Consider the following 72,089-nt stretch of genomic DNA (forward strand, 5'->3'; position numbering starts at 1 on the left):
CAAGTTTTCTTGTTTTTTCCGTTTGTTCACGTTTTCGTATTTTTCACGTTTTGTCATGTTATTGTGTTTTATTTTGTATTTTTTCAATTTTTCACGTTTTAGTTTTTCGGTTTTTCCCCTTTTTGTTTTTTTTCGCGTTTTTGTATTTTTCGTATTTTGTTACTTTTTCGTGTTATTCACGTTTTTCCATGTTTTTCGTATTTTTTCATATTTTTTTTGTTTTTAACGTTTTCGTGTTTTGTTTGCGTTTTTCGCATTTTCATGTTTTTCACATATTGTCACTTTTTTGTGTTTTAGCATTTTTCGTATTTTTCGCATTTTCGTGTTTTTATTTTTCACGTTTTTTAATATTTCGTGTTTTGTCACTTTTTCGCGCTATTCCTATTTTGTGTTTTTCGTGTGTTTGCATTTTTTGCGTCTTCGTGTTTTTCGCATTTGTTCACGTTTTCATGTTTTTCGCGTATTTTATTTTTTTGCATATTCTCGTGTTTGTAACATTTTCACATTTTTCGTGTTTCATATTTTTCGTATTTTTACATTTTTTAACGTTTTCGTCATTTTTCCATTTTTCACGTTTTATATGATATAAATTATGGATTGTCCAAAATTTATAAGATTTGGGAAAGTGATTAGAGAGAAGATTGAGGATTAGTGGAGGATAATTTTATAAATTACAAAAATATAATATTAGGAATAGGCTATTCCTAACCTAAATTGAAGAATACTATTCCATGAAATCAAGGAATAGGGATTCCATGGAATAGCTATTCCATAAAAAAAAAATCAACCAAAGGTGGGAATAGCTATTCTTTAGGAATAGGCTATTCTATTCCCCCTCTATTCCGCGAACCAAACGAGCCCTAACTTCCTTTGACTATTTTCTTTCTTTTCCATTTTCCATTTAATTAAAACCTTATGTTAAATTATAACCTATGGTTTTAACTTAACTAAAAATGAAATTTTTATATTTGGGTAACACATGCGAACACGACTTAACTACCATATTTTGGGTAAATTACACTAATGAACTTGAACTTTACTTAGTTTACACTTTGATACCTAGATTACATTTTGTCCTAAAAATATACATAAAGTAACAATGACAGGACAACTTAATATATTTTACCGGTTAATGACTGGTCAACGTGAGTTCCATGAGTTAATTACATCAATGGTACATGAACTTTATCATAATTCAAATTTCGGTACCTTGATTTTATTTTATCCTAAAAACATAACACAAGTAAATGTGACTGAAAAATTTAGTTCATTTGACCGGTTAGTGATCGGGTAAGGTGAACTAAATATTGAGACTCATCATACACTTAATTAACATAAAATTAAGTGGGTCTCATCATACACTCAATTAACATACACTCAAATAACAGTATTGTAATTTTATGTTAATTGAGTGTATGATGGGTCTCAATTTTTAATTTAAAATAGTCAAACTTGCATTGACTGATTACTGATCGGTCAAATGTACTAAAATGTTGAGTCATCTTTACTTGAGGTGTATTTTTTAGACAAAATGAAATCTAGGTACCAAAGTATGAATTAGGGTAAAGTTCAGGTACCATTAGTGTAATTTACTCTTCAAAATCGCATTGACCGGTAAAATATACTAAATTATTCGGTAATCATTACTTTAGGTATATTTTTGAGGCAAAATGTAATCTAGGTACCAAAATATAAATTAGGATAAAATTCAGGTACCATTAGTGTAATTTACTCACCATATTTTTATGTGTCGCATATTCTTAATAGAGATAATAAAATTACACGCATATTCTTAATAGAGATAATAAAATTACACGTGACTTGTAAACACATTAAGAATCCAACAAAATATTAACAGATTAATTGTTTATTAAATAGAATTTAATTAAAACTTTTGGATGGTTTGGGTTAAACTGTTAATTCAAATCTAACATAAATATTTAGAAGTATTACTATATCCTCCTATATATTTTAATGTCACGATTAATATAAATAGTAAAATTACATGTGACCCGCAAACAGTATAAAAAATCGACACTAACTCGATGGGACCATTGTGACATGAGATTTTGAGTTAAGTTAGGCTTGCTCATCTGACGTTAGTTTGATAATCGATAAAAAACGAACGTAATACATATCTGATAATTGCGACCCTAAACTTAACTCGTTAATTTATTACTATTTTACCAAGTTAATCATGAATTTGCATACAAGAGGCCAGATGACTTGTAAGACTTTACCGCAACCATATAATCAATAATAATTTAAATCCATTTTTGCTCATTGATTCTCTCCTTATTAAAACTCGATTAGGGATGTATCGTGAGTACTCCGTCAGAAGAGTATGAATCTCAATAAAGGGATAAACACTAAAAATGCCCCTAATATTTTTAGAGAAGTTACTTCGCTTTTATATTTGAGATTAACTTCAGACATATTATTAATAAATAATCATAGTTACGTCATTACTCGGTTTAATAAAAACAACAACTTAAAGTGACACTTCAGATTGACATATTGAATTTTACATTTATTGATGAAAATGGTTTTTGATGGATTGATATTATATATAAATATTTTTTTCAATATATTAGATCGTCAAATTTAATATAAATTTAATGTATTCGTATGTATATGTAAGATATAAATCGAAGTAAGAGAGAAATATATAAATTTAAGAGGTCATGTATATAAGAGACTAATATTGATCCTTTAATGGACCCTATTGCAACCACATCATCAATAATAATTTAAATAATTTAAAATTGTTAAGAATCTTAAGCAAGATCTTTCTTATCTCTCGGAAGTGATTTTTGAATTGCTCGTGTTTTCAACAAAGCTCACTCATTAACAAAAGTTGTCTATCTAATTTTGTTCGCAGCGAGTGGCTATATCCAGTGCCTTCTGTTATCGATGTTCTCTTTCAATTTGTCTCAATAAAAGTTATTTCTATTAAAAATAATAATAAAGAGATAAACACTCAATATGCTCTAAAACAATTCAATATTAGACATTGCATTTATACTTGAGTTAACTTCAAGCACAGTAGTTTTCACCTTGTCAGTGATTGACCAAGTGAATTTGGTCAGTCATCGTTAGATTTAGGCTTGTTAAAATCACATGGTACAGATTAAAACAATCGTATGGCTTAGATTTACACCTCCTAGATCTAACGGTGACCGACCAAATTCACTTGGTCAGTCACTGACCAGGTGAAAATCAGTGCTTCAAACATAATGTTAATAATCATAGTTATACCACTACACAGTCTAACAAAAAACGAACATCTCCCATTCCCCACCATTTTATCCAATAGAAAACCCCAAAGTCTTCCTCCCTTGCACCGGTGACGATCCAAGTCTCTCTCATTTTCGCCTACGACACTTCTCTTTCAAACGGCGACGTTTATTTTTTCTCCGACGGACGGTGATAAAGACCTTTTTTCTGATCTCCTTATCTTATTTCCTTTCCTTCTTCATTTTTCCGTTTCTTTATTTTCTTCCTCTAATATTCTTTTCGTTTTATTTATTTATTTCTTTCCTTGACGATTTTAATTCTTCACCATCTTTATGTTCATCTTCCTTTTCTTCAGCATCTTCCTTTTCCTCTTCACTTTCTTCAACATCTTTGTGTTGTTCCTCCTCATATTCTGTATTGATCTCATTTAGCAGTGATTCATCAACAATTAGACTTGCAACAAAATCTGAATCCTTCATGGTGTTGCTCATATTCTGGATTTTATCTGCTTCAATGTCATGCATAAAAAATTTTAGAACATATGCTGTAACATATAAAACATATGTAACATTATTTAGAATATTCTACTTAACTTTTTAGAATACATGTTATAAAATATAGAATATATACTCCAGCAAAGTTCTGTTATGCATATGTTATAAAATGAGTGTCTTATGTTTTTAAAGAATATTTCTAAAAAGTCACTAGAGTTCATGCATAAAACTGTTTAGAACACATTCTGTAGACATTCGAACATATGTAACATTATTTAGAACATTTTACCTAAATTTTTAGAACACATGCTATAAAATATAGAACATATGCTCCAACATAAAAGTATTTATAATAATGTCATGAATGAGTGTTCTCACATAAGAACCATTCTCACAAAAGGGAGATGTTCTCACCTGAGCCCCCCATATATGCGCCGTGAAATGAATATAAATTTAATATATTCACATATAAAGAAATATATGGATTTAAGGGATAAAGGGAAAAGTAAGAAAGGAGAGGGACAAAAGAAAGAAAATACTAAAGAAAAGTATTAGTTGGAATAAGTAAATAATACATAAATGACATGTCAGCGTCACATGTCATTCTAAATTAGATTTTTTTTAGTTAGACTGTCATTTTTAGTTAGATTTTAGTTAGATTAAGTTATGATGTAGTTAAAATTATTAACAAGATGCATGAATCTGGTCTTAGATACTGATTTTGACTGGAAAATTCGATTACCCTTTTGAATTTTAATAATATCTTGTTAATTTCATGAATTTGCTAATCCACATAGCAAAACAATGAGAGATTTCGACAAGAAAAAAATATGTAGCATTTTACGCAAGTTCAAAGGGCTATATAATCACTTAAGAATTGCTAATATGTTGCTTTAAGCAAATTTATAGGTTGTGAGACACCTTTAAATTCAGAGTCGATAAGGTTTTGTGAGCAAATTTAGGAGGCCTTGAACGCATCTCCTAGAGACTACTTTATTAGGTTTTAAGTTAAATTTTGAGAAATATGTGACAAGATCCAACTTCATTAATCTCTTAGTTCATCCTCAAATCACCAAGAGTCTCTATTTTCTCTCTATTATTAAGTAATTTCTCTCCCCTTATTATTTAATTTTTTATTAGTTATTTTTTTTATTGAGGAGTCTGTCTCCTCTCATCATGGATAAATATAACAATACATAATAATTTTAATGCTAACAAAAAAAATAGTGAATATTAAGGATATTATTGGAGATGATATGTATTTTAATGCTTTAAATGATTAATAGTCGATTATTTATATTATTTTCATAAAGTGGACTAAAGCCTCTTGAAGATGCTCATATGCATTATATCCTTAAAATTATATTTAAACTTTTAAAAAAAGAAGAAGGTAAGAGCATATCTTTTCCTTCTCCCAATAATAAATATGATTAACTATAAAAGAATGATAATGTTTTTCTTCTTTATCTATTGAGCAAACTTTACCATAAAAGTCTTAACTAGAGTGCCAAAATAGGTTAATTGCACTGATGAAGTTTGGAGTTAATTTTAAAAAGGTCACTGAACTAATTTTATTTTCATGAAGTCGTTAAACTTTAACTTTTATTTTGATAAATTATTCCGATAATTTCAGACAGAAAAAATCACCTGACTAGTGACATGACAATCACATTGGAAATGATTGACTTTTAAGTATAACATGATAATAAAAAAATTAAAATTATACTTCATCCATTCCAAAATATAAGTCATTATAGGTTGTTTCACACAAATTAAGAAATACAATTAATTTAGAATGAAATTAATATGATTTACATTGATTAATTAAAAAAAATTCTCTCTCATGTAATGGTTGGTGAATAAGTCATATAATTTTGAAAAACACATGAACTAAGATAAAAAAAATTTAATGCTTGGACCGGAAAACTACACTAAAAGTTTTTGAAAAGCTAGAAAGACTTATATTTTGAAAAAAAACTCAATTGTTAGAATGACTTATAAAAAGGAATGGAGTGAGTATTTATTATTACTCAATTCAACTATTTGAAATGGTCACATGGCAGCCACTTAATTTAAAGCTATTAAGAATCCTAAATAAGATGGGGGTGAAGCTCTTAGCCTATTGGTTGAGAGCTTACCTATGCCTTGGGAGGTCATGAGTTCGAATCACATCTTGGTCTGGTGGAGATTTTTCTTTCTTCTTTTATGTAAGCGCATTGCGCAATTTTTTTTAAAAAAAAAGAATCCTAAATAAGATCTTCCTTATCTTTCTAAAGTGATTTTTGATTATGTTGTTTTATTAAGAGATTTAGATGTTTGCTAAATTTCTTTTATTAGGCGTTCAACGAATTTGGCAGCTCATTCATTAGTGAAAAGTTGTATATTCTAAGTCTGGTTGTGACGAGTGGGTATATTCACTGATTGTTATTATCAATGTCATGTCTTTCGATTTGCTTTAATAAAAGTTTTTTCTTTCAAAATAATAATAACAAAGGGATAAACACTAAACATGTTCTGAAACAATTCAATATTAGACCACACATTTATATCTAAGATTAACTTTAGGCATAATGTTAATAATCGTAATTACATCGTTACTCAAACTAACAAAAAACTAACTTCAAGTGACACTTGAGATTGACATACTGAGTAAATTTATTGATGTATATATATATAGAGGAGGGATCAAGTGAGAACCCTCCCTTAGGTGAGGACACTCAAAACTACGTATTTTTTAGTATAAAAATCAATTAAAATCAATAAAAAAACACTCACTGCTACTTGTGGGATTCAAACTTGGGCTCTCCTATTTACACTCCACCCTACTTACCACTAAGACAATTACTTCTCTTGTTTATTATATCACACGCGTTGCTTAATATAACATTGTACTAGTAGCTTCTATTGTTTAATATTTGACGCATGCACTTATTAATATCGATTAAATATGCATAATAATGAATTATTAATAGAAAAAAAAGAAATGTGCATAATAATGAATTATTAATAGAATGAAAAATGAGAAAAACAAAAAACACGAAAAACTTAAAAAAAATGCAATAAAAAAGAAGAAAAACAAAAAAAAAATCGTGATGAAAATATTTCATCACGTTTTTCGAGTTTTTCGTTTTTCGTATTTTCAAGTTTTAACGTTTTTTTCATTTTTAATGTTTTCTAGTTTTTTTTTGTTTTATCGTTTAATAAGAATTGTGCATAATAAGTATTAATAACAAAATGGAAGAGTTAGTCGTAATGAGGATTCATGTCTATTATTTATGTAATGCTTATTACATAAATTTGTAAAGAAAACTTGAGTGATGTATTTGTGATTCTAAAATCTAAGAACATGCTCTAATTTCTTATTTATTTAATTCCTTTATATTTTTGTAATTTATGTTATATAAGAAAATATATTTTTTTAAACATACGTTAGAACATATATTTTAACTTTTAAAACATGAACTATGAAGTTTAGAACGTACGACATATTTTTTAGAACATGTGTTATGTTTTTTAGAACATGTGTTATGTTTTTTCGAACATGAGTTATAAATTATATTATAGAACAAATGAAAAAACGATCCAGATATCTACTGATTTTTTTAGAACATTATACTTAATTTTTGGAACACAAACTATATATTTTTAAAAAAAAACGTTAGAACATATATTTTAACTTTTAAAACACGAACTATGAAGTTTAGAACATACGACATATTTTTTAGAACATAAGTTATGTTTTTTAGAACATGCGTTATATTTTTTCGAACATGAGTTATAAATTATATTATAGAACAAATGAAAAAACGATCGAGATATCTACTGATTTTTTTATAACATTATACTTAATTTTTGGAACACAAAATATAAACTTTAGAACATACGTTATGTTTTTTAGAACATACGTTATGTTATTTAGAATATGAGTTATAAATTATATTATAGAACAAATGCAAAAATGGTCCATATATTTACTATTTTTTTAAAACATTATACTTAATTTTTAGAACACAAATTATAAAGTTTAATCCAATGGTGAAAACACACAAAGTAAGGCTTACTTTGTCAAAAATAAAGTAAGCATAGTCTTTACCATGTAACAATATTTAGAACATCGTCCTTAACATTTTAAAATATAAATTACAAAAATATAGAGGAATTAAATAAATAAGAAATTAGAGCATGTTCTTGGATTTTTTCTATTAATAATTCATTATTATGAAACATTTCTTTTTTTTTCCTATTAATAATTTATTATTATGCATATTTAATCGATATTAATAAGTGCATGTATCAAATATTAAACAATAGAAGCTAAAAGGGCAATGATATATTAAACAGCGCGCGGCATAATATACAAGAAAAGTAATTGGCTCAGTGGTAAGTAGTGTGGAGTGTAGTTGAGGAGTCCAAGGTTTGAACCCCCTTATTAGTAGCAGCGATTTTTTTTAATTTTCATACTCAAAACTACGTAATTTATATATATATATATATATCACTGTCAGATTGGATATAAATTTAATATATTCATATATATGTGAAGTACAATCAAAGTGAGAATAAATATATGAACTTAAAAGAGAGAGAAAAAAAGAAGGGGGAGGGGAAAGAAATAGAATAGTAAAGAAAAAAGTTTAAAATACTTACTTAACCCTCTGAACTTGTTTCATTTTGTCAATGTTATCAGAATTGTATTAGATATCAAACCGGATTTATAACTGGGTCAAACGTCATTTGGTCGGATCGGATGATTCGGATTGGTCGAACCGGATGATATAATAAATAAATAATAAATATATATGTATATAATTTGAAATATTTTTTATAAATTGTATATAATCCAATACATCAACATGACATGAGATAAATTATATATAATTTAGGGTATAATAATAATATATTGAAATCAAGTGTGTTTATTTGGTCCCTCTTTCAAAAAAAATAATAAAAAAATTGGTCCCTTTTGAAGAAAATGAAAAAACTGCTTTTTATAAAGAATTATGGCTGTTTCCATAAAAAAGTAAAAAAATGGCTGGATTATATTAGTAATTTTCCAACAATATATTGTCCCACATCGGAAAGATGAGTGGAGCCAAGGATACCTATGTAGTATAAATGAAATAGTAGAGCAAGTGGCTTGATTGCAAGCAATGCTTGCCATTTGCGGATGAATTTTTCAATTAAACCAGTCACTCCGGTTACTGGTTAGATCACCGGTTCCTGGTCTGACTCTGGTTCTAACTGGTTTATTGCAAATGCAACAAACCAGTCCAACTTGGATTGGTAATCTAACCGTTTTCCGGTTCAACTGGTTGAATTGACTGGTCCGGTCCGAGTTTTATAACATTGCTTTTTGTCACGTAACTATGTGAACTTAATAACCAATCTTTCGGCCCTTTAAACTCAACAATTGTAACATAGTCAACCCATTTATGCTTAGAAGGCAGTGACACGACATATAAGCACCTCTTAATGTTGGTAACCAGAGACGAACCCAAAATAATTTGTAAGTAGTGAGGGCAGACTATATATACGGTGTAAAAAACAAATTGTATATATACGGTGTAAAAAACAAATTATTCAAAAAATCAATAATAACATAATGCGTCAATTGCTTGTTAAATGGGAATGCTAAATTCCTAAATTGCTATATTAAAAATGCTAAATAACTAAATTATAATAATCAGCAGACAACCCAAACCATAATTTATACGCAAACACCAAAATTACAATTTCGTTTGAAGCAACACAATTAAGAATTAAATTACAATCAATAAACAAGCATAAAAAGCAACAAAGAAATCGTTCAATTCAACATTCGTTTTGTTCCTCCTGGTTCGAGATCTGTAAAAAAGTCATTCTTGAAATTCAAGTTGAAGGAGGAAGACAGACGGACAAACGAACAATGTCGATGGTAGAGTTGAGAGTGAGAGAGAAGAGTAGATCAGGAGTTTGGGTTGGGGAATTCAAAATTGAGTGAGAGATCGAGAGGTTAGGGCTTGAGGGATTTAGAGCAGATGAGTTCTTGCCTTGCTTGTGCGTTATTGACAAAGTGAGAGATGGAGAGATCGATTGAGAGTTTTTTTTTGTAATTTTTTTATTTTTTTACATAAAACGATGTTATTCCACTTAAGTGGAACATCGTCGTTTTCTATACAAGAAATAAAAAAAATGGGATAAGTTACTAAAATAGGCCTATGGTTTTTGGAGAAGTATTATTTTAGATTCCACATACAAAATAACATCAATGTAGGCTTAACGTTTAAAAAAGAGTACTAATTTAGGTATTGATAACAGAATATGACACGTCATTTATATTACTCAGTTAAGTTCTAATTTCTCTCTCCACGTACAATTGACAGAACTTAACGGAGTAATATAAATGACGTATCATGTTCCGTTATCAAGGTCTAAATTGATACCCTTTTTTAAACGTTAATCCTATATTGATGTTTTTTTAAACGTTAAGCCTATATTGGTACTATTTAGTGATTTACAAATTATTTGGCCATCTGATTGAAATCGTAGATTGATTCGGGCAGGAGTTGCTCATACCAGAAAGCTGCGAACTCCTTCAAGGTTGTGGGAAAAAGGCTGCATAATACTGCATCCGTGGAAGTGGTTTCTTCCACAATCCTTTGAAATTGTTTTACATGAATGACAGGGTCTCCAGTACCCCCATATTGGCTGAAGGTTAGGATTCGAAACCCTAGGGGCATTGGCTGCTGCTAGATCTCATTGGATAATGGTGTTCAGTTTCGGACAAGCCTGAATATTCATATCGTGGGTCAGCTTTTCTTAATGCATCCTTTCTAAGAAGCTCCAGAACATCTTCCTTGCTAAGTGGTGCACTGTCCTTCGGTTTTAATTTATCTGGCCCCGAACGATCATGCCGATGTTCTGAAGGCTTTGAGGGAGAACGATTCTTGCTACGCCCCCGGGATCGATCCTTACACTTTGGCTTTTCATGACAATATGGAGGACTTCTTGATCGTGAATACCTCATTGTGGGTGACAAGCTACAGAAACATGCCTTTGGGGTCTTAGTGGACTCCCAACTAGACTTTGTCGCGTGAACAAGCTTATTTTGGAGAGCCTCTTTTGCTTTTCGCAATTGTTTCTTGAGCCTGACCATCTCCAGCTCGTGGGGCGCTTTAGCATCGTCCATCTCCTTCTGCATGTCCATCAAATTTTGGCTAAACCTTCTTCCGCCAACAACTGATATTAGGGATCCAGCTAGGGGCTCCACCCATTGATTAACTTCCTACTCATTATTTCTATGAATGTCCGATTGAACTCGACTAGACGTAGCCATCACCGAATGATCTGAATTATCATGGAGAATTCAGTTCCACGCTCAACGCACCAATGGTAACTGTACCTGATTTTGCTTACATGTCTAAAGCGCCTTAGTAATCTTACTTTATTGATAACCTAGAAAATAGTAACGTAGGTCAGATGAGGTGGGAGTCTAGCGAACCCTCTCTGATGTCAAAGTCAGTTTGTGATTAGGAGGTCGGAGCTTCGATAATTGTCTTTGGCCAACATCTTATGCACGTGCCTTTTAGCTTTAAAGAAGGCGGAATTGGCGTCATCCACGTGATGTCATTTTGCATGATATATATATATATATATATATATATATATATAACGTGAAATAAATATAAATTTAATATATTCATATATAAAGAAATACATGGATTTAAGGGAGAGAGTGAAAAATAAGAAAGGAGAGGGACAAAAGAAGAAAAATACTAAAGAAAAGTAGGATTTTGCTATTCACCGCCCCCTTTCTACTTATTACCACTCCATGTTTGACATTTTCGCCCTTTTCATTTTTCATTCAAAATCTTAATATTCTCTCTCTCTCAAGGCAAGTTTTGGATTTGTGAAAAATGGACTCGAGAACTCCGGAAAGGGACGATTTCGAAGACGAGGTAATGAATGGATCCTAAAACTACTGAAATATAATGAATTGAAGCTAAAACGAATTTTTTTTTCCGTTGAATTTAGCCTAAACGGGTGGCCCATACTGTCTGACCCATGGGCAGGCAGTATGAACTACCTGTTCGGCCTGCCGAACGAGTAGTTCATACTGCCTACCCATGGGCCGGACAGTATGGGCCACTCGTTTTCCCCTAGGAAGAAATGGGACCCATTTTTCCTAGGGGAAAACGGGTGCTAGACCCGGGTGGAACACCCTGTCGGCCCTAGGCCGACGAGGATGAACGACCCGTTTCTCCCTAGGAGAAACGAGTGTTCCACCCGTTTCACCTAGGAGAGAAACGGGTAGTTCATCCGTTTCGGCCTAAGGCCGAACTGGGTCATCTACCCGTTTAGACCACCTTCAACGAATTCCATCTCCGATTTTAGAGACGGAACTCGTTTAATTCGAAATAATTTTCAACAACAAGACTTACCCGTTCAAGTATTCGCCCTTTTTCTTTCCCGTGTTTTGGAGGCATGATTGTTCTTCGGGTTTTTGAATTCCTTAGATATTTAAGAGAATTTCACTTTTTAGAATGAAAAAATGAAAAGAGAAAAACCGTCAAACAGATGGCGATAATAAGTAATTTAGGGGCAATGAATAGCAATGAATAGCAATCCATGAAAAGTATTAGTTGGAATAAGTAAATAATACATAAATGACATGTCAGCGTCACATGTCATTCTAAATTAGATTTTTTTAGGTAGACTGTCATTTTAAATTATATTTTAGTTAGATTAAGGTATGATGTAGTTATAATTATTAACAAGATGCATGAATTTGGTCTTTTTTTTTTTGAAAAGATGCATGAAGCTGGTCTTAGATACTGATTTTGACTGGAAAATCCGATTGGCCTTTTGAATATTAATAATATCTTATTAATTCCCTGAATTTGCTAAATCCACGTAGCAAAACAATGAGATATTTTGAGAAGAAAAAATATGTAGCACTTTATTCAAGTTCAAAGGCCATAATCACTTAAGAATTGCAAATTTCGAGGCTCTGAGACACCCTTAAATTCAGATTTGATAAGTTTTTGTGACCAAATTTAGGAATTTTTTGTGAGCAAATTCAGGAGGCCTTGAGAGCATATCCAAAAGACTATTTTATTAGGTTTTTAAGTTAAATTTTGAGGAACTTGTGATAAAATTCAACTTCATTAACCTTTTAAGAGTCTCTATTTCCTCTTTATTATTAAAGAATCTCTCTCCCTGTATGATATCATGCTAAATGATGTCACATTCATGACATTAGTACCATCCTCACTACGGTCCAAGTCTAAGTAATAAAGGCCCCGAACACATCTATGACAGCCTGTGACCCACTTCAGCAGCCCAAACACGTCTATAGCAGCCCGAGCCCAACGAATAGCAGCTTAACACGACTATTGGGGTTCTAACCTCCAGGCTCAAAGGAATCTTCTGAAATCCTATGAGACAAAAGGTTCCCCCCAGGATTCAGACTCTTTAAAGGACTGGATCCTAGCTCCATAAGGATTCTAAAGTAGGTGACAACCTTACATCTAATTGAACACTATAAATAAACAGGTATAAACACAATGTTCGGTATGTTAACTACTATCTCATACTTAGGTCTTGTTTGATAAACCACTTAATTGCTTAAATTAAAATGTTAAGCATTTATTTAATTTAAGCAGTCTTGATCACATGCACCTTAATGAGCATGTATAATTTGTTCATTCACTGTTAGATCTAGACTTATTAGAATCCTAAGGTGGAGATTCAAAGCATCCTGAGACTTAGATTTAATAGGTCTATATCTAACAGTGAATGAGCAAATTCACTTGCTCATTAAGGTGCATGTGAAAATTCTTGAAGAAATTCAATTTGTCCCTTTCCATAAATAAAAGAAAAGAAAAAGTAGGGTTAATTTGGGGATTTTGCAAAAAGATGTTGTGATTCCCACATCGGGAGCAAAAGATTAGTTATCCAAAGGCACATGTTATAAATAAAGCAGTAAAACCAACAAGGAACAAAGCAAGTGGTGGAAGCTTCTTCTTGCTCCACAATTTTTTGGTCTTAAATTTTTTTTAAGACCAAAATATTAAAGTTTTAATTTTTTTTTTAAAAAAATATAAAGTTCAGAGACCAGAGGGACCATCGGTTCCCGGGTTTTTTCGGGTCTTTTCGGTTTGTTGAGGATTCAACAAACCAGGGTGGTTCGGATCGGTTGTTCGGCCGATTCCCGGTTTGATCGGTCGGTCGGACCGAGCTTGATAACATTGATCGTAGTAGTCCTACAAAATAGTATGTAGGTCAGATGGGACCGGAGTCTGGCAAACCCGTTCCGATACCTAAGTCACTTTAAAGTGATTAGGACTGAATTGAAGGGTACTAAAGTGCTGTTTGATAAAACTGAAAATTAAGTGCTGACAAAATAAGTACTGAATTTCAAGTGCTGAATATTATAAGTGCTGAAAATATTGAATGATTTAATTTATATAAAAAATATTAGTTGATAATGTTTAACTTACAATGTTAAGTTAAATATTTTGACTTATCAAAATAAGTAGTTTTTAACTTAATTAACTAATTTAAGTGGTGGAGAAACAACCGTTATCAAACAGACTGTGAATCAGGAATTTTCACATGCACCTTAATGAGTAAGTGAATTTGCTCATTCACCGTTAGATATAGGCCTATTAAATCTAAGTCTCAGGATGCTTTGGATCTCCACCTTAGGATTCTAATAAGTCTAGATCTAACGGTGAATGAACAAATTATACATGTTCATTAAGGTGCATGTGATCAAGACTGCGAATTTCTTTTGTTTAACATGAATTTAATTGAACGGCAGGTTTTCTTTGACAAAACGATGTTGTTCCACTTAAGTGGAACAACATCATTTTACAACTGGAACGACATCGTTTTGTGTAAAAAAATAAAAAAAAATTGCACAAAAACCTAAACAATTCATCTCCTTCCTAGAACAGCAGCTCCACTGCGGCATCAATGGGGGCAAAGATCAAAACTACAAAAAGTTTACATGGGATATTCGTCCATAAATCTCAGTAGGGACAAGTGCCCTCATTACTCCCACTGTAGATTCGTCCATGTTGGTAATACCAACATGTGTAATGACACTGTCATGTAGGGAAAAAAAAAAAAAAAAGAAGCTAAATATGTTACAATTATTGCAATCAGGGAACTATACACAAATGCTATGTCAACATCATATGTCATTTTAAAATAGATTTTTTTAATTAGACTGCCATTTTAGATTAGTTTTTAGCTAGATTAAATTAGGATGTAATTATAATTATTAACAAGATGCATAAAACTAGTTATAGACATAGGCTCTATGTTTGAAATAAATTTGGAGTTTCGAACAACTTTTAGAATTTTGATTAAAACTAGTTATAGACATAGACTCTATGTTTGAAATAAAATTGGAGTTTCGAATGACTTTTAGAATTTTGAGTAATCAAAATCTTTAATAGTAGCGATTGGTAAAAGAAAACGGTTTACCACTAATTTAAAAAATAAAACTAGTTTTATTAGATTGCAACATTTATATTAAAAGATTTTTTCATCCTTTTTTTTTGGTTCATAAGATTTTTTCATCCTATATTACTACCTTAATTGCCTGAGAATTTATTTCTTTTATTATTAATATTTTTGTTTGGAAATTTTGAACAATTTAAAATCAATTGAATAAAATTAAAAAATGAAGTTTCCAAACATTCTTAAGAGATTTTAATTCCAATAGAATATATCAGTTTAAAATTATCTTATAGTTTTCATTTTACTAAAATTTTCAGGTATTATTTTATTCAATGAAATATAAACCGGTGTCATATATTAAAATTCTTTAACTTTTATGTGTTAATAAAAAGTTAAGTTATATTAACAATATCACATATTAAACACTAATTTGTTGCAAGAAAATTATCTTTTTTTTTTCTGAAAACCAAGAAAATTGTTGATAAACATAAAAATATATATTTTGCAAAAAATTATATTTATCAATTAGCAACTCAACATTTATTTAAATACAAATTATTAAAAAATAAAATAATAACCATAAAAAATCAATATCCTTATTTATTATTTTACAATAAACAACTATTAACAATCAACTAAATTTGGTTTCAAAAAAAAAAAAAAGCAATCAACTAAATTTTTTTACCAAACAACTTTATAATTAAATCAGCTAATCAAATCAACTAAACAAAAAAATAATCAGTCAACATTTAAATGCTATTTGTCAAACAATGATTTATAGCTCAGAAAAACAGTTGATTTCACAAACCTTTTTCTCTCAAGCCTCATTGGTAAGTGCTACAAGATCTCGTATATTGGAACCCATGGTTACGGACCCGAATCCATTAGTATGGAACATTTTCTTTTCCAAGTGAAATCCCCTAGTACACGAAAGAGTAAAAAAAGTGCTACAGTTGTTGTGGAATAAGAAGCCTTCGTATCTTAATGCATGTATTTTTTTTTTAGATTTTTAACTGTTATATTTGGTATAGACAGACAGAAAATAACAGAATAACGTGACCGTTTTGTATCCTATCATGGCTGTCCTGAAAGCTAATATATGTTTGGTTTAAAATCTAAAAAAAAGATAGACAAAAGGACCAAAAGGTTAATGTTGATAAAAGATAGGGATCTTATAATGTGTTTTTCAAAATAAGAGGACTAAACAGTATATTACGTAAAAAGGTGGGGACTAATAGATTATTTACCTTTTTCTCTTTATAAGATTGTCCAAGCAAGCTTCATCCAAGTTTGATTTGTGTAGAGAAAATGTGCATAGCAGCATTTATTTGGCAGGCTCACCCCCTCTATCCTTTGCTTCTCCTGCAAAACAGAGATGAATATCACAACAGGCAAGTTCTGCAATTACGGGTTCCGAAAAAATGGTTTAAAAAGAATCCATCCATGCACAATTCCTTTGAATAAGCTATGTTCTTGTGTTTCATGTGCATATACAGGCAGGGGTTGACGGACTGGGGTCGCGGAGGGTCCAATGACCCCCCGACTCAGGGGGAAGTAATTAGAACTAGCGATGGAATTTCATTGCTAAATGCATAAATTCCATTGGTAATTTCACTCTATATAGAATCTGTGATAAACATTCTGTAGTGTTTAACATATTTTCGTCTATTATTAAGCCCCCGGAGTATTTTGTTCTGGCTCTGCTGTGTACAGGCCAACAGAAGTAGTGGCATGGTGGGATGGCTGTGACATATTAGGAGGGAAAGATAGTGTAGCAGGAGGAACATGGCTGGCTTGTTCAAGGTCTGGCAGAGTAGCTTCTCTTACCAATGTTTTGGAGCTCCATAGCCATCCTGAGGCGAAAAGCAGAGGAGAACTTCCTGTTCTTTTCTTGGAGGTAAATACTAAAGATAATTTCTATCTGGTTTGGGGCAAAAAATTTAGCCTGTAACAATCTGAGTGGATGTATATTCCTCTCGAGATACAGTGGTGGAGCTAGGGAAGAGGGTTTGGGGGTGCATTGCAATTGCAGGCTTTGCAGCATTCCCAGACTCTCTTTTCAGGGGGAGGGCTGCCTGGAACCATCCCTCTAAGGTGGATTCCAGTGGCCGAGAGTACAATGGACTGTGCACTCCCCTCCCTCCGCCACTTTCGACGTATAAAGGGTAATGATTGATTGGTAGTGTTTACATGTTGAGAGCAATATTGAGTCCCTTCAAATGCCTAAATTGCTTGTTCGAAAAAAGAAATATTGCACCCCGACCATCTTCCCAGACAGAGGGCCTCTTGGAACCACCCCACCCTAGGGTGCATCAAGACTCTGTAGAAAGACAAAGAGTTAACCATAATCATCTGTGTTGTTAGAAGCCGCCAAAATAGTAAATCCCACAAAATTAGTAGTTTAAAATGATTAAAAACAAGTTTAAAGATTTTTTTATTTAATCCAATATGCAAATAAATAAGAGAAGAAAAAAAAAAAAGCAGGCCAGTAAGCTTCAAATGAAAAACACAAGAATTTAACCAAAAGAGAATTTGACCCTAAAATAAATAAATTATAGGGCAGAAAGCTCATCATATCATATGCACAATATAAGAACAAAAAAAGGGAGCAAATTATACAAGCAAAACTTGGGAAATAAACAAGTTACCTGTTTAGACTCATTTATTCATAGTCCTAGACATCATCATTGTCGTAGTCACCACCGCAGATGCAATCATTGCTGTCATCATCATCGTCGTAGTCGCCAATGTAGCCACAGGCGCAAGTGCAATCATCACCGTCATCTTCATCATCTCGTCATCCTCATTGTCCATGTCCTCCTCGCTATCATCATCATCATCCTCCTCCTCCTCGCAGTCATTGTCATTATCCTCCTCATAGTCGTTGTCATTGCTCCCCTCCCTTGCATATAATTGGTAATGTTGGTTTAGTGTACATGTTGAGAGCAATATTGAGCCCTTCTAATCTAACAGCTAAATTACTCTGTTAAAGACAAAAGAAATATTACAACTCCGATCCTATTATTTCCAGATGGAAAGCCGCTTGGAACCACCCCTTCTAGGATAGATTCCAGTGACCGGGTACCACATGCACTCCCCTCCATCCACCACTATCGACATATAAATGCTAATATTGGTATATTGTTTACATGTTGAGAGCAATATCTAGCCCCTTCTAATGGCTAAATTACTTGTTCAGAAAAAGAAAGATTGCACCCCAGACTATCTTCCTAGGCAGAGGACCTCTTGGAACCACCCCACCTAGAGTGGATTCTAGTGGTTGGGCCTCTGCCACTTTCGACATATAAATGATAATAATGGTATAGTGTACGATTGTACATGTTGAGAGACATATTGAGCCCCTTCTAACGGCTAAATTACTGGTTCAAAAGAGAAACATTGCAACCCCTTCTAGGGTAGATTCCACTGGCCGGGAGTGCAACAGACCACGTGCACTCCCCTCCGTCTGCCGCTATCGACATATAAATGGTAATGTTGGTTTTGTGGGAGCAATATCGTAATCCTTCTAACAGCTAAATTGCACCCTCTAAAAGAAAAATGTTAGGAGCAGAATTGTACCTTAATCCGGTTTTAATGTTATTGACTTCATTGTTTTCTCTGCATCATGATAGAGTTCGAAGAGTCCAAAAGAATTTGCAGAAACACTGGTGAAAGAGGCTCATCAGTACAACGGATTCAACTTGATATTGGCTGATATTTCATCCAACACCATGGTATACATCTCCAACAGACCAAAAGGTGAAGCTATTGACATTCAAGAGGTGAAGCCGGGCATTCATGTTCTTTCCAATGCAAAGCTCGACTCTCCCTGGCCTAAGGTTACAATTTACCGAACAATTCTTTCTTCTCTGAAAAACCGTACGGTATTCATCTTTTGTCCTTTCATTCAGGCACAGCGTTTGAAGCTGAATTTTAAGGATCAGCTTGATAAATATGGCGCCGGCGAAATACCTGTCAAAAAGATGATAAAGAAGCTAATGAGAGATACAGTTAAAGCTGAGAAAAGCAGGTTGCCTGGTATTTGTTCTCGTGATTGGGAATACAGCCTAAGCTCCATATTTGTACAAGTAGACACCCCGCTGGTATGTATGTTCGATACGTGATTTGTTCTCGTATATGTGGAAGTAATGGCATCTTTCTCAAGTTTCTAATTTGTTTGTCTGGTTTTACAGGGATGTTATGGTACAAGAAGCACTATTGGATTGGCAGTAAGAGCAAATGGAGAAGTAAGCTTTTATGAAACATATCTTGAAGATGATGAGTGGAAGGAGCAGACTGTGAATTATCGTATCTCAAAAACTTATTGAAAGAGCAAACAATGGCGGAGCCAGGGAAGCGGGTCTGTTGGGGGGTGCAGTTGCAGCATCCCCATATCTGCCTGGAATCACCCGTCCCAGGGTGAACCCTCTGTCCGCCAATGAGAGCATATGTTAGTACTATAGGCGAAATAAGGGTTGATGTATTCTGTCAATGTAGGTTGGCAGATCAAAATGTTAATTGAAGTCCTAATATCATTATATTATACTACCTCCGTTTCATATTACATGTTGTCGTGTGACCAAGAGGTCACGGGTTCGAGTCTTAGGAGCAGCCTCTTGCCAAATAAATTGGCAGGGGAAGGCTTGCTTCCAGTACACCCTTGTGGTGGGACCCCTCCCCGGACCCTCGCTCAGCGGGGACGCGTAGTGCGACCGGGCCGCCCTTTTTTTTTTATACATGTCATTTTTATATGATCAGTACACGTTAAGTCATCTTTTTTCCTGCTATAAATCGTGTGTTTATAAAAATTAATTAGAATAATGGACTTATTATAGAATAAATAAATAGTTGAATCAATAAATAAGGGGCAACAATGTCTTTTCTCTAATATCCTTAATTTCTATACAACTCTCTAAAACGACATGTAATATGAAAAGGAGGGAGTACCAATGAAGAAACCTATTGTGAAATATCATCAGTGACTTTTACTTAAATTTACCAATGTTCAATCCACTGATTCCATGAGAAGCGAAATATAAAAAAGTTATAGCAAATAAATTTATGGGATAAAATAAAAAATTAGCCCTATGGTTATTCTGGGAGCATAGATTTAGACTCCACCTATACAACCATACAATGTTAGTATGAACGTTTTGCAGATGGAGCAATTTCACTCTATTATCGGCAAATCCAACATAAGTCCATTTGGTTCCATATTTACACCACCTAAACTCCAGTGCCGTTTATGTGGAACCAAACCTTAGTGTTAAATTTGCACGGTTTCATACATGGAGTCTAACTTTGTTCTTCCACAATAGCCATAGGTCTAAATTTGTATCTTAGATGGCACAAACATGAAATCAAATTAACGGAAATTGACTTCCATTGGAACTTCGTTAATGGAATCTGAAATCACTCCATCTACAAAATGTTACTGCAAACATTGCATGGTTTTATATATGGAATCTAAATATGTTCTCCAACAATAACCATAGGGCTAAATTTGTAGCTTATCTAAATGTATGCGCTGTTTAGTGTTAAAAGTCTACTCTAGCTGTTCAACAAAAAGAATCTGATCTACCAGCTTCAAACAAAGTAAAAAGAGCTTAAATTCAAGACGAAGATACAAACATAGTCTTACAGTTCATGAATACGGACTATCTTGCTGTTTCAAGTTGCAACAACTGTGATCTCATTTACCCATCCAGCATGAATCCTGCCATCTCTGCTTCTTTGGCAATCTCGTTGATCTGGATTAAGGGATTTAATCTGCTTCGCTAAACTGATTAAAATCCTAGGGTTTTTGTATACTTGCTTGCATCTTTCACGGATTGTTTAGGAGAAGGAAGTCCCAAGGGTCTCACCTTGTAAGGAAGTGGAAGAGGGAGAGGTCTTTCTCTGTCCAATTTCCCCGGTTTTTGAGGTATCCTTCCTTGGAAAAGAGACGATATGGCTTCAATTTCACCGGATTCCCAAACAATCTCACCATTTTTACCATGTTTTGCTTGGAATTTGTTTTCTTCTACGTTCTCCCCTTCTTCATCATCTAGAATCGAATCCAATTGCTTTTTGAGGAACAAATTAACACCAAAGTCAAGTCAGGAGGAAGCTTGGAACGCCGGGGAGAACGAAGGTTTTTGGGTAGGTTTTTTCTGCAGTGTACTTTTGCATACGAAGTTCCTCTGTTTTTCTGAACAGAAAATTTGATCTCCAATGGCAGAATTGGATGTAGATTCATGGACAAGTATTTGAAAATCATTTCCTTAGTAATAGAAACTAAAATGGGGGGAAATTTGTAGATAAACAAAGGCATAATGTCTCACAGATATTTTGTCGAACACTTGGTGAGCTTGTTCTCCGATATCCCGTAAAAGGGCTAATTTTCCGACCTGGGCCTCGATACTACCAGCTAGGGATCGAGCTGTTACAGACCCATCAGTTTCTGTCTGGTTCCTACCGGTACCACAAGTCATACATGAAGAATCTGGTTGTAATACAATTTAACATTAAATTTGATTGTTAGGATTCTAACTCTCGACCATATGGTATCAATGCCTCTTAGACTAAGTGGTCAAGTGTCCAAATCCTAGCAACCCTATTTAATATTGGATTTGAACAAAGCGGACAATATATACGTAGTATTAATCATAACATATAATATTGATATCATAATTACTAGGGGTGGAACGTGCACGTAGAATAAATGATTCGAGTAAGGATCCATGTGAAATGAATGATTTGTAAGCGTCTATCCTAATAATTGTGTAACTGGAAAATGTTTAATGTGACCGTCTATGTAATATATCCCGACAATAAGCAATTTTGCCACTAAAGTCTAAAATGTTGTAATTTTAACTCTAATTAGTTTTTGGTCCATACCATGTAGAGATTAAGAATGAAAAACAGATTTGATGGAAGGAAAAACATACCAAATGAATGAACGGAGAAACAACAGGACAGATACTGATTAAGAATGAAAAAAAAAAAAAAAACATTGGAAGAAGAAACATACCAGATGAATGGAATGAGAAGGAGAAACAGCAAAACGTACTGATAATATAATATGATCTTTCATAAATATAAATAAATATATATATATATGTAAAACACCGTGCAATGCAGGAGATTTATTATAATTTTTTAGTTTTTTTAGTACAAAATTTTAAATGCAATTTTTTTTTGTTACAAATGCAAATATTATTCAATACATTTGTTGTATACTATTTGCAAACTAAACTAATAAAATATAATAAATTTAATGATATAATTATTTTATTTAAAAAAACTAAAAAAACTCATTATTTTCAATAAGAATTTTCAACATCGTCTTACTCTTGATTGTAGAGACTGCCAAATGCAATTGACTATAATATAAAATTTAACGTGAAAAGATATATCGACATATAAAAGTAATTGTTTCTTACTTTTATATTATCATAGTTAAACAAAATATAAAAATATTCAATTAAGTTTTATTAGTATTCTAATATTTATTGGAGGAAAAAAATAATAGAGGAATAAATATTTTTTTATCTAATATTACAATGCAGGGTAACTTTGTTTTTTACAAAGTAAGTTTTTTACAAAGTAAGCCTTACTTTGTGTGTTTTCACCATTGGATTAATTTTATACTCCATCATCCAATGGTGAAAACACACCAAGTAATAGTACTTTGTCAAAAACAAAGTAATCATAGAAGACACCTACAATGCACTGTAGACCCGCATGATATATGCATATTTGTTAATTAATAAATAATAAATAGTACATTCCAATTTAATCTTCAACCAATAACTCCAATTTTTTAACAAAAATAACTCAAATTTCTTTTTTTTTGATAAAAAAATAAATTGGTTAGAAATTTCTAGAATTATTTCAAATCATCCAAACACATAATAATATGAATCACTTCATTATATCAACAACTCAATGAATCTAAGACAATATATAAAAAGGAAGAGGTAGAGGAAAATCACTTTAGTTAAGAAATGAGATTGAATAATTAAATTAAGAAAGGACGATTGAGTCTGATGCAAGCAATTTTTGAGAGTCTATCCTTAGCCAAAGACTGTGGATTTTCTAATATATGCATTGAGTCTGATGCAAAGGTGGTGATTGACGTCCTAAAAAGTGGTACTATTCCAAATTCTCATCTTAAATTTGTGTATTCTTAGCTTGTGTACTCCCTTCTCCTTTTGTACTTTTGATTTTGTTTCTAGAGAAAGCAATATGGTTGCTCATCTACTAGCTAGGTGGGCAAAATATTTTAATTATTCGGTAATTTTCATAGAGGATTGTCTGAATCTGTATGGAATGTTGTACATCTTGATGCTCTTGGCCAGTAGGCTTAATGTAAAGCTGTTGTTTATCAAAAAAAAAAAAAGGGCGAAGAATAAGGAAGCGGAGAGAGAAGCAGTTGAGAGTGTAACAGCTGAAATGTCAAAGGAGTCTTAGCTTTAGGTAGTCTTTCCACACTTGATTCCTTGGTGTCAAAGGGCACTTGACTTCAAGCTTTGCCCGGCTTAGGCCACCTATCGGCTTATTCACCCGCCGCAGGGTAGGGGAGGAGTAGTCATCCAAAATGGAAAATCGGTTGTTTTCGGGGGCTTAGTTTGTTCCACCCGGGGTTGAATCTCTTTCTTCGACTTTGGATAGTATGGGACATTCCCTCATGATGGAATGGCTACCTTCTTTGTGTTGTCTACTCAAGGAAAGAGCTTCGAAGTATTTTTCCCTTCTAATATTTTTCTATTGGAAATTTTCATAAAATCACAAGAATTAATACCATAAGAAATATAATTAGAGAAATTATAGGAGAGATTTAAGAAATTGTTAAAAGAAAGAGATAAAGAGTATTTAATTTGGAAAATGAATATTATATTGGTTATTTAATTTTATATAAATTAATAAAATTAATAATTAATAATATTATTTTTAATCAGTAAAAAAAAAAAGAGGAGGCATGAACAGATACATGGAGGGGTCTGGGTCCCTTCGGCCATCTGAACCACCATGATCACGAGTAGTTTCGGCGCACATGTCTCCATAAAACTTGAGGATGTGGTGGTTCCGACTCCCTGTCTTCAAGAAATTTTGATGGGGGTGCTGAATTAGCACCTTACAATTAGCACGTCTTAAGTTCTTTCTAAATCTTTTTTTTTTTTTTTTTTTTTGCATGTTAGTCCCTCCTGAAATACAACAACAACAAAGCGTTAGTCCCAAAATGATTCGGAGTAGGCTAACATGAACCATCATATGAAGCCGTGCAATCAAGTCGTGTCAGCGACACAAATTCTCTCCCTCCACTCTGTCCTATCCACTACCATATTCTCCTCAATCCCTAATAAACTCATATCATTCTCGATCACCCTCCTCCAAGTTTGCTTAAGTCTACCCCTACCCCTCACCACTACATCTCTCATGGAATACAAATTTTTAAATTTTTTTGACCTATTAGACTCTTCTTAGATCCAAATTTCTAATTTTTTTTGGCATGTTAGACGCTCCCTAAATCCGATTTTTTCTATTAGACACAATTTTTTTTAATGGTAAGAATCTTAAACTCAATGTATCTTAATTTTGAGAAGTTTTATATTGGTGCTTAAAAATTGATTATTGACCACTCAAATTATAACACATATACATACGTGTAAAATCAGCATGCTAATCGATTAATCATATATTCCCCACTGGATAAAAACATCACCATCACCTTAGTTCCATAGTTACTGTTTTTTTTCATTTATTTATTTCTCTTTCTTCTCAATCAAATCAAGGGTTAAGGTGCAAAAATACCCCTAACGCTTTGGGCCATGAGCAATTTTACCCCTAACGTTTAAAATGGTGCAATTTCATCCCTAACGTTGGAAGCCAAAAGCAATTTTACCCCTAACGTTAATAAATGGGTTAATTTGAGAAAATTCATCAAACTGTCTTTTCGGTCATGAATCTTGTCATCTACACTTTATACGTGTGTCATTTTATCATTAACAAATCATAAACATACGTTAGGATGTGAAAAAAAAATAAAAAAAATATATACTATCTTTTTGTACGAATTAGACAAAATAAAATAAAAAAAATCCACCAAATTTATAAATATTAATCTCAAATTCTATTATTAAATTATAAAAAATATGAAATCCTTTTTTCAGAACGAATTGTTATGCAATTGGTGCTGAATAAGGAACAAAAAATCTGTGTTTTATAATAGTGTCTGAAATTGACCCAATTTATTAACGTTAGGAGTAAAATTGCTCTTGACTTCCAACGTTGGAGGCAAAATGACATCATTTTAGACGTTAGGGGTAAAATTGCTCCTGACCCAAAACGTTAGGGGTATTTTTGCACCTTAACCCTCGAATCAAATGCATGTCCTCCTCAGAATTAGATCCAAAAAGACAAACCAAATTATAAATGGGCTTTTAGGTTTTGTATAGATAAGTTTATTATCTGGCAAAACCATTATGTATTTATATATATAGACATATAGTATACAATGTCACAAGTTTGTTTCCACTATTATTGATCACTTTAATAATTTTTGGAATCAATATCTAATCTTTTGGATAATTTACGGAAAAAACAAAGAAGAAGTTATAAAAAATAAATATAATCAAAACTTCACTAAATTAATTCACATTTCAACCACAAATTTTATTTCTTTCGAATAATCTAGATAAGACTTCCAACTTCAATCTTAGAAAATAATTAATTGACCATTCTGAATTCAAGTCTGCTATTTTCCATATGCAAACTGGTCCTGACAGGTTAAATTCGGGATTTTATCAGCATTTTTTGAGTCTAATTGGATTTGACATTTTTGCTAATGGTTTTGGTTGGTTATTGCTTGCTATAAAACTGACTAAGTAAAGAACTTACGCTGAATTAAGTCTACTAAGAAGCTGAGTTCAGGAATAGACTCTAAGTGCTAATTCCTGACTCAAGTAAAGAAGCAGACTTAGTCACAAGTTGACTAAGCTTGTGTCTTGAATCTACTTAGTGACGCTGTGTAAACCTTTTCATTAGAAAAGAAGTCAGCCTTAACGGACAAAATTTTAAATAGTTCCTATCCCCCACTTGGAACTAACTTGTCACGTTATAAGGGACCAACAAGTGGTATCAGAGCTTGAAAGCTCACTGTGCAAGGTTTAACTACCTTGAGCTGATCCCCACTATGGCTGAGAACAGCACTCGGTTTCTCCCAGGAAATCTGACAACTCAGATTTTACCTGAGGGTCTGTCTATAACTCGGCCTCCTCTATTCTTCGGGTCTAACTATACCTTTTGGAAGAATAAAATGAAGAATTTCATTCAGGCAACAAATATGAGTGCATGGCTATCTATAGTCCAAGGCCCATTTGTTCCTGTTGAAACTATTGATGGCCAAATGGTTGTCAAAGCTGAGACTAAATGGACAGAGGATGATCTCAAGAAGCTACAAAATCATGCTTTGGCTATAAACATGTTTCACTATGCTTTAGATGCTGCAGAATACAACAAGATTTCAGGTTGTGAGTCAGCGCAGGAGATTTGGAAGAAGCTGGAGGTCACCTATGAAGGAACCAACAAGGTGAAGGAATCCAAAGTCAACCAGCACATGAGGTTGTACGAGCTGTTTGAAATGAATGATGATGAAAGAATCTCTGACATGAACGCAAGGTTGACAAACATAATCAACGAGCTCAAGAGACTTGGAAAAATCTTCACTGAGGAAGAGCAAGTCAAGAAGATTCTTAGGAGTCTTCCTAAAAGCTGGAAAGCAAAGAAAACTGTTGTTGAGGAAGCTCAAGACTTAACCACCTACAAGTATGATGAACTCATTGGCTTGCTGCTGACCCACAAGATATCAATGAAGAACTTTGAGGTGAAGGAAAAGTCTGAAGACAAGAAGCAAAAGTCTCTTGTCATGAAAACTGACTCCACTGATGGGAGCTCAACAGACGATGAAGAAATGGCTATGTTCACTAGAAAGATGAAAAGGCTGTTCAGAAAGAATGACAAATATTCTAAGAAGCCTTACAAGAAGTTTGATAAGTACAAAGCTGAGTCCAGCGATAGCAAGTACAAGAAGGACATCTCAAAGCCCATTACATGCTTTGAATATCATCAAACTGGTCATGTCAAGTCAAGCTGTCCCACGCTGAGGAAAGAAAGAAAGAACAGCAAGAAGGCAATGGTGGCAACTTGGAGCGACAGTGATGAGTCTTCATCATCAGAAGGTGATGCCACTGAGTCAGCAAAGATTTGTTTCATGGTTGACGAACTTGCTGAGCCATGTGTTTCTGAGCATGCTGACCCCTCCATTGCATCTGACGATGAGGAACACTTAACTGAGGTATTATCACTACCCTTGCTCAGAAATGAAATGGTTAATGCCCTGAGTGACCTCTACACACTTGTCAAAAAGTGTAATAAAAAGGTTAGAGCACTCAGCAGGCGATGTGACGAGGTTGAGGAGGTCAAACTGAGTGACCTTCGATATCTTCTCCAGGATAACTCAACTTTGCATAGTAATGTAGAAATTATGCAAAAGTTTGTCTCTGAGGTCCAATCAGATTCTAAGAAACTGAGAAAGGATGTCACATCTATTCAGAACCAACTTAAGGTTCCGAATAAAAGAAATATTCCTCTGCCTATTGCCTTACGCAATGTCTTGTATACTTATTGCAAATGTCTTTGCCAATCGTCTAAAACAAGTTTTACCTAACATCATTGTACTAGGAAGATCAATTATTGACAATGTTCCTGTGGCGTTTGAATCCCTGCATTTTATGAAGCGAAAAAATAGGGGACGTGTGGGTAATTTGGCTTTGAAAATTGATATCAGTAAAGCATACGACCGAGTAAATTGGGGTTTCTTGAAAGCAATGTTGGTCAGTTTGGGTTTTCATGACACACAATGTCCTTGATCATGTTATGCGCAACAATTGTGTCTTATTCAGTGACAGTAAATGGTACCTGACTGAATCGTTTACTCCAAGAAGAGGCCTGAGACAGGGTGACCCTCTTTCTCCTTATCTATTTATCTTATGCGCTGAGGTTTTCTCCAAGTTACTGTACCGGGCTGAGACGGAAGGTCTATTCCAGGGACGTCGTATCCATGCCAAAGCCCCCTCAGTATCTCATCTACTTTTTGATGACGGCTCTTTCTTGCTCTTCAACGCTTCCATGGAGGATATCAAAGTGATTATGGACATATTGCACATCTATGAGAGAGCTTCGGGCCAAGCCATAAACCTGCAAAAATCTGGTATTTTCTTTAGACCCAATGTTTCGAGTGAAACTAAATGTGTTATTCAAACATTGTTACAAGTTGATTCTCCTTTGGACACCGGAAAATATTTGGGATTGCCTTCTTTGGTTGGTCGATCTAAAGCTGCTATATTCGGTTTTCTAAAGGATAGGTTAAAGAAACGCCTTATCGATTGGAGGTCAAAATTACTATCCAGTGTGGGTAGGGATATCCTTATCAAAACCGTGGCTCAAGCTCTACCCACATACTGTATGAGTGCTTTCCTTTTACCTCGATGCCTATGTGATTAGCTTCAGGGCATGATGAACTCTTTCTGGTGGGATATGAATGGTGATGGTAAAAAAAATTATTCATTGGTTCGCTTGGAACCGACTCAGTAATCCTCATAGTTGTGGAGGCATTGGATATCAGAATCTCCACTCTTTTAATCTCTCATTGCTTGGAAAACAAGGTTGGAACTTCACTAACAACCTTGATGCTTTGGTAAGTCGTTTGTTCAAAGCCGTATATTTTTCGGAAGGTAACTTTCTCAATTCCAAACTGGGCAGTAACCCTAGTTTTGTTTGGAGTAGTATTTGGGGTTCTTTGGTTAGGCTTGAGATGACGCATTGGAGATGGGAGAAGCATTCGTATTTGGCGAGACCCATGGTTGATTCATGATCTTAATTTTATACCTACTCCGAGTATTGATACACATCTAACAAATGCTAAAGTGTCAGATCTTTTTGTGTAGGGTGAGTGTCAATGGGATGGGGAAAAAAGTGAACGACATGTTTACCACGGAGGAGACTGCGGTTATTAAGAATATGGTGGTGCCAAGTCGAAGGGGCGTAGATAGGCTAATCTGACATTTCACTAAGGATGGATTGTACTCCTCTAAATCAGGTTATAGAGCTTTTGAACAGTATCATCGCTCGAATATGGCAGTTTAGGGATGGGATGAATTATAGAGACTTTGCATTCCCCCAAAGATTAATTTCTTTCTATGGAATATGGTATCAAATTGTTTGTCAACCAGAGTTAATTTACATTCCAAGAATATAAATGTCCCCCTCAATTGTCTGCTCTGTGATGGGAAGGTCGAACATACATGGCATTTATTTTTGGAATGTCCATTTACAGTCGCTTGTTGGCAGGAAGCAGGTTTGATTCCCCCCTGGCATAATGAAATGGAGTTTTCGGCTTTTTTTCTCCATCTGTGCAAAAATTCAGCGGACACATGGTTGTGTAAAGCTGCGGTTTTAATTTGGATTATATGGGGACAACTGAATGAGATGTTGTGGAATGGCAGACATTTGCCGCCAGAAGCAGTGGTTACACGGGGTCTGCAATTTTTTACAGAATGGCAGATTCAACAACAAACGTAAGTCTCTCGGGTGGTGCTACCTCCAATGGTGGAGTTCAAATGGTAGAAACCAATCACTGGAAGGTTAGCTTGTAATGTGGATGCCTCGATTTTCAAGTCCAACAACTCCCATGGGTGGGATGCAGCCATCAAGAACGAGGTCGGAGAGCTCGTGGCTTGCAGGAGTGGTTCCGTCTCTGGGTTGCATCCGATTGAAATCCTGAAGGCGGTCACTTTGCTCGAAGGTATGGTTTGGATTTAGCAATCAAACTATACACATGTTGATTTTGCCACTGATTCAAAAATTGTGGCAAATGTTATACATGGTACATTGCATAATCTTTACGAATTTGGTAGTCTTATTCTTGATTGTAAACAGATTGACAAAATCTACCTGATTTTGGGGTTTCTTATTACTCTAGATTAGCGAATGGTGCAACTCATACTCTAGCTAGGAATACCCTTTCCAATGCTAATCTGTTTTTATCTTTTATCAATCCGAGTTTCTTGGAGTCTGTACTTTTTAAGGATCTTTCTTCTATCGAATGATCTCTGAATGTAATTTCAAAAAAAAAAAAGAAAATGCGATTAACTATAAAAGAAGATAATGTTTTTCTTCTTTAACTCATTGGGCAAACTTTTCCATAAAAAGTCTAAAACTAGAGTGATAAAATTGGTTAATTGCACTAATGGTCATTCAAGTTTAGAGTTAATTTTAAAAGTGAATGAACTTCATTTTATTTTAATAAAGTCATTAAACATTAAACATTAATTTTTATTTTAATAAAATCATTCCGATCATTTCAGATGGTAAAAATTCACCTAAATAATAACATAACAGTCGCATTAAAAATAATTGACTTTTTACGTATGACACGACAATAACAAAAAATCAAAATTATCTTGAAAATGATTAGGATTAAGGCACTATTTGCCTCCCACAAATTTGGTTTTTGTCGTTTGCTCCTTGACCTGTCTAAAATATTAATCTTTATGCTGTGGTCTATCTAAAATGTTGATTTTTGCCCCCATAACTTTTTATTCGGTAATATTTGTCTATGATCTATCAAAATTGAGGAAATTTCAACCGATAATTTACCATCTACATTCAATAGTTGAGATTTCACTAATTTTGACAGATCAAAACGTATATACTACCAAATAATAATCAAGAGGCAAAACTAAATATTTTAATAGATCATGAGACAAATATTACTGAATAATAAATCAAACCGTAAGAACCAAATTTTGGATAGGACAATCGAAAAATGATTATGGATAGAATTTAAAAAATTAGCAATCCTTTGAGCAAACTCAATAGCCCACCATTTTGCTATAAAACCAGAGAGAGAGATAAGCTTCAGCCTTTCCTATTCCAGGTCAGGATCCACTGTTATGCTGTAATTACTATATACTAGACACGTCACAAACCTTTTTCTCTTTGAGTAAATAATTTATTATTACTGTCATTTTTAGATAATAATAATAATAATATATTATTTAGTGTTCCTATTTTGAAAAGCCCTAATACACAAATAACTCCTTGAATTTGTCCAAATGTTGCAACTTTTTCTCCAACTTTTAATTGTAATAACTTATTCTTTAAATTTGTCCAATTGTAAAACATAACCCCTCAAACTTGTCCAATTATAAAACAGAACCCCAAATTGCTGATATGGACTGCAATTGAAGAAACACGTCAAATACAAAAGTTGCAATGCTCGTGGAATGTGATAATCAGATCTTTGGACTCAAAAAAATCAGTATTTTAGTAACCAAATCCCTAATTTTTCAACTTATTCTTCAACCTAACGGTCTTTTTTTTTGTTATTCCTATTCGTTTTTTAGTGATTTCTTGATTCAAAGTTTTGAGATATTATGGGGGTGAAAAAGTGTTTATGTGAAGAAATAGCTCCATTGAAGATTTCATGGCGTGATACGAATCCAGGGAAACGTTTTTACGGTTGCTTCAAGTACGGGGTAAAAAAAATCTCAATTTGGTTATGTTTTACAATTGGACAAGTTTGAGGGGTTATGTTTTACAATTGGACAAGTTTAAGAGGTAATTTGTTACAATTGAAAGTTGGGAAGACGGTTGCAACATTTGGACAAGTTCAGGAGTTATTTATGTATTAGGCCTTTTGAAAAACATATTATTTGTCACTATTAATTTTTGGTCATTATGTTTATCTTTTTTAAATTTTAACCTTTATATTTGCATAAAGAGACTGATAAAAAAAATATCAGAGTATCATGACTGTTTTATAAGCTAACATATATTCCGTTTAAAATCTAAAAAAGAAGGACAAAAGTACCAAAGGTTAATATTGATAAAAGATAAGGACCTTATAATGTGTTTTTCAAAATAAAGGGACTAAACAGTATGTTACGTAAAAAGGTAGGGACTGATAGATTATTTCCCTTTTTCTCTATATAAGATTGTCCAACTTCATCCAAGTTTGATTTGTGTTGAGAAAATGTGCATATCTGCATTTATTTGGCAAACTCATCCCCTCTATCCTTTGCTTCTCCTGCAAAACAGAGATGAATATCACAACAGGCAAGTTCTGCAATTATGGTCTATGAGAAATGGTTCGAAAAGAATCCGCTTTTCGTTTCTGCGTTTCATACTTCAACTCTATGTTGCATGGAAACTCTTCTTCATTAGCATTTCTATGTTTCGTGTCCGTTTCTGTTTCTTTATCATTTCCTAGCTAATTTTTCTTAGAAATAACTTTTTCCGGTATCCGTTTTATTTTCTGTTTCCATTTCCGTGCAACATAGTTTCTAACTAAAATTTTCAGTTTTAGACTTCTGGTATCCTTATTTGTTGCAAAGGGGAGCACCTCGAATAAGAATAGAGGTCTAAAATTGATAAGTTCAGCAGAAGTACATGGTGTCAAACTATGTTACATGGACTCGGATACGAGTGTCTCACACGGGTGCGGATCCGAGTATCCGGTATGGCAAGTTAAAAAATTTTGGACACGGGTACGGGGATACGGGAATAATTTATATATATATATATATATATAAATTCCAAAAAAAACCCAAAATTTAAAACATCCATCAACTGTATTAATTTAAAATTAAAAGTTCAATCAACAAAAGCACAAGATACACAAGCCTAAAGCAAACAGGTTTGATTCCCAATTAAGTTTAATTTTCTTTTTCATATAAAAAATTAATCTGCTTTTACTTTAATTAGATTGTTTTTTAAAATACTCTTTAGGCGGGATTTTATTTTCATTGGTTCTGCACTCCAAAGCAACATCGTTTTGGCGTTCAGAACTAATTAAAAAAAAACTGGGTCCAGATTAAACGACGTCGTTTTGTCTGGGCCCAATTTTCTTAAAAAATGGTGCACAGCCCATTAGGGCTGTGCACCTTCTTCATTGAAACAATCTCAACGAACAGGAAGATACATTTGACGGCGGCAGGGCGGCAGACCTTCCTCAGCTTTCGCCGGAGATGGAGGGCAGTTCCGAGCTTGCCGTATCCGAGTGTTCACTTACGAATCCGACAAGGATTTTGTACCGGATCCGTGTCGTGTCGCTGGTACGGCGGCATTTTGCCGAGTCAAACGACAAAAAGTACTAAATTTTAGGTGTATAACTATGTATTAAGCTAACAGAATTCATTCCTGTGAATAAAGTGTGTTTTTGTGTTGCATGTATATATATATATATATACACTTTTCGTCGTTTGACACCCTGTACTTAAACTAAACTTGTCGGTTTTAGACTTCTGGTATCCTTCTTTGCTGCGAGAACTACAAACGTTGAGCACCTTCAATAAGAATATCGGAGGTCCAAAATTGACAGGTTCAGTAGAAGTACAGGGTGTCAAACCATAAAAAGTACTAAATTTAAGTGTATAATTATGTATTAAACTTGTCCGCTTTAGACTTCTGGTATCCTTATTGAGAACTACAAACGGCGAGCACCTCCAATAAGAATATTGGAGGTCCAAAATTGACAAGTTCAGTAGAAGTACAGGGTGTCAAACGATAAAAAGTACTAAATTTAAGTGTATAATTATGTATTAAACTCGTCCGTTTTAGACTTCTGGTATCCTTATTTGCTGCAAGAACTACAAATGATGAGCACCTCCAATAAGAATACCGGAGGTCCAAAATTGACAAGTTCAGTAGAAGTGCAGGGTGTCAAACGATAAAAAGTACTAAATTTAAGTGTATAATTATGTATTAAACTTGTCCGTTTTAGACTTCTGGTATCCTTATTTGCTGCAAGAACTACAAACGGTGAGCACCTCCAATAAGAATACCGGAGGTCCAAAATTGACAAGTTCAGTAGAAGTGCAGGGTGACAAACGATAAAAAGTACTAAATTTTAAGCGTTTATATATATATATATACAGGAAAACAGAAGCAGTGGCATGGTGGGATGGGTGTGATATATTGGGAGGGAGAGATTGTGTAGCAGGAGGAACATGGTTGGCCTGTTCAAGGTCTGGCAGAGTAGCTTCTCTTACTAATGTTTTGGAGCTCCATAGCCTTCCCGAGGCGAAAAGCAGAGGAGAACTTCCTGTTCTTTTCTTGGAGGTAAGATAATTTCTGTCTGGTTTGGGGCAAAAAGTTTAGCCCGTAACAATCTGAGTGGACGTATATTCCTCTCGAGATACAGTGGCGGAGCCTGGGAAGAGGGTTTGGGGTGCATTGCAATTGCAAGCTTTGCAGCATTCCCAGACTCTCTTTTCAGGGGGAGGGCCGCCTCGAACCATCCCTCCTAGGGTGGATTCTAGTGGTGAGAGTGCAACAGACCCGTGCACTCTCCTCCCTCCGCCCCTGTTAATGTATAAATGGTAATGAATGGTATAGGCCTAGGAAGCACCGAACTTCTAGAAGGTTAACGTACGAGTGTCGGACGTTCTGATACTCTAGTAAATAAATCAAAATCTAAAGAAAAGAATATAGCAGCCGTGCCTTTTCTATAGTTTCAATAATTTGAAGTATTAAATGTTTCTTTTTGATGAATAAATGACTTGTTATGGACGTTATTTATAGTTTATAATGACTTATTAATGTTATTTATGATATATATATATATAAGATTCCACCCCTTCTAGGATAGATTCCGGAGGCCGGGAGTGCAACGGACCACGTGCACTCCCCTCCTTCCACCACTATCGCCATATAGCTGGTAATATTGGTATAGTGTTTACATGTTGAGAGCAATATTGAGCCCCTAAAGAAAATATTGCACCCCGACTCTCTTCCCAGGCGGAAGGCCTCTTGGAACCACCCGACCGAGGATGGATTCTAGAGGTTGGACCTCCGCCTGCCACTTTCGACATATAACACACACCTCCGTCTGCCACTATCGACATATAAATGGTAAGTTGGTATAGAGTTTATACGTTGAGAGCAACATCAAGCCCCTTCTAAAAGCTAGATTGCACGTCTAAAAGAGAAACATTAGGAGTAGAATTGTACCTTCATCCGATTTTTATGTTATTGACTACATTGCTTTCTCTGCAACATGATAGAGTTCGAAGGGTCCAAAAGAATTTGCAGAAACACTGGTGAAAGAGGCTCATCAGTACAACGGATTCAACTTGATATTGGCTGATATTCCATCCAACACCATGGTATACATCTCCAACAGACCAAAAGGTGAAGCTATTGACATTCAAGAGGTGAAGCCGGGCATTCATGTTCTTTCCAATGCAAAGCTCGACTCTCCCTGGCCTAAGGTTACAATTTACCGAACAATTCTTTCTTCTCTGAAAAACCGTACGGTATTCATCTTTTGTCCTTCCATTCAGGCACAGCGTTTGAAGCTGAATTTTGAGGATCAGCTTGATAAATATGGCGCCGGCGAAATACCTGTCAAAAAGATGATAAAGAAGCTAATGGGAGATACAGTTAAAGCTGAGAAAAGCAGGTTGCCTGGTATTTGTTCTCGTGATTGGGAATACAGCCTAAGCTCCATATTTGTACAAGTAGACACCCCGCTGGTATGTATGTTCGATACGTGATTTGTTCTCGTATATGTGGAAGTAATGGCATCTTTCTCAAGTTTCTAATTTGTTTGTCTGGTTTTACAGGGATGTTATGGTACAAGAAGCACTATTGGATTGGCAGTAAGAGCAAATGGAGAAGTAAGCTTTTATGAAACATATCTTGAAGATGGTGAATGGAAGGAGCGGACTGTGAATTATCGTATCTCAAAAACTTATTGAGAGAGCAAACAATGGCGGAGCCAGGGAAGCGGGTCTGTTTGGGGGTGCAAATGCAGCATCCACATATCCGCCTGGATTCAGCCGTCCAGGGTGGAACCTCTGTCCGCCAATGAGAGCATATGTTAGTACTATAAGTATTCTGTCAATGCTGGTTGGCAGATCAAAATGTTAATTGAAGTCCTAATATGATTATATTATTATATCAATGAAGAAACCTATTATGAAATATCAGCATCAGTGACTTTTTCTTAAATTTACCGATGTTCAATCCACTGATTCCATGAGAAGCGAAATAGAAAGAAGTTATTGCAAATAAATTTATGGGATAAAATACAAAATTAGCCCTATGGTTATTCGGGGAGCATAGATTTAGACTCCACCTATAAAACCGAACAATGTTAGTATGAACGTTTTGTAGATGGATTGCTTCCATATTTACACCACCTAAACGAAACCTTAGTGTTAAATTTCAAATTTGCACTGTTTTATACATGGAGTCTAATTTTGTATCTTAGATGGCGCAAACATGAAATCAAATTAACGGAAATTGACTTCTGTTGGATCTGCCGTTAATGGAATCTGAAATCGCTCCATCTACAAAATGTTAGTGCAAACGTTGCACGGTTTTATACATGAAATCTAAATATGTTCTCCACCAATAACCATAGGGCTAAATTTGTACCTTATCTCTAAATGTATGCGCATGTTTAACTGTTAAAAGTCTACTCTAGCCGTTCAACAAAAAGAATCTGATCTACCAGCTTCAAACAAAGTAAAATTTGAGCTTATATTCAAAATAATATCAGACTCTCTATTGAAACGAAGATACATACATAGTCTTACAGTTCATGAATACGGATAGTTGCATTTAGAGATGCGAGAAAGCGGACTATGTTGCTCTTTCAAGTTGCAACAACTGTGATCTCATTTGTTCATCCAGAACGAGTCCTGCCATCTCAGCTTCTTTGGCAATCTCCTTGCACTTGGCCAGCCTCCCAGAAACCATGTAAATTGAAATCAAATCCTTATATATGTCATATGTTGGAGAGAAACCTGCCTCTTTGAGCTTTGCAAAATATCTCACAGCCCTTGAGAGATCATTCAAGGCAACGAAAAGCTTTATAACAACCCGATAAGCAGTGAGATCAAACAAACAATTTGAACCCTCCATTTCCCAAACCACAGCCAATGCTTCCCTGTACTTCTCTTTGCAATAACGGCTGTGAATCAGTGTAGTATACATAACCACATTTGGCTCACGCCCAGATTGCTTAAACCAAATGAATAAACTCTTGACGAACTCGAATTTTCGAAGCCTAATGCAAACTTTCATTACAGCAGTGCAATCCTGATGGTTTAAATTCAATTCTTCTCTTTCCGCAAGTTGATCCAACAGCTCTACAACAAGAGTGTGCTTATCCGGATTCTTTCCAAGCTCTAGTATCAACTTTGTGTAAATGCTGGGGTCTAACATTCTTTTGTTGTGCTGAGAAACCAAGAGAATTTTCCAAGCTAGGCTTAAGCTTCCATCTCTAATAAAGCCCCTAATCATTGCTTCAATCACACCCTGACTCGCCAAAGAGGTGAACTTGTGCAAATCGAGTGGCATTTTCAAGTCCTGATTCCTTGACAGAACTTCAACAGTGGAAGCCAAAATGTGATCATCAGGGAAAAGGTGTGGTTGTTTGAGAGTCCAACAGAAGGTCTGCAAAGCTCGCTCAGGAAGACCCATATGACCCAACTCTCGAATGGTTAACGACAAAGACCGTTTACGCAAGAAGCGAGCACAATCATCTAGAACCAAAGACACATCTTGATCTGGATTAAGTGATGTAATCTGCTTTGCTAAACTGATAAAAAACCTAGGGTTTTTGTACACTTGCTTGCATATAGATGCCCGAGAAGATGATATCTATGGAGAAACATCTTTCACTGATTGTTTAGAAGGAAGTTCCAAGGGTCTCACCTTGTAAGGAAGTGGAAGAGGGAGAGGTCTTTCTATGTCCAATTTGCCCTCCCTGCTTTGGAGGTATCCTTCCTTGGAAAAGAGACGAAATGGCTTCAATTTCATCGGATTCCCAAACAACCTCACTATTTTTACCATGTTTTGCTTCGAATTTGTTCTCTTCTACATTCTCCCCTTCTTTCATCATCCTCTAAAATCAAATCCAATTGCGAGGGATGGATACGAGTAGATGGATTTTTGAGGAACAAATTAACACCAAAGTCAGGAGGAAGCTTGGAACGCCGAGGAGAATGAAGGTTTTTTCTGCAGTGTACTTTTGCATACGAAGTTCCTCTGTTTTTCTGAACAGAAAATTTGCTCTCCAATGGCAGAATTGGATGTAGATTCATGGACAAGTATTTGAAAATCATTTTGACAGTAATAGAAACTAAAATGAGGGAAATTGTAGATAAACAAGCGCATAATGTCTCACAGATATTTTGTCGAACACTTGGTGAGCTTGTTCTTCGATATCCGGAGAGAGTTCAGAACTTCTGAATTCCAAATCAGGCTCTGTCTTTATCGCTGAAAAAAACTGAACTGAACCCAATTAAACTGAATAATACTGAACTGAATTTAACTGAATACTATTAAATACTGAACTTAACTAAATGCTACTGAACTTAACTGAATGCTACCGAACTTAACCGAGCTTAACAATAATAATGATAGTGTAACATTCTCAAATTTAGGATAAAAAACAATATATCATAAATAAATAAAATCTACACTATATAAATTAGAGATTCTAAATTTGAGAATGTTAAGAGTCAGAATCTTAAGAGTCAGAATCTCATTAAAGCCATCTTGAGGCTTCGTCCTGCCTTCGATTCTCTTACCTTCTCCCATATTTATAGGGAGCAAAACCGCGTGGCGGATCGCTTGGCAGCTGCTGGGCATGGGGGATGTTAGGTGTTTCTACCATTTCCGTTCCTCCTTCTTTTCTGTTACCTTCTCTTCTTGAGGATAGGATTGGGGTCAGTCTTCCTAGACTGATCCCGGGTTAGGTTTTTGTTTGTTTGTTTTTTTTTCTTCCCTTCTTACCAAAAAAAAAAATTAGAGATTAACAAAAAAAAATTAAATTATTTTTATGAAACAATATTTTATGTAGAAAAAAAATAATAATAATTGTGTTAGAGATACATATGGGTCAAATAAATTAAATTTCACTATGACTTTTGTGTTTTGTGGGTCAAACTAAATTATTAGTAATGTAATAGTGTGATTCTTTTTCAAACTATATTAAAATATTGTAAAGATAAGCTTTTATTAATTATGGACACAAATAACTTATTTTCTATATAAAGTAGTCATATTGTATTTTTTTTTTCTCACTAGAGGAGGCTACAAGTTTCTCAAATCTAGGTACAAAATGATTTTCATTTTATAAGTTAAAATCATATGATTTTTGTATAAGTATTTTCAATGTGTAGTATTTGAATAGTATTTTATTTACGATTATAATAAACTATGCTAGAATGTTTATAGTTTCGTTAGTATATAAAAGAGTTATAATTTTATGAGATATTTAAAAGATAAATTATATATATATATCATCAAAGGTGAAAAGTTTATTTTTTTATGATTTTTATTTTTTTATATTTTTTTTTTTTACTAATGCTATTTTCCAATTTCGAAAATAGATCAAAATTTATATAGGCTAATTTTTTATATATATACTATTACTAATATGATTTAATTATTAAAATTTTATAACTTTTTGGTTTTCTTAAATATAAATTTTGGTTGTTGTTGATTGTTTTGATGGAAGTATACATCTCTTTGAATAAGAACAAAATTCTCATAATGTATGCCCATATAAATTTTCTAAATGCAAGTTTCAAAAAAAAAAAAAAAAGACAGTAGACTCACATGTTTATATATAATATTGATAATTAAGTTAATAAATAAATATTAATTTCACATTTTTTTTTCTCTAGCACTTATGAGTGTTTAGTTAATGACTTTACCTAATAAATATTATATATAGGAGGTGAGGATCAAGTGGAAGACGGACTGGAAGAAATTGCTTAATTATATTTTCTTTTGGCATTAGAGGTAATTGGTTAATTAAATATATAGTATGTGTGTTTACATGTTGGGTGCTATGCTTAATTTGATGACAAAAAAAATAAATAAATAAATTCTTGTTGATTTGATCTATGTGCTTGACATGTATACTTGATAAATTGATGATGTGTGATATATGATGACATGAAACTTTGTTATATATTTTACACATGACATGAATGAGAACTTTACATGAGAAAAAAAAAGGCTTACCCATGATAGTATATTCAATGGTTGTAAAATTTTAATTAAGAAAAATTAATTATTATGCTCACGCGAATTATAGACACGGCTTTCCCCTTTCTCTAATAATAAGGTAAGCTGTAAAAGCTCCTTCCTTCAGCTGGTGCGCAGGAGCGCACTTCCGTTTTCCCCTTACTATACAAGGGGGGGTGTAATGAATAGGGATCTCCCGCCAGCAGTCTTCTCTTCCTATCACTTCACTTCGTTCGCGAGATCTGATCTCATCGGACTTCACCGGGCCGGGGGAAGGGGAAAGAATGGGTGGTCCGGGAACAGCAACGGGAGAGGGTATTTGTTACGACATGGTGTTAAGGTACCGGGTATTTGTTACGAAAGGGTACCTAAAAAGGAAAAATAAGTGAAAGGGGTACCGGGTATTTGTTACGATAGTGTACACCCATAGTATGAAGGTATATAAAATAGCAGAACAACCATTGGGTACTACTAGATTGGGATAAGCAGGGCCCAAAATCAAAATTTTCAATAATAAATAATTAATGAATATGCTATTTGGTCACCTATAAGTTAAAGCATAAGATTTATTTTGTATGTGGTGTGCTATATATTTAATTAACTGTCTTATTGAGTTAGCAGCTCACCCCTTGCCACTAACATTTTTCAGGAACAAAGAATTAGCGACGCGTGTACCGATCTGTTCATTATGTTGTGTCATTTTTTTTCTGAGATTTTAGTTTGACTACCTTTAATAATTTTATGAAATTTGAAGTGTTGGATTGTTAATTATTTGACATTATGTTATGCTGAAATTTTATTTTTGTAAGACTATAATGGAACTATCTGTACTCGTTTTCATGGCACATTGAATGGAATGAAATTTGAGTTTTTTTTTTTAATTTATATATAATTTTTTTTTTTAAAAGGTTACATTTAGTGGTATCAGAGCGTTAGTTTTATGATTTTTAGGGAGTTTTTGAAAATAGAGATTCTGGAAAAAAAATCATTTGAAATAATTACGATATATATACATGTATATATACATTTAAATTTATCTCAAATTCCTAGACAAACTTTATGACTAGTTGGACTTAGCTAGACCCATACTTACCTAGACCCACTGCTTTGACTTTGTTGATTTGTTATTTCAATTATTTGTTGTATAACATTTTAAAATTTAAAATTAAATACTAAGGTGATATAAGATTTTCGGGTAATTTTTATTTATTTATTGAAAAAAAAAATATGAATTTGATTATATTTATAAAGTTAGTAGTTAGTAATTTACATGACCACTTCTTATATTTCTTTTTTATAATGAAAACAATTTTTATATAGTACTTGATATATGTGGACACTATTATATGTTCTTTATTTATTGCTTATTATTATTGTAGAAATATATAGATTTTATACCATTAATTTATGATTGAGTATTTTATCAACTCATTGTTTTAATTCCTAGAGTAGCGTTCTACAAAAATATCAAACAAATTATCAAGATGAAGTCTTATTATTTCTTATACAATTTATGGGAAACAAATATTACTTTTAGTGGCTGATGTTAGGGAAGATAAAGTTAAATTATTTATTAAACCATAAATTAACCTTGTCTATGATATATTGTAGGATTATGGCATCTAGGGATATAGCACGTAGTGACCGAGCGTCTAGTGAGGATTCTGTTGAATCCCATCATGCATCCTTTGCACCTCAAAATGTTGGTAATGGTGCTAGGCCTGCAAGCGTACCCGGAGATAATATACCCCAAGGATATCAACAGTTTGCTGAAATGATGAACTTTTTTGCGGCTCGAGCACAAGCCCAGACTCAAGCTCGAGCTCAAACAGATCCTTTAATTGATTATAATTTTGAAAGGTTGAGGAAGATGGGTGCAGACGACTTTGAGGGTACTACTGATCCTACCAAGGCGGAAGAATGGCTAAAACATACTGAAAGAGTGCTAGACAGGCTTAAGTGTACTCTTGAGCAGCGATTAGACTACATTGTTTCATTACTTAAGAGTCATGCGATTACTTGGTGGGAGTCTATCCAAAGAGCTGTCGTTCCTCCTATGGTACTAACATATGAAGACTTTAAGAGGGAGTTTGCTGATAAGTACATGCCCCGAGTATATCGAGATGAAAAGAAAGTGGAGTTTTACAATCTGAAGCAGGGTAACATGACAGTGTCTGAATATGAACTCCGATTTGCTGAACTTTCCAAGTATGCTCTAGATGCAGTGGCGACTGAGGAAGACAAATGTTACTGTTTCGAACAGGGACTGAGATTAGAAATTCAGAGGCATCTAGCTGTCAAGATTACTGATTTTAAGATCTTGCTAGAATCAGCTACTAGATTAGAGCGCGTTTTCCAGGAAGAGAGACGTATAGAGAGCACTAAAAGACGTTATTCAGAGCCTCACGGGGAACAAAGTAATTCTGCAAAAAGAGGGGGCTCATATCTGAATTCAGCTGGGAGATCAGGATTCCAGCGTAATCATGTTAGCCATCGAGGTGGAGGCATTTCTGGTTTCGAAAGATCTAGTGGACAGAGTAGAGGGACCTTTGAGCATAGTTCTTATAGTGCTCCATCTGTGGGTATTGGTCGAGGCTTTAGTGCTGGAGATAGTGTTCCTTTTGAGAGAAGATCTACACCAACACCGACTTGTGAAACATGTGGAAGAAATCATTTTGGGCCATGTTGGAGAGCTGGGAGGATGGTTTGTTATGCTTGTGGAGAACAAGGTCATTTTCAACGCGACTGTCCGACCTTGATAGGTACTAGGGGTAACACTCTTTCTGTTACCGTGGGGCAGAGCAGTATTGGCGACAATGGTACTACTAGTAAAGGTCGTGGAAGAGGTCGAGGTGGCATTCCTAGTGCGAGTGGAGCTCAGGCAACACAAGAACAACCTCGAACAAGAATGTATGCCATGACTAAGGACGAGGCACCTGCTGCTCCAGAAGTCATATCTGGTACTATTTTTATTTTCGATATCTCAGCTTTTGTTTTGATAGATCCAGGATCAACACATTCATATATATCACATGCTTTAGCATTGAAAATACCGGGTAACATAGAGTCACTAGGCTATGAATTACAAGTTCATATGCCTGCGGGTAATAGTGTTGTGGTGAATAGTGTAAGAAAGGAAATTCCGATAGAGATACGAGGAATAGGGTTTTTAGTTGATTTGGTGGTAATGGACTTTAAAGAATTTGATATCATTCTGGGGATGGACTGGTTGTCTCAACATAAGGCAGTAGTGGACTGTTGTGCGAAAGAAGTGGCCATAGAGTCTGCTAAAGGGGAAAGGGTAGTATTTGTTGGTGAACGCACAGTAATTGAATCATGTTTAATATCAGCCGTACAAGCATTTCGTTGGATAAAAGAAGGATGTGAGGCATTTTTAGCTCACATTGTTGATACAGAAGTTGAAGGTCCATGTTTAGATGATATACCAGTGGTGAGGGAGTTTCCCAAAGTGTTTCTTGATGATTTGCCAGGTTTGGCACCGCGTAGAGAGGTAGACTTTACCATTGATACACTACCAGGAGTGGCTCCTATATCTGTTACACCATACAGAATGGCACCAGTTGAGTTGCAGGAGCTGAAGAGACAACTGGAAGAATTGCTGGAAAAAGGCTTCATTAGACCAAGCACTTCACCTTGGGGTGCACCAGTCTTGTTCGTGAAAAAGAAGGATGGTAGTATGAGACTATGTATCGATTATCGGAAGTTGAACAAGGTCACAGTGAAGAATAAGTACCCATTGCCGAGGATTGATGATCTTTTGGATCAGTTGAAAGGAGCCACAATATTTTCAAAGATTGATTTAAGGTCGGGATATTGGCAGTTGAGGGTAGCAGATGTAGATGTGCCTAAGACAGCTTTTCGTACGCGTTATGGCCACTATGAGTTTCTAGTAATGCCATTCGGGCTGACAAATGCACCAGCTGCATTCATGGCATTGATGAACCGGACATTTCAAGAGTATTTGGACCAGTTTGTGATCGTCTTCATTGATGATATTTTGGTGTACTCAAAGACGAAAGAGGAGCATGAGTTGCATTTAAGAACAGTGTTGCAAATCCTAAAGGAGAAAGAGCTATATGCAAAGTTGAGTAAATGTGAATTTTGGATTGATCAAGTAGTATTTCTAGGACATGTAGTGTCTAAGGATGGGGTTATGCCTGATCCGACGAAGGTAAAGGCTATTATGGAGTGGAAGCCACCAAAAAGTGTGACTGAAGTACGAAGTTTTCTGGGATTAGCAGGATACTATAGAAGGTTCGTGGAAGGCTTTTCAGTGATCGCTGGACCATTGACAAAGTTGTTAAGAAAGGGTGTCAGCTATCAGTGGACTGAACAATGTCAGAAGAGTTTCGATGAGTTGAAGAAGAGATTGACATCATCGCCAGTGTTAGTATTACCATCTGGTAGAGGTGGATTTATGGTGTATACTGATGCTTCAAAGCATGGGCTGGGATGCGTGCTGATGCAAAATGGTAAGGTGATTGCTTACGCCTCTCGTCAGTTGAGGACGCATGAAGTGAATTATCCTACACATGACTTGGAATTGGCAGCAATTGTACATGCATTGAAGATTTGGAGACATTACTTATATGGAGAGACATTTCAAATTCTCACGGATCATAAGAGTTTAAAATATATTCTTTCACAAAGAGAGTTGAATTTGAGGCAAAGGAGATGGATTAAGTTGTTAAAGGATTACGATTGCACCATTGATTATCACCCGGGCAAGGCGAATGTTGTAGCAGATGCTTTGAGCAGAAAGACTTCTCAGATGTTGGCGAGCATGAAGGGCCATAATATGACATCATTGGTAGAGTTAAGAGCTATGGATGTGAAAATCAGTGTGGATAAGATGACTAGTTTGATGGCTACACTACAACTAAGGCCAGTATTAGAAGATATGATTAAGGAAGCGCAAGCTCAAGATCCTTATTTACAGAGAATGAAGGTTAAGATCCAACAAGGAGAGAAGCCTAACTATTCAGTACGAGATGATGGAATGATGATGATGATGAGCAGTCGAGTATGTGTACCAGAAATAGGTGGGTTGAGAGTTGAGATTATGAAGGAGGCACATAATGCACCTTATGCAATGCACCCAGGAACTATAAAGATGTATCGAAACTTGAGACCACATTATTGGTGGCGGACCATGAAGAAGGATATCGCGGAATTTGTGGCTAAATGTCTTACTTGTCAACAGGTTAAAACAGAACATCAAGCTCCTGTCGGAAAATTACGACCTCTAGCTATTCCATCTTGGAAATGGGAAAGGATTACCATGGACTTCGTCATCGGATTGCCTAGGACGAGGAGTAAACATGATGCGATTTGGGTGATTGTGGATCGTCTAACCAAATCTGCTCATTTCTTACCAATTCGGCGAAATGATCCTTTGGACAAGCTAGCAAGGCTGTATAGAGATGAGATCGTAAGGTTACATGGTGTTCCTATTTCTATTGTATCGGATAGAGATCCTCGTTTCACCTCTCGATTTTGGCGTAGTTTACAGGAAGCTTTGGGCACAAAGCTGAATTTTAGCACAGCTTTTCACCCTCAGACTGATGGACAATCAGAACGTACTATTCAAACGTTAGAAGACATGATGAGGGCATGTGTGATTAATTTTCAGGGGGATTGGGATAAACACTTGCCGTTAATAGAGTTTGCGTATAACAACAGCTTCCATTCCAGTATTGGGATGGCACCATATGAGGCTTTGTATGGGAGGAAGTGTAGGAATCCGGTCTGTTGGGACATGGAAGGCATGAGACAATTGGAAGGACCTGAGTTGGTACAGGAGACAGTCGAGAAGATCGAGACAGTAAAGAAATGTTTACGAGCGGCACAAGATAGACAGAAAAATTATGCTGATAAGCACCGTCGGGAGATGTAATATGAAGTGGGAGATCGTGTGTTCTTAAGGGTTTCACCTTGGAGAGGAATCGTTCGATTCGGTAAAAGAGGGAAACTAAGCCCTAGGTACATTGGACCATACGAGATCATAGAAAGGATTGGGCCATTGGCATACAGACTAGCATTACCGACAGAGTTATCGCAGATTCATGATGTCTTTCATGTGTCAATGCTAAGGAAATACCGATCAGATCCGAACCATGTTATTTCAGCTCCAGAAATTCAAGTAGTGAAGGATTTGACCTATAAAGAAGAGCCAGTGGAGATATTAGAGACACAAATGAGGAAGCTGAGGAGACGAGAAATTCCAATGGTTAGAGTTCGTTGGAGTCACCACCGATCTCTACGTGAAGCCACGTGGGAAATTGAAGAACACATGAGAAAGCAGTACCCACATCTCTTCGAAATTACTGGTATATAAATTTCGGGACGAAATTTTTTTTAGGGGGGTAGAATTGTAACATTCTCAAATTTAGGATAAAAAAACAATATATCATAAATAAATAAATAAAATCTACACTATATAAATTAGAGATTAACAAAAAAAAAATAAATTATTTTTATGAAACAATATTTTATGTAGAAAAAATAATAATAATAATTGTGTTAGAGATACATATGGGTCAAATAAATTAAATTTCACTATGACTTTTGTGTTTTGTGGGTCAAACTAAATTATTAGTAATGTAATAGTGTGATTCTTTTTCAAACTATATTAAAATATTGTAAAGATAAGCTTTTATTAATTATGGACACAAATAACTTATTTTCTATATAAAGTAGTCATATTGTATGAGATATTTAAAAGATAAATTATATAGGCTATGCTAGAATGTTTATAGTTTCATTAGTATATAAAAGAGTTATAATTTTATCAGATATTTAAAAGATAAATTATATATATATATATATCATCAAAGGTGAAAAGTTTATTTTTTTTTTTTTTGGTAAGAAGGGAAGAAAAAAAACAAACAAACAAAAACCTAACCCGGGATCAGTCTAGGAAGACTGACCCCAATCCTATCCTCAAGAAGAGAAGGTAACAGAAAAGAAGGAGGAACGGAAAGGGTAGAAACACCTAACATCCCCCCATGCCCAGCAGCTGCCAAGCGATCCGCCACGCGGTTTTGCTCCCTATAAATATGGGAGAAGGTAAGAGAATCGAAGGCAGGACGAAGCCTCAAGATGGCTTTAATGAGATTCTGACTCTTAAGACAAACAGCATGTCTATCCGAAATCCTGTTGATAGCCTCCAAATTATCAGACTCCACCGAAAGTCTTTTAACACCCATGCGAATGGCGAGTTTAATGCCAGACAAGATCTCCCAGAGCTCTGCAGTAAAGGAGGAGCCCGTACCTAAGTTATGGGTAAACCCAGCCAGCCAGGCGCCACCAGCATCCCGAAGAACTCCACCAGCAGCAATTCTGTCATTACTAAGGCAGGAGCCATCCGTATTCAACTTGACAACCCCTTCCCTGGGCTTCCTCCAACCAACTAACTGGACCTCTTTAACCGGGGAGGGGTGAACCAGGGGCTCTCCTTCAAAACTCTTTGTAATAACAGAGAGTTTTTTCGAGAAGTAAAACCGGAGGTCAGGAATAAAGACAGTCTTCTCAGCAAATAACTCTTCATTCCTCCATTTCCACATTTGGTGACAAATAATAGCGAAGAGAATAGCCCTGTGCTCCATACTGGCCAACAAATTCTCATTAACGCCTTCAGAGAACCAGTCAATATCAGAGAACCCCATAAAGGAAGGAAGGATGTGGTGAGGAAGGACCCCTTCCCAAACCTTTCTACTATTCGGGAAATCCCTCAAAGCATGGCACAAGGTTTCCACATGGCCGCTGCATCTGCTACAGGCACCAGATACAGCCAAGTGCCTTCTGTGTCTATCTGCATTCGTGAGGAGCCTGTCTTTGACTCCCAGCCATAGGAAACTCCTAATGCGGTAGGGGACTTTGAGGGCCCAAATGGACTTCCAAATTTCCAAAGGAGGATCAGCCCTATTAGGGGTAAAAGCTTCATAGGCCGATTTGCAAGAATAAGAACCATTATTAGTCAAGGCCCAGCAGTGTCTGTCCTTATCCTCCTCCTGATTACTAATCTTCACACCTCTAATATTAAGGAGGGTCTCCAGGCTAAGAAAGGAGTCGAACTTAGACCAGATCCAGTCTCCCTCCGAGTCCACCACATCACCAATTCTCCAGGAGAGGAGATCATTCGGCGGAGGGGCGATGCACACCTCAATCAACGGTTTGTCACCAATCCAGGTGTCATACCAGAAACTAATGGATCTCCCATTACCCACCTCCAAGCCAATCCCTGTACAGAACTCAGCAAAAACAGCACTAAGCCCTTTCCAGAGGAAGGAACAGCTGACAACCCTCTCCTTCGGGCCACCAAAGATTCTATCTTTCCTATACTTGCCGCACAGAAGACGAACCCAAAGGGAGGAGGGGGATTGCCACATTCTCCAAAGAAGCTTCATTAACAGGACTTTATTATTGTCCTTAGCTTGCCTTATACCAAGACCCCCCTGCTCTTAGGCTGGCAGGCTTCCTTCCAAGGGACCAGGTGAATCTTCCTCCCATCCCCAGACTCTCCCCACAGAAAACGCCGATTAATTTTATCAAGGTCGTTGAGGACCGACTCAGGGAGCTTACAGGCTTGCATGATGTGATTTGGAGCAGCGCAGTTGATAGACTGGATTAAAGTAAGGCGACCTGCAAGGGAAAGAGAATTAGCTTTCCAGCTAGCACACAAACCGTTAGATTTGTCCAAAATGTCTTTAAAAGAGGCTTTGGACACCCTGTCACTATGAAGAGGGACCCCAAGGTATTTCCCAAACGATTGAGTCAGGGGAATGCCAGACATCTCACTCAGTCTTCTACACAAGCTATTATCCATATTCTTGGAACAAAGCATACGGGATTTATGGATGTTAATCTTCTGGCCAGAAGCCTCACAAAAGCAGTCGAGGATATCCATCACAGCCTTAATTTGTTCCTCATTACCCTCCACAAAAAGCATGACATCATCAGCAAAGAGTAAATGGGTAACAGGGGGGCAATGTCTGTTGATGGAAACAGGGTGGAGAGTCCCTTTGCTCACCGCCTCTTGGATCAGGTGAGACAATCTTTCAATGGCAATAACAAAAAGGAAGGGGCTCATAGGATCCCCTTGACGAATACCCCTGGATGGAGAGAACTCATCCGACATATCCCCATTGATCATAACCTGGAAAACAGGAGAGGAGATACACTTTCCAATCAAATTCCTCCAGTTCTCCGGGATACCAGCTTTGGCTAAACTATCCAGAAGAAAGCTCCAGTTCAACCTATCATAGGCTTTCTCCAGATCCAGCTTGAGAGCCACGATCCCTTTCTTGCCTTTCTTAATCTTCATAGAATGGACAACCTCCTGGGCAATAACAACGTTATCCATCAATTGTCTTCCAGGAACAAAGCTCCCTTGATTTTGGCTGATAATATCCGGAAGGATCTTCCGGATTCTATTAGCCACAATCTTAGTAATAGCTTTATACAAGACATTACAAAGACTGATGGGTCTCATCTAGAAAAAGGAAGAAGGCTTGGCAACCTTAGGAATCAAGACAAGGAGGGTTTTATTAACCAAACTGATATCGTTCGAACCACCAAAGACACCTAACACAAAGCTGTATATACCCTCTTTAACAGTGTCCCAGTGTTTATGATAGAAACTAGCGGGGATACCATCAATACCAGGAGCCTTAGTGGAACCGATGCTGGAGAAGGCCAGATCAATCTCTTTAAGCTCAATGGGATGGAAAGCATTATTAATAGCATCCTCCCCCAAACGAGGAAAGGAAATGCCAGAGTGGGCACTCTCTAGGTCCACAGCTTCCTCTCTGAACAGGTCCTTGTAGAAATCAAGGGCAAGGCGCCGAATGTCCTCCTCCTCAAAAATCCACTCACCACTGGCGTCTTTAATAGCCTCGATCCTATTTCGCTGTCTCCTAATGATCGTTGAGAGGTGGAAAAACCTGGTATTCCGGTCCCCGTCTTGAATCCAAGCCTTCCTAGATTTCTGGAACCATAGAAGCTCTTCCTGTCTAAGCACAGCTTCCAACTCGTTCTGAAGAGCTCTTAGGTGACCATTCAGGCTATGATCAAAACGAACCTCCAAGCAACGCTGAACACCTTCCATTCTCCTCAAGAGTTTGTTCTTCCTCCTGATAATATGACCAAAAGTATTTTGATTCCAAACAGCCACATTCCTCTTGAATTCCTTAGTAGCGAGGAGAACATCAGAGTGGGGATGCCAATTGCTTTTAACGAAATCCTTAAACTCGGGGTGAGACTCCCAAGCCACCAGATACCTAAAAGGTCTATTACCTTTCAGCCGATTTCCTTTGACCAAATTAATGAGGATAGGGCAATGGTCTGAGTGACGGAAAGGGAGATTAAGTACCTTGACCTCAGAAAACCTATAAATCGCTGCAACATTAGCGTACACCTTATCCAACCTAACAAACACACTATTCCTTTTCCAGGTAAATTTGTGGCCAGCAGCACCCAGGTCCGAAAGCCCGCACATATCCATACTTTGCTTATGATTAAGACACCGGTTCACATAATGATTACCCCCTCCTCTCTGATCACTCAAGAGGGCAATGTCATTAAAATCCCCGGCAACCAACCACGCCTCCACCATGTTAGAGCTAAAAGAATGAAGGATCTTCCACAGCCTTCTTCGGTTAGTCGAAACAGGATCAGCATAGACGAAGGTAATAAAGAAGGGTTTATTACCCGGGTAACACACCTTACTATGGATGAATTGACTGTCCATAGTAACAATATCAATATTGACTTGACCTGGCTTCCAAAAGAGCCAAATCCCCCCTGCCCGGCCAGTAGCCTCCGACCTGACGCAATTCCAATTCTTAAACTTTCTAACCACCTCATCTGCTTTGGCTCCACTAACCTTGGTCTCAAGAAGGACAAAGCAGGAAGGGTTAAACTGTTTAATGAGATCATTGACATGAATGCGGGTAGCCTTGCTCGCCGCACCTCTAACATTCCAAACGAAGAAGTCCATCAGAGGGGGAGACTACAGACGCAGGCCCAAACCCTAGATCAGGTATTTGTTTGGGGCTCCGGAGAGCCTAGAGGCGGTCCCAGAAGGACCCCTTTTATCCAAAGAATTCAAACCATGAAGGTTCTTTTTAGGTTTCCCTTTGGGATTCTTCATGTTTAACTTACTCACTCCTATAGTCTTACCAATAGGAGCATCAACAGGAGGATGTAGAGTACTCGCCTCCCTACTCAAACCCTTCCCAGCTGACAGGATAGACTGGGGAATCTCTTTGCCTTTAGCAGAAGCATTAGAGACAAAGAGAGGATTAATAGAATTACCCAGACTAGAGGCATGCTCTACCGACTCCAGACCAGGCATGCTTAAATCAATCTGCTTATCAGAAGGATCCGAGTCTTGATCTTCCTCCATAGACAAAACACCGAACCTTGACCCGGAACCCGAAGCTGAGTCCACTCCAGTCTCAATCCCCTTCTTAATATCCGGGGGTCTGACCTTGATCTCAGGAGCAATCTGGAGAGTAGTCATCTTCGTACTGATATCTGGTGAATGATTAGCATTAACATTAGCCCGTGGCTTCCTTCTCACTGGCCTCTTGGCAAGCATCCATGGGCCAAAGCTCCTTACTTCCCCTTGACTCTTCTCAGCTTCGCCTATGATAGGTTGCACCAACTCCTCCATGGGCCAAAGGTGAAAAGTTTATTTTTTTATGATTTTTATTTTTTTATATTTTTTTTACTAATGCTATTTTCCAATTTCGAAAATAGATCAAAATTTATATAGGCTAATTTTTTATATATATACTATTACTAATATGATTTAATTATTAAAATTTTATAACTTTTTGGTTTTCTTAAATATAAATTTTGGTTGTTGTTGATTGTTTTGATGGAAGTATACATCTCTTTGAATAAGAACAAAATTCTCATAATGTATGCCCACATAAATTTTCTAAATGCAAGTTTCAAAAAAAAAAAAAAGAGACAGTAGACTCACATGTTTATATATATAATATTGATAAATAGTTAAGTTAATAAATAAATATTAATTTGAGTTAATAAATAAATATTAATTTGAAATAAATACTATCTGTACTCGTTTTCATGGCACATTGAATGGAATGAAATTTGAGTTTTTTTTTATATATATATAATTTTTTTTTTTTAAAAAAAGGTTACATTTAGACTTTAAAATAATTTTCTTGGACATTAATGAACTTATAATAATAATAATGGTTCTAATAAATTTAATAATATCAATAATAAATAAATATATTATTAAAGATAAAACTAAATTGAATATCAAATAAAAGCCCGGGATGATAAAATCTTGGCTCGATAAACGCCTATGAAATTAAATAAAAATAAATCTAATTTAAATTAAAAATACAAATTACATACAAACATAAATTTATATATAATTTAAAGCCTATGAAATTAAATATAAATCTTCATATTAATACAAACTCTTAACTTTTTATTTTAATTAAGGGTTAAAGTGCAAAAATAACGCTTGGGTCAGAAGTAATTTTACCTCTAACGTCTAAAATGGTGGAATTTTATCCCTAACATTGATAAATTGGATAAATTGGATAAATTTGAGAAATAATTCATAATATGGATGCAATTCCTAATTTTTAAATATGGATGCATACTTTAGGTTTTTTTTTTATTAAACCATATATACTTTAATAAACTATCATTTCTTGACTTTTATCTTTTTTTTTTGGTAGAACTTTCTTGACTTTTATCTAATTTATAGATAACGATAAACTATAAATAATAATAATAATAATAATAAATAATGATAAATTATAGATAAATAATAATAATAATAAATTATATATAAATAATTATAATATAATAAATAATGATAAATTACTGAATACTGAAACTGGATGCTGAAACTGAATGCTGAACTGAACTGAATTGAACTGATTGTTACTGAAATTAAGTGATAAAGAACATGGCCTCAGTATCAGTTGGCTGGGCGGATACGTCATCCTCTTACACCAAAATTGGCTCTTTTCTTAAAAATTGGAAAAGAAAATTTTTATAGAAAGGGTAAAATTATCTAAATAGAGGCAGTAATAAGTAATTTAGAGGCGGTAAATAGAAACAAAAACGTGGAAACATAATTTTTACAAGACATAGGAACAGAAATGTGAAGAAACATGTAAGTATTAAAAGTATAGGGCCATATTTATAAATATTAAAATATATAGAGATAAAGTATCAAAATAGGTTTATGTTTTTTGGGGAAGTATTAATTTATGCTCCACGTATAAAATATCACAAATATAAGCTTAACGTTTAAAAAAGAATACCAATTTAGGCCTCGATAACGGAACGAGACACGTGATTGATATTGGTCCGTTAAGTTCTGTCAATTGTATGTGGAGGGAGAAATCAGAACTTAATGGTGCAATAGGAATGACCAGTAGTTTTCACCTAGTCAGTGACTGACCAAGTGAGTTTGGTTCGTCACCATTAGATTTAGGTGGTATAAATCTGAACCCTACATTGATTTTAATCTCCACCATAAGATTTAAATAAGTTTAGATCTAACGGTGATTGACCAAATTCACTTAGTCAGTCACTGACCAGGTGAAAACCACCGATGGAATGACGTGTCTAATCCGTTATAGATACATAAATTGATGTTACCTCCGTTTCATAATACATGTCATTTTATATGATCAGTACATACGTTCAGTCATTTTTTTCCAGTTATAAAACATGGATTTATAAAAATTAATTAGAATAATAGATTTATTATAGAAAAATAAATAGTGGAATCAATGAATAAGGGTAACAATGTCTTTTCTCTAATATCCTTAATTTCTATACAATTCTCTAAAACGACATGTAATATGAAACGAAGGGAGTACCATTTTTTAAACATTAAACCTATATTGATGTTATTTTGTACGTTGAGCCTAAATTAATATTTCTCTAAAAACCGTAGATCTATTTTTGTACCTTATCTCAAAAATATAATAAGCCTAATAATAATAATAATAAATTATAAATATATAAAATAATTATTGATAAAACATAAAAGATGTATAATTTATAATTTCATAATTGTAATTAAAATAGTCTAAAATAATAATAACTAAAAAAAATTAAAATAATTATTCCACCATTAAAATTAAATTCTTTATGTAAAAAAAATTATAATTTAAAAAAAAAAATAGATTCATAGCAATATAGAAATAGCCCAACCAAACTCACAAAAGAACAGAGAAAAAATAAATAGATTCCAGAAGCCTCCATAGCATTCGAGAAAACGCACAAAAGAACAGAGAAAAAATTGAAAATAAACCCAGACCAGACTCAATATGAAGAAGAAACGTACTGACTCGAAGAAGAAATCGGAGTAGCCAGACAAGAAATCAGAGTTTCATTTCAGTTTTGAGAAGAAGATTAACAAATAAACAGAAAGTTTTTGTCAAGTCGGAAGATCGTTTTCAATCTCAAGAAAATTACTAATCGGAGAAATTATGTGTGGTAAGTAAGTTGTTTATATAGAATTGGATCGGTGACTTACGTTTCACTGAATATGAATAAATTTCAGTTTTCAAATTTTGGAATAGCGTTTAAACGGTATCTTACTTAAAAAAGTGGGGACTAATAGATTATTTACCTTTTTCTCTATATAAGATTGTCCAAGCAAAGCTTCATCCAAGTTTGATTTGTGTTGAGAAAATGTGCATATCTGCATTTATTTGGCAGGCTCACCCTCTCTATCCTTTGCTTCTCCTGCAAAACAGAGATGAATATCACAACAGGCAAGTTCTGCAATTATGGTCTATGAGAAATGGTTCTGCAATTATGGTCTATGACATGAATATATATACACTTTTCGTCGTTTGACACCCTGTACTTAAGCTAAACTTGTCGGTTTTAGACTTCTGGTATCCTTATTTGCTGCAAGAACTACAAACAGGGAGCACCTCGAATAAGAATATAGGAGGTCTAAAATTGACAAGTTCAGTAGAAGTACATGGTGTTAAACGATAAAAAGTACTAAATTTAAGTGTATAATTATGTATTAAACTATGTTTTTGTGTTGGGTGGATTGTATAAATATATATATATGTACAGGAAAACAAAAGCAGTGGCATGGTGGGATGGGTGTGATATATTGGGAGGGAGAGATTGTGTAGCAGGAGGAACATGGTTGGCTTGTTCAAGGTCTGGCAGGGTAGCTTCTCTTACCAATGTTAGGGAGCTCCATAGCCGTCCTGATGCGAAAAGCAGAGGAGAACTTCCTGTTCTTTTCTTGGAGGTAAAGATAATTTCTGTCTGGTTTGGGGCAAAAAATCTAGCCCGTAGCGTATATTCCTCTCGAGATACAGTGGCGGAGCTAGGGAAGAGGGTTTGGGGTGCATTGCAATTGCAGGCTTTGCAGCATTCCCAGACTCTCTTTTCAGGGGGAGGGCCGCCTGAACCATCCCTCCTAGGGTGGATTCTTGTGGCGAGAGTCCCCTCCCTCCACCTCCTGTTGATGTATAAATGGTAATGATTGGTATAGGCCTAGGAAGCACCGAATTTTTAGAAGGTTAATGTACGAGTGTCAGACACTCTGGGGACATGCGCCCTGCACTCCAAAATAAGTGTTCCCTCTCTTTCCTTTTGTACAGGGGACACAGCTTCTGAGTTAATTAAGTACAATATAAGAGAAAAGAATATAGGAGCAGCCCCTTTTCTATAGTTTCAATAATTTGAAGTATTAAATGTTTCTTTTTGATGAATTAATCACTCGTTATGGACGTTATTTATAGTTTATAATGACTTATTAATCTTAATAATGATATATATAAGATTCCACCCCTTCCAGGATAGGTTCCGGAGGCCGGGAGTGCAACGGACCACGTGCACTCCCCTCCTTCCACCACTATTGACATATAACTGGTAATATTGGTATAGCGTTTACATGTTGAGAGCAATATTGAGCCCCTAAAGAAAATATTGCACCCCAACTCTCTTCCCAGGCGAAGGCCTCTTGGAACCACCCTTTTCTAGAGGTTGGACCTCCGCCGCTTTTGACATATAACACTCACCTCCGTCTGCCACTATCGACATATAAATGGTAATGTTGGTATAGTGTTTACACGTTGAGAGCAACATCGAGCCCCTTCTAAAAGCTAAATTGCACGTTCTAAAAGAGAAACGTTAGGAGTAGAATTGTACCTTAATCCGATTTTTATGTTATTGACTTCATTGTTTTCTCTGCATCATGATAGAGTTCAAAGAGTCCAAAAGAATTTGCAGAAACACTGGTGAAAGAGGCTCATCAGTACAACGGATTCAACTTGATATTGGCTGATATTTCATCCAACACCATGGTATACATCTCCAACAGACCAAAAGGTGAAGCAATTGACATTCAAGAGGTTCCCCCTGGCATTCATGTTCTTTCCAATGCAAAGCTCGACTCTCCCTGGCCTAAGGTTACAATTTACCGAACAATTCTTTCTTCTCTGAAAAACCGTACGGTATTCATCTTTTGTCTTTTCATTCAGGCCCAGCGTTTGAAGCTGAATGTTAGGGATCAGCTTGATAAATATGGCGACGGAGAAATACCTGTCAAAGAGATGATAAAGATGCTAATGAGAGATACAGTTAAAGCTGAGAAAAGCAGGTTGCCTGGTATTTGTTCTGGTGATTGGGAATACAGCCTAAGCTCCATATTTGTACAAGTAGATACCCCGCTGGTATGTATGTTCGACACGTGATTTTTCCTATTGTATGCAGAAGTAATGGCATCTTTCTCAAGTTTCTAATTGGTTTGTCTGGTTTTACAGGGACGTTATGGTACAAGAAGCATTATTGGATTGGCAGTAAGAGCAAATGGAGAAGTAAGCTTTTATGAAACATATCTTGAAGATGATGAGTGGAAGGAGCGGACTGTGAATTATTGTATTTCAAAAACTTGATAAATTTCATTGGTAAGAGCAAACAATGGCGGAGCCAGGGAAGCGGGTCTGTTTGGGGGTGCAATTGCAGCATCCTCATATCCGCCTGGAATCACCCGTCCCAGGGTGGAACCTCTGTCCGCCAATGAGAGCATATGTTAGTACTATAAGTGAAATAAGGGTTGATGTATTCTGTCAATGCCGGTTGGCAGATCAAAATGTTAATGAAGTCCTAATATCATTATATCAATGAAGAAACCTATTGTGAAATGTCAGCATCATTGGCTTTTTCTTAAATTTACCAATGTTCAATCCACTGATTCCATGAGGAGCAGTATAGAAAGAAGTTATTGCACTCCCTATGGTTATTTCAGGGAGAATAGATTTAGACTCCATGTATAAAACCGTACAATGTTAGTATAAACATTTTGTAGATTGAGCAATTTCAGACTATTACTGGCAAATCCAACAGAAGTCTTACCGATAATTTGGTTCGGTATTTGCACCACCTAAACTCCAGTGTCTTCCATGTGGATTACACGGTTACATACGTGGAGTCTAGTTTTGTTCTGCCACAATAGCTATAAGGCTAAGTTTGTATTTTAGATGGCGCAAACATGAAATCAAATTAACAGAAATTGACTTCTGTTGGATCTCCCGTTAAAAGTATCTGAAATCGCACCATCTACAAAATGTTACTGCAAACATTGCACAGTTTTATATATGTTCTCCATCAATAATCATAGGGCTAAATTTGTACCTTATCTCATACCTTTAACTGTGAAAGTAAAAAGAAATCTGATCTACCAGCTTCAAACAAAGTAAAAAGAGCTTAAATTCAAAATAACGTCAGACTCTCTACTGCAACGAAGATACAAACATAGTCTTACAGTTAATGAATATGGATCTATGTTGGGACACGCGACACGGTATCCGACACGGACACGGGAAACGTCATTTCTTTAAAACACAGGACACGGATACGTGGGGGATACGTGTAAATAATAAAAATATTGGGGCACATTTATAAATATTAAAAATATATTTTTATATATGATTTTTTATAATATAACTAAATATATTAATGGCTTTAAATTAGAATCGATAAGTTTTTGGCTCTTCAGGAAATAAGAATCGATCAGTTTCTGGCTCTTCAAATACCAGAGGAATAAGAATCGATCGATAAGTTTCTGGCTCTTCAGGAAATAACGCGTAAGTCTTACCCCCTCCCTTTTCTGCAAAAAATTCATCCGCCATTGTCTTCTATCTACAGCAGCGATTAATCGGAGTTTTTTTCTCCGGGTGTCCAATTTTTCGAAATTGCGGAAACGGCCCCGACACGGTGTCCCTGACGTGTCCGGCCGTTTCCGTGTCGGAACCGTATCCGACACCGGATACGTTAGGGTAGAGCCGTGTCCGTGCTTCAGAGATATGGATAGTTGCATTTAGAGATGCGAGAAAGCGGACTATCTCATATGTTAGAGAGAAACCTGCCTCTTTGACAGCCCTCGAGAGATCATTCAGGGCAACCAAAAGCTTTATAACAACCCGATAAGCAGTGAGATCAAACAAACAATTTGAGCCCTCCATTTCCCAAACCACAGCCAATGCTTCCCTGTGAATCAGTGTAGTATACATAACCACATTTGGCTCATGCCCAGATTGTTTAAACCAAATGAATAAACTCTCCACGAACTCGAATTTTCCAAGCCTAATGCAAACTTTCAGTATAGCAGTGCAATCCTGATGGTTTAAATCCAACAGCTCTATAACAAGAGTGTGCTTATCCGGATTCTTTCCAGGCTCTAGTATCAACTTTGTGTAAATGCTGGGGTCTAACATTCTTTTGTTGTGCTGAGAAACCAAGAGGATTTTCCAAGCTAGGCTTAAGCTTCCACCTCTAATAAAGCCCCTAGGGGTCTTTCTCTGTCCAATTTGCCCGGTTTTTGAGGTATCCTTCCTTGGAAAAGAGACGATATGGCTTCAATTTCATCGGATTCCCAAACAATCTCACCATTTTTACCATGTTTTGCTTCGAATTTGTCTGCTTCTAAATTCCCCTCTTCTTCATCGTCTAGAATCGAATCCAATTGCGAGGGATGGATACGAGTGGTCGGCTTTTTTAGGAACAAATTCACACCAAAGTCAGAAGGTTTTTTGGTAGCTTTTTTCAGCAGTGTACTTTTGCATACGGATTTCCTCTGTTTTTCTGAGCAGAAAATTTGATCTCCAATGGCAGAACTGGATGTAGATTCATGGACAAGTATTTGGAAATCATTTCCTCAGTAATAGAAACTAAAATGGGGGGAAAATTGTAGACAAAAAACGCATAATGTCTCACAGATATTTTGTCGAACACTTGGTGGGCTTGTTCTTCAATATCCCGAGAGAGGTAAAAACTGTGTCAAATCACAAGTGAGAAAAGGGCATCTAAGAACAAAGATGATCCAGCTCCGAATTTCTGAATTCTGAATTCCAAGTCAGTATCAGTTTCTGCAAAATGGAATTTCAAAATTCCAAGTTGTAACCATTTTTGGATAGGCTTTAGAAAGAAATTTGGACCTCTTCCTATCTCTCCATTTTTCTTCATTCCGGGGATTCATTCTATCTCGACACTGTCCACTCTATACAAACCGTTACAAGCCCATCAGCTTATGTCTGGTTCATCCCGTATCACACATTGACTCTAATACCAATTATAAGATCTAATACCACATATAGAATGGCTAGAATTCGAACTCTCAACCACATGGTATAAATGCCTCTTGACCAAGACATTGGACCGTTGAACCCCAGTTCGAGACCATCGGCCCCACTTCTAGGAAGGATGGCCTCATTTTTTTTGTGAGGTGGCCCCTCATTTTAAGGGCTCTAGCCCTCATTTTTTGTAGCCTCCATGTCGAGAGGTCATTGTAAGTCTTGGGACCTCCAGCCCCACCTCTCTTTTGGGGTTTTGCATCCTATAAATAGGGGTTTAAAGTCTTTTAAGTTAGAGTAAGAAAGAGTTAGTGAGAGAAAGAAAGAAAGTTATAGTGAGAGAAAGTCTTAGAAATTCCAGAAATAGAAATTTGATAACTCTTTCTAGAGATAACTTTAGACTAGTTTTCAACTATATTAGTCTTGTAATTGTCTCGGTGTCTAGAGATTCCAACCAATTTGCAGCATTGTCCTTTAAAGAAAAAAGTAAATAATTTCAGTTTAATTATATCTGGAGAAATCTCATTCTATTTAAGCATAGAGCAATGTTTATTAAATTTAATTAAATAGGAGTTAGGATCTTCTCTAGGGTTGCTGCCGAATTGGCCAACGCCTTATAATAGTTGGATAAAAGTTGGTCTGATCTCAAAGTTATTCGTTGTTGTTGCCATGGGCTCCAATATACTTAAATGATTTTCGGTCCAACAATGAGTGAGTAACTCTTGCATAGTTTGAGGTTGAGCCATATCGACTTCTTCCTCATTTTCTTCCATGTCTTCCATGTCTTCTTTTATTCGGTTGTTATGGTTCCTACGACAAGAGTGTTCAATTTAGGATCAAAAGGAAGACTATGAGGCCAACTATCACTTCTAGTGATCATAAATAAAACTAAAGAAAAATTGCACCAAAAAATTGATGCTTTAGAAGTGTATCGTGCAACCAAGTAATAGAGAGTACGTAGGTATCGTCCCCATGAGATTGCGCCTATAACTAAATATTTTAAATGAAATTCCTATTATCTAAGCAATGAAAATTAAATTGGGTGTGCTTGAAATCTATGTTATCTAAAAAAACTAGTAACTAAAGGTTTAATTTGAATGATAAAAGTCACTAGATCCAGGCTTCCCTTAATTTTTCTTTATAACTCACTAAAATTTCTATCCAAGTTAGTTTAGTAAAATTTAGAGACGGTGATTATTTCCTAAGTAATAATCTAGCTTTGGTCCTGTCGTGAATAAGGATACAAGGAAATCATTAAGTTCTCATGAAATAGCCTCAAAATTCAAGTCCTAAAACTAAAACTCCAAAATTGCACCATATAGACACGGGTCTAAACTATGTTTTTCCGTTAATTATTCTAGTGTGTGTCAACCAGAGTACTAACTAAAACTAGCTAAATATTGATCACTTATTTAACTAGAAAATAAATCTTATAGTTTAATTCTCTTAATTTGTACCTATGAACTTGGATTCGAACTATGAATTAATTGCTTAGGTTACGGCATAGCCTAGTCACGGGGAAGTCAGGTCATGATGTGCGTGAAACTAAAATAAACAGAAAATAAGCAAGAAATCATGGTTAGAAGAAGAGATGGGTGAAGAGAAAACGAATCTGAAAGTAATTGAAATTGGCTGAAATTAATAATAAAAACAACGTTCATTTGAAGCTTAATGAATGAACTCCAAACTTAAACTTAAAACAAAGTAAACAAATGTTTAGAAACTTAAATTAAAATAACAAAACGAGCTAGAGAGAATAGAGAGAGTACAAAAAATAACAAAAACTACTTAAGACAACTAAAAACTAAAAAGCATTTATTTGTAGGAGTTGAAAGATCTTCTAGATAGATGTAAATACAACATAAGAAATTTGGATTAGCTTCAGACTCCTCCTTTAATGGTTCTCTTCAATCTTGATCATGAAATTCGAGCTTCTAAGTAGGATCAGAGTGAAATTTTAAAGAGTTAGAATAGTTCTTAAATTCTGAAATTTTGTCGCTACTCACTGAGTATTAATCCTACTCACCAAGTAACATCTTCCATTCGAGTTCAAGAGCCTAGATAGACAAATACTCATCATCGAGTAATATAGGCTACTCGTCAAGTACAACTTCTACTCCTCGAATTCAACGATGGCATCTTCCAATTTACAATCCATAGCTCTACTCACAAAGTAATTTTTTGCTCACGGAGTTCCCACTGCCTGAAACTCTCCGAAAGTGGCCTGCAATCACCTGAAATTACTTGAAATCCGCAATGAGATGTAAATCTAATAAAAACCTCTTAAACAATTGCTAAAATAGCCCAAAATAAAACAAAGAAGAAAGTAAATTGGACTTGTAAAACACTATAAAATACGAGGACAATAATACACGTGTTTTCATCTTAAGCCAACAGGGATGTCTAGAGCAAAGAGGACCGCCAAATCAAACTAAATGGGAATAAATATCATTCAGGACACGTGGACCAATGAGATGTACTCTGAATTCTCTTCGGATCAAGACCCTTGATTCACGACTATGATTAAGGAATTCCAATTCAGGTATATTACCAATTACTTAAAATACGTCCATCATCCAGGAATCGACACTTATCCACCAAAGTAGCTAGGGCACACACCTTACACCGACTACCGGATTTTTCCCTCACATCCTATAAATAAAACGCGAGTTCATAATCAATGTACATATACACATCTATTGCAATTTACTCTCAATTGCTTAGTATTCTCATTCAAAACTCCACTCACGTAGACATTTAGTAGAATCGTCGGTCAACTACCTCGCCTTGATCATTTTTTTCCTTACCTCAAACATAAAAGAAGCTATTGTAATTATCAGAGCACTATTGCAGAAATGCTTTTGTATCAACATATGAGATAAAAAAAAATTAAAAATATCCAAATACTTTATCGAGATTAAAGGCATTTGATCTCAAAATCTATTTTGAAATTATAAAAAAAATAACAGTAAAATCTTCCAAATTTTTTACTATTATGTAATTTATGCAAAATACCTAAATAAAATATTTGAATTTTTTTTAATGATATTTCAGATTAACCTAACTTACTAATATTTTATCTCAATTATACCATTTATAACGTTAAAAATATCCAAATAATTTATCGAAATTAATGGCATTTGATTTCAAAATCCATTTTGAAATTGTAGAAAAACAACAAAATCCTTAATTTTTTTTCACTAACTACTATGTAATTGAGGCAAAATACTGTAAAAAATATTAATTTTTAAAAAAAATATCGGGTATTATGATTTGAATGCAATCAGGTGGTTCACGGAAAAAATAGGCTCGGAATTCATCTAACTTCATAAAGGGTCTATTCGGTTCTAAATGGTTTCACTACTAGTCTATCGGTTGGAGTTCGGTAATTGGGCATCAACAAGCAGGTTCGAGTTCGTCATTTTTACGGTGGCTATCTCCTCCGTCTTGTCTTTATAAGGTAAACTGTGATGCTTCTTTTTCTATTTGGTCTCATCTCGCGGCGTTCGGATTGGTGGTACGCGATTTAAATGGGATGGTGGCTTTATCTGGTGGGGTCCTATTGGAACAGTATTGCCAGCTTTGTATGCCAGATTATTGGCAATTTTATCATCAGTACATGTTGTTTGAGAAGCTGGCTTTCATTCTATCTTATTTGCATCAGATTCTTTATCTGCTATTCGTCTGTTACGTGGCGACGAAAATGTGTATAATTGGGTTGGCGTAGTTGTTTTTGACATCTTAGAGGAGGTTCAAGCTTTTGCATATGTTGAATTTATTCATGAAAATCATTGAGCAAATACAGTTGCACATAGACCTGTTCATGGGCCCGAATATCCTCCCAGACTGGTGCCCCTTGGGCCGGGCCTGGACAATGAAAATTGATTTTAGGTCTATCCGATCCAGGCCCACTAAAACCCACCTTTATTTTGGTCGGATTTGAGATTGATAAAAATAGCACGGGCTTATCCAACCCGACCCGCCTAATAATTAATAAATTTATATATTAAATATTTACTATTAGGTATAATTTTTATTTTATTTAATTAAAATTCATGTATATATTTTTAGTTGGATTTATGTAGGTTGAGCTTGGGATATCATGTTTAAGCCTGAACCCAGTCTAGTACAAGCCCGCCTAAATTGATAGCGGACTGGCATGGGCTTGGACTGAATGTTTTCACCTAAAAGCTCGTTACTCCGAGCCCGAGCCCAACCTAGTACGATCCATAAACGGATCTAGTTGCACATAATCTGACTGCTTGATATGTTTCTCCTTCACATGAGAAAATACTTATCAAAGATTTCTCATTGTTTGTTTCATCTTATATTCAAATCGATACTATTATTTCTTGTTCGTACAAGTTTTCTCTTTATAAAAATAAAAGAAAAAAAGAAAACCTCAATTATATAGTTTATAAAGTTAAAAATAAATTTGATACTTAGACAAAAACGATGAGTTTTACATTAGCCCAAAATTGGATTTTTTTTTTTTTAAGAAAAATTGGATACTTCAAATCTCCAAATTAACATTCCATATCTATACACACTATATATTATAACATTCCATTTCTATACACACAAATACTATATATTATAACATGCCATCTATACATTCCATTATTATATAATATAGAAAATTAATTTGTGACAACTTTATACACATTCTAAGCCACGTTTTTTCATGCTTATATGGAAGTAGAGAAATATATGGAAAAGTGATATATATAGCTTTTGAAACAATTAAAGGATAAATTCCCACATTGGTCCAACATTTTCGAGGATTTCAACTTTGTGTGTAATTGAAGGCGAATCAACTAATTAATATTCTGAGTGATCAATTACAAAAATACCCTAACATAAAAAATAGCCGTAACATTAGCTGCCAACAATAATTTTATCTCTAACGTCTAAAATGTCTAAAATGATGCAATTTTACTCATAACGTTGGAGGAAAGAACAATTTTATCACTAACGTTTGATTTGGGTGAATTCCAGATATCATTATTCTGCACAAGTTGTCTATCAATTGGTTCTAAAAAAATGTACATTTTTTATGATTTAATAATAGAAATCGAGATTAGTATTTTTAAATTCGATGAAATATTTGAAACTTTTTAACAAACTCGTACAAAATACAGTATATTTTTAAAATTATTTCATGTGTATTCATATGTTTGTGATATGTTACTGATAAGTGATAAAATGACGCATATGTGAAATGTAAATGACAAAATTTATGACTGAGAAGACAATTTAATGAATTATTTCTCAAATTGGTCCAACTTACTAATGTTATGGTAAATTTGCTCTACCAACGTTAGAGATAAAATTGAACCATTAGACGTTACGACTAAAATTGCTCTTAAATGTCAATATTGAGAGTATTTTTTGGCACCTTATTTCGCACAAATTTATTGTGATTTGATTGATTTGCAAAGAAAATCACAGTTGCAAATAGGGGTTTGTGGTTTTTGAAGTTTACAAACTCAATCATTCTTTCAAAAATTGTTGTCGTAACTATTTACCCCAAAAGAAAGCGATTTGGAACAATTAAAAATACTAACTTTACAAATTATCTAAAATTCAGTATCTAATTTTACAAATTAACTAAACCATAAATATTATTTGATCGAAAAATTGACTCATATATCATTTAACTGCAAAATTTATAAAATACAGACTCATGTTTAAAACCTTTTAAACTATATGGATTATCTTTTTAACTTACAAAGTTTTTTTTTTTTTTACTTTTCTTTTATAATTATTTAGTATTATTTTAATTATTTCCTTTTTATATTATTTTATTTAAAGATGATTTATTATTTGGGTTTGTTCATCCTTTTTCGGATTGTGACCCTAAACGTATTTGTAGGGGAGAAGCGAAGAGTCTTAAATTAAATGCGACTAATATAAATATATTTATTTTATTAAATTTATTTATGAAACAAATATCACTAATTACATTTAAATTAAATAATTAATGCTTTATTATCAACAATTCAAATCAACCCCAATTCAAGGTGACTTCCTTTATTCCCAAAATTTTAAAAATAATAATAAAATAATGTTTTACAAGTAGATTTTGATTTGTTTTCTCGCTTGGAAACGTTAAGGTTAAGGGTCCGTTTGGTTTGCTGTTTGCTGTTGCAGATTGCTGATTGTTGTTTGCTGTTTGCCGTTTGCTGTTGTCGTTTGTTGTTTGATTGATTTTTAGTGTTTGGTAAAATTATGATTGCCCGTTACTGTTACGATATAAATGACTAATATGGACATGACTTAAATTGATAAATAAATATATAAATTTAATTCAAAAATTAATAAGATAATGCAAAATAATTACCGTAAACCTAACATTAGAATTATTATCTCCCAATTTCATTCATAAATCTAACATGTATTCAAAAGCACCAATTTCATAATTAATTATCCATTTTTTCCATTAACAATACACATCAAGTGATCGCGATTTCGTGCCGCTGCTCCTAGGGTTTCTACCGCCGTCGATCTCCGTCGTTCTCTTGCCGTCGCCGTCGACCTCCGATCCTGATGGTGCTCGTTTCGACCTAAGAAAATAGAGTAATAGATGAGAAAGACAAAAGGCGATCTTGCGTTGGAGAAAGGCGATCTCGTGCTGTAGGGATTCTGCCGCTGCTCCTAGGGTTTCTGCCACCGCCGATCGTTTCTGCCACCGCCGATCTCCGCCGTTCTCTTGCCGCAGCCGTCGACCTCCGATCCTGTGCTCGTTCGACCTAGAAAGAGAAGAGACCTTGTGTTGTTTTAATGGCGTTTTCCGCTGGTAGGGGTTACGGTGTCGTCGACGATCCGTTGAGCTTTCCGCCGTCGCCGATCTCTGTTGCCGCCGATCTTTACTAAAGGGTTCTGCCGATCTAAAAATCCAGAAAATAATGACCAGAAAATAAGCCTATTGGTTAAGTCATGTGATAATAAGGGGTTGTGTTCATTGGTTTATTGGCTTTTAAGCATTTTTTGTTTCAAGAGTATGAATTAAGAATCTCTCCCGTATGAGGAGTTTTTTCCGGACAATTTTATTGTAACTTTTCCGTGTTCAGATCTAGTCTTTGTATTCAATTCAATGGCAACCTCGAATAATCATAATATGATTGATGCGGTGGATAGAAGTATGCAGTTGGGGCTTGTGCTTGAAGCATATGATGTGGTTCAAACGGCGCCGATTCAACGATGGAGCTTTCTTGGGCGTTTTTTGAAGGAGAGGATTATAAGAACCCAAAAAATGCCGAGCGTTTTGGCTGACATCTGGCAACCGGCAAAAGGTTTGATGGTGGAACTATTGGGTCCTAATCTATTTCGGTTTGATCTATATCATCCATGGGAGCGTGAACGGATCTTAAAAGGAGGCCCTTGGACTTATGACCAACATCTTTTAATCATGCAGAAACTTGAAGGGGATGTTGTTCGTGGTGATGAAGAACTTATGTTTACGGAGATGTGGGTTCAAGTTCATAATTTTCCAAGTGGTTTTATGTCAGAAAGGGTGGTTGTTTTGATTGGCAATACTTTAGGGAGTTTTGTTGAATCGGATCCGAACAACTTCAATGGCGTCGGCAGAACGTACATGAGGGTTAGGGTTTCTCTTGATGTTCGGAAAAGCTTGTGTGCTTCTATGCCTATTAGCAGAGCGGGTGAGACTCCGCAAACCATTAGGTTCAAATATGAACGCCTGCCTATATTCTGTTTCTTCTGTGGTTGTTTAGGGCATGCTGAGAGATTTTGTCTGAAATTGCTTGATGTGCCTGATCCGGCTACTGTCATATGGCCATACTCGGTGGAATTACGTGCTCTGCCCCGCGGGTTGCAGCCCCCACCTCAGTCAAAGTGGCTCTTGTCAAATCCGCATGAAAGGGCTCGTCCGTTGGAAAATATTGAGGCCTCGGAAAGTTCTAGTGGAGGTATTATGAAATAAGGAGTTGGATCAAAGACAGTGTTGAATACTGTTTCCTTGTTTGAAAATAATAAGGGGATGGCCTCAAAGCAAGGTGAAAAGAAGGATAGCCTTGTTGTAATGGAGTTAAAGAGGAGAAGAAAGGAGGAGGTGATTGAGAATAAAACATCTGATATGGTGATGGATACAACGCTAGTAGTGACTGGTTCAAAAAACTTTCAGCAGGCGGGCTCTGGAGACCAGACCCGCCAAGGAGAATGAGTACGTTAAGCTGGAACTATCGAGGTATGGGCAACCCTCGAACAGTTCGTATGTTAAAGAACTTAGGGGGTGTTTGGTAGCTGCTTTTCAACCTCCTGTTTGCCTTTTCACTTTGAAAAGGAGAGTTTAAGGTGTTTGGTTAGACACCTCCTGTTTGCCTTTTGTAGCCGAAAAGTAGCTTTTTATAAAAGCAGGGAATCCCTGCTTTTTGGAACAGCAGCCTTTTCAAACAGCAAACAGCAAACCGTAACAGGAAACAGCAAACAGCAACAGCAAACAGCAGGTAAAACAAACGGACCCTTAGTTGCTAGGTTCAAGCCCGATTTTATTTTTCTGATGGAGGTGAAATGTAACCGCGAGAAAGTTGAGGTAATAAAGCGTAGTCTTTCTTATTCTGGTCTCTTTTTCATTGATCCTATTAACCAAGGTGGAGTTTTGGCTTTTTTTTTGGAAAATTAATGGTTCAGTCAGTTTGTTGCGGGCTTCTAGAAATTTTATTGATGTCAAAGTCTCTTTACTGGGTTTACCGGAGTATCGATTAACCGGTTTTTATGGTTTTCCTGAGCGTTCTAGAAGGTCAGCTTCTTGGGAGATGATCCGGGATCTGTGTAGTAATTATTCTTTGCCTTGGGTAATTATTGGAGACTTTAACGACATGGCTTTACAGAGTGAGAAGAGTGGTGGCCGCAGACATCCACCTTTTTTAATTAATGGTTTTTCTGATGTGATTGAGCAATGTAATCTGTTCGAGGTCCCAATGATTGGACATGCATTTACTTGGAAAAAGAGTAGAGGCTATCATAATTTTGTTGAAGAGAAGTTAGATCGGGGATTAGCGTCTTCCAGCTGGTTTCAATTGTTTCCTTCGGCCAAAGTTATTAATGAGGAAGCCTCGGCCTCTGATCATTCAGCTCTTGTGCTGTGTCCGACCCCTAGTGAAGGGGTGTTTGTTCGCCGGTTCCGATTCAAAGTTGCTTAGACTCAAGAACCTGATTGTCGTGAACGGATTGTAAGCTCCTTGAATGTGAATGCCTCGGCTGACATTTTGGTTCGGCAGGAGCAGTGCGGGCATGCGCTGTATCAGTGGGGAGCTGAGTTACACAGTCGGTTTTCTTCCAAACTTGTGGATTGTCGAGCTAAGATTAAAAGGCTGCAGAATCGTGTCGATGGGACTGGTCAGGCGTTACTGTTAGAAGCTCGAGAAAAGCTGGAAAATATCCTGTATCAACAGGAATTGTACTGGAAGCAAAGAGCAAAAAAATTGTGGCTGGCTGGCGGTGATATGAATTCAAAAAAATTTCATGCAGCTGCTAATAATAGAAGGAAAAAGAATAGCTTTGCGAGGCTTCGTGATCTAGATGGCGAATGGCGCAGTTGGGGTGCAGGTTTGGATTCTGTTATTCTCTCTTATTTTACTCAGCTTTTTACCTCGAATGGTTGTGTTTTGGGGCCTATTATTGAAAATGTGGTGCCAAAGTTGTCTGTGGAAAATTGTGATATGCTCTGTGGTGTGTTTAATGCTGTGAAAATTAAAGAAGCCTTGTTTTCAATGCACCCTGACAAAAGCCCTGGTCCTGATGGTTTTAACCCCGGTTTTTATCAGAAATTTTGGGATGTTGTAGGAGGTCATGTTACTGAAGCATGTTTGTTATGGTTAAATTCTGGATTGTTGCCTGATGAGATTCATGAAACTAATATTGTATTAATCCCTAAGAAATCGAATCCTGAGATGGTTTCTGACTTGAGACCGATAGCTCTTTGTAATGTGATATACAAAATTGTGTCAAAAGTCTTAGCTAATCGGTTAAAGAAAGTGCTTTATGTTCTTATATCTCCGTCCTAGAGTGCCTTTATCCCTGGCAAACTTATCACTGATAATGTTATGCTGGCATTTGAGGTAAATCACTATCTCCATCAGAAGACTAGAAGGGTTTCAAGTGGTATAATTGCTCTTAAGCTTGATATGTCTAAAGCATATGACAGGATGGAATGGAGATTCCTTCAGGAGATGTTAGTGAAACTTGGTTTCCCATCGAGCTTTGTTAACCTATTAATGCAGTGCGTTACAAAGGTTAAATATAGGGTTATCCATGGGAAGCATGTTGTGGGCCCTATTGTTCCACAGAGGGGGCTCCGTCAAGGGGATCCGTTGTCACCGTATCTTTTCATTATCTGTGCGGAGGGTCTTTCTCTCTACTTATCTCGGCTAGAGTCAGAGGGTCAGATCCGAGGTTGTGTTGTTGCGAACCAAGCGCCAGCAATCTCTCATCTGTTCTTCGCTGATGATAGTTACTTATTTTTCGGAGCCAATCGATCAGAAGCTTCAGCAATTAAACAAGCTCTAAATGACTATGAGTGTGCTTCTGGACAGAAAATAAATTTATCAAAATCCTCTATATCTTTCAGTCGAAACTGCCCAGATGGTGAGTGTGCTGAAACTAGTAATATTTTGGGGGTTTCCGCTGTAGCCCTCCCGGATAAGTACTTGGGTCTACCTTCGGTGGTGGGAAGGAATAGGGCACAGGTTTTTGGCTTTGTTAAGGATATGGTGCGGGCTAGACTGAAGAGCTGGAAGGCCGGATTTCTGTCAAGAGCTGGAAAGGAGATTATGATCAAATCAGTAGTGCAGGCGCTTCCTACTTATGCTATGAGTCTCTTCCTTTTTCCTGTGAATATATGTGATGACCTTGAGAAGCTGATGAATTCTTTTTGGTGGGGATCAGATGGTTCGGGTAAAGGTAGCTTACATTGGAAATCGTGGGATAAGCTGTGTTGCCCTAAAAAAGCTGGTGGAATGGGGTTCAGAAAATTGCATAATTTCAACTTAGCTTTATTGGCTAAACAAGGTTGGCGGCTCAGCTCAAACCATGAGTCTCTTGTGGCTCGAGTTTTTAAGGCTCTTTATTATCCGAATTGCTCTTTTCTTGATGCATCATTATCTGATGGGCCTAGCTTCATTTGGCGTAGTATTATGGGTGCTCAAGAATTGTTAAAGTCGGGTATTCGTAGATTTGTAGGGGCGGGTGGGGAGGTCCGGATTTGGGATGACCCGTGGCTCCCTGACGATCAGTTTTCATATATTGAAAGTGAAAAATTCGATGGGTTAGGGGTGGAAGTGGCGGCTGATCTAATGGAGGAGGGTCGGCGGTCTTAGGATGTTGGGTTAGTTTCGGGCATTTTTGCTCCTCGAGATGCAGATCTTATTCTCCGTGTCCCCCTATCTAATCGGTTTGATCAAGATGTGTGGTATTGGAAGGGATGACCGACGGGGCAACTATACAGTTAAAAGTGGGTACAGAAAGCTTATGTCTGGATTTGGAACAAATTGGTTCATTGATTCTCCTCTATGGAATAAAGTTTGGAATCTTAAAGTGCCCCCTAAAGTTAAGAATCTTCTTTGGCGGGTTCTTGCTAACTGTTTCCCTTCTAAAGTCGCGCTGAAAGCCCGAAGGGTTCCTATCTCAGATTTATGCGAGCTCTGACATGGGACGGTGGAAGATTCTTATCATATTTTTCTCAGATGTACTATGGCTCGAGCTATTTGGACTATTTCGCCTATTGGGGATGTGGGAACCCAATTTCAAAACATTTTTTATTATTGGGGTTGGATCTTCTCTAAACCGGTGGAGCTTGTTGAGCTTGTAGCGGTTTTATGGTGGATTATTTGGGGTTATAGAAATGACATTGCGTGGAATCGGAAGGATTCACAAGCTTCGATCCTGTACCATTCGGCCGGCTCATTTCTACAGGCCTGGAAGAAAGCGCAGGCGTCGGTTTCTCCTTCAGGCAGTCCGGCTGTGCCAAGCCTGACGGTGTGGCAGCGTCCTCCAATTGCCTTCCTAAAATTGAATGTGGATGGTGCGTCATTTGCAGACGAGAATGTGGCTGGGTTTGGTTGTATTGTTCGGGATGAGTTGGGCCGTTTTGTTGCGGCTAAAAATGGATCCTTGCAGAATTATCAAGATGCATCGTTCATTGAAGCGCTATCGG

At 35.7% G+C, this 72,089-nt stretch overlaps 3 protein-coding genes, 1 long non-coding RNA gene and 1 pseudogene across 10 annotated transcripts; 3 read left to right on the forward strand and 2 right to left on the reverse strand.

The window, feature by feature from the left end:
• Positions 1-14,145: 14,145 nt before the first annotated feature.
• On the reverse strand, positions 14,146-18,900 carry LOC136235621 (uncharacterized). 3 transcript variants are annotated; one of them, XR_010691830.1, is made up of 5 exons: positions 18,762-18,900; positions 17,831-18,084; positions 16,430-16,544; positions 15,991-16,102; positions 14,146-14,821 (listed from the first exon to the last, which is right to left on the reverse strand). It is a non-coding gene; the product is annotated as an uncharacterized lncRNA (long non-coding RNA). The 3 variants fall into 3 exon arrangements; XR_010691828.1 differs by having other exon boundaries at positions 15,991-16,544; XR_010691829.1 differs by lacking the exon at positions 14,146-14,821 and having other exon boundaries at positions 15,762-16,102.
• Positions 16,488-19,730, forward strand: LOC136235620 (uncharacterized). Its single transcript, XM_066025429.1, has 5 exons — positions 16,488-16,573; positions 16,896-17,079; positions 18,815-19,021; positions 19,094-19,285; positions 19,376-19,730. Exons 1-5 carry the CDS (start codon positions 16,491-16,493, stop codon positions 19,508-19,510), a joined length of 801 nt encoding a protein of 266 aa, XP_065881501.1. The 5' UTR covers positions 16,488-16,490; the 3' UTR covers positions 19,511-19,730.
• A 12,522-nt stretch (positions 19,731-32,252) lies between these two features.
• Positions 32,253-35,992, forward strand: LOC136235623 (uncharacterized). Of its 5 annotated transcripts, none has more exons than XM_066025434.1 (5): positions 32,253-32,342; positions 34,163-34,346; positions 35,291-35,497; positions 35,570-35,761; positions 35,852-35,992. In XM_066025434.1, the coding sequence occupies exons 1-5, from the start codon at positions 32,260-32,262 to the stop codon at positions 35,984-35,986; spliced, it is 801 nt and encodes a 266-aa protein (XP_065881506.1). In that variant the 5' UTR covers positions 32,253-32,259; the 3' UTR covers positions 35,987-35,992. The 5 variants fall into 5 exon arrangements, with proteins under 5 accessions (XP_065881506.1, XP_065881505.1, XP_065881503.1 ...); XM_066025431.1 differs by lacking the exon at positions 32,253-32,342 and adding an exon at positions 33,121-33,340; XM_066025433.1 differs by having other exon boundaries at positions 35,291-35,761.
• On the reverse strand, positions 35,945-38,415 carry LOC136235622 (pentatricopeptide repeat-containing protein At2g01860-like; annotated as a pseudogene).
• A 16,130-nt stretch (positions 38,416-54,545) lies between these two features.
• Positions 54,546-57,492, forward strand: LOC136235625 (uncharacterized). The gene is made up of 6 exons (XM_066025436.1): positions 54,546-54,806; positions 54,960-55,087; positions 55,404-55,587; positions 56,546-56,752; positions 56,825-57,016; positions 57,107-57,492. Exons 2-6 carry the CDS (start codon positions 55,005-55,007, stop codon positions 57,236-57,238), a joined length of 798 nt encoding a protein of 265 aa, XP_065881508.1. The 5' UTR covers positions 54,546-54,806; positions 54,960-55,004; the 3' UTR covers positions 57,239-57,492.
• Positions 57,493-72,089: the final 14,597 nt, after the last annotated feature.

Source organism: Euphorbia lathyris, chromosome 7, assembly GCF_963576675.1.
Source record: "Euphorbia lathyris chromosome 7, ddEupLath1.1, whole genome shotgun sequence".
Taxonomy (NCBI): Eukaryota; Viridiplantae; Streptophyta; class Magnoliopsida; order Malpighiales; family Euphorbiaceae; genus Euphorbia; species Euphorbia lathyris.

What these genes read in the sequence shown, in the direction of transcription:
- LOC136235620 (XM_066025429.1), top strand. Translation starts at nt 16,491, where the DNA reads ATGTGCATAGCAGCATTTATTTGGCAGGCTCACCCCCTCTATCCTTTG. An exon ending in TCGACTCTCCCTGGCCTAAG is followed by an intron (nt 19,022 to 19,093) that starts GTTACAATTTAC and finishes CCTTTCATTCAG; the next exon opens with GCACAGCGTTTGAAGCTGAA. An exon ending in TACAAGTAGACACCCCGCTG is followed by an intron (nt 19,286 to 19,375) that starts GTATGTATGTTC and finishes CTGGTTTTACAG; the next exon opens with GGATGTTATGGTACAAGAAG.
- LOC136235623 (XM_066025430.1), top strand. Translation starts at nt 33,141, where the DNA reads ATGGTGCACAGCCCATTAGGGCTGTGCACCTTCTTCATTGAAACAATC. An exon ending in GGATCCGTGTCGTGTCGCTG is followed by an intron (nt 33,341 to 34,162) that starts GTACGGCGGCAT and finishes ATATATATACAG; the next exon opens with GAAAACAGAAGCAGTGGCAT. An exon ending in TACAAGTAGACACCCCGCTG is followed by an intron (nt 35,762 to 35,851) that starts GTATGTATGTTC and finishes CTGGTTTTACAG; the next exon opens with GGATGTTATGGTACAAGAAG.
- LOC136235625 (XM_066025436.1), top strand. Translation starts at nt 55,005, where the DNA reads ATGTGCATATCTGCATTTATTTGGCAGGCTCACCCTCTCTATCCTTTG. An exon ending in AGAGATGAATATCACAACAG is followed by an intron (nt 55,088 to 55,403) that starts GCAAGTTCTGCA and finishes ATATATGTACAG; the next exon opens with GAAAACAAAAGCAGTGGCAT. An exon ending in TCGACTCTCCCTGGCCTAAG is followed by an intron (nt 56,753 to 56,824) that starts GTTACAATTTAC and finishes CTTTTCATTCAG; the next exon opens with GCCCAGCGTTTGAAGCTGAA.